The sequence below is a fragment of the Cnephaeus nilssonii genome (genome assembly GCF_951640355.1).
Source record: "Cnephaeus nilssonii genome assembly, chromosome: X".
Classification (NCBI taxonomy): Eukaryota; Metazoa; Chordata; class Mammalia; order Chiroptera; family Vespertilionidae; genus Cnephaeus; species Cnephaeus nilssonii.
Window position 1 is genome coordinate 120,288,168 of NC_137071.1, and position 72,089 is coordinate 120,360,256.

Consider the following 72,089-nt stretch of genomic DNA (forward strand, 5'->3'; position numbering starts at 1 on the left):
AGCAATAATGGCAAAGTGGGACAACTTTGCATGCAAGGTATGCAAAATATGTTTTTGTTAAGGAAAATGTGAGTAATTTTGTCCTAAAATAAAGTGACTGCTTGTTCAAAAATGAGAATGAGGAAACTGTAGGATAAAACCTGAATAGATACAGGAAGTTATAGAGTATTCATGAAAAAGGAATTTCATTACTCATGGCCAAAATTCAATGAGATTTTTATAATATTTTTTAAAAACAGCTTTAGCATCAAATATTATTCAGGTACAAAACTAGAATTTGGTTATCTCTCTGTTAAAATGTCAAAATTTTCTTGGATTATTGGTTTGCTCTTCATAGATCTTAAAAGCTTTTCCCTTACTTTCTTAGTAATCTGCCTTAAAAAGCACAGATTGTGTGTTTTATCAGAATAATTTCCTGTGTTTTAAGTGTACTTTATCACGTTCTTAAAGATTTAGGAGAATCAAGTCTTCTTACTTCTAAAAGAGCTCAGAACCTTTTTTTTTTTTTTACAACCATATTATCTCATGTTTACTTTGAAAATCTTTTATTGTCACTTTGGTTTAATAGGTAGCTAAGGAGTGTTTCTCACTGACAAATGATTCTATTTAACCAAGTGTTCAAATTTCCTGACAACTTTTGGCATTTTGCTTTCCTAAAATCAAATTCTAACTGATGTCTTCTTAATCTAAGAGTTTGGGAATATTCCAGAGGGTGCCTGGAAAATCACGTAGGATTTGTTCTTTGAGAGGGGTCAAAATGACTAGGTTTATTTAATATCATAAAACTGCAGGGAAGTGTCAAAACTTTAAAAATGCTTAGCCTTCCCTAGTTAAATTTGTATAGGTAAAATATTATTAATATACATATTGTTTAAAGGGCAACCTATGCTTCCACTGTAACATAACCAAGGTCTTTTTTATGGGCTTAAATATTTGCAATAATATTTTCACTGCCACCAATGCATATTAGGACTGGAGTACCATAGGTGGCAAGAGTACAAATGTGCACCCCCCCATCTGAGCCCACTGCCTGTGCCCCTGGGAGCTTCCACCTGGCACCCATGACAGTCTGTCTAAAAACCAGCCCGCTGGTGGGGCAGACCCAAGAACCTGGCATTCACCTCTGCCAGAGGAAGGCCCCTGGGCCCGGTCTGGCTTACAGCTCTGTATCCCCACCACTGGCTACCTTGTGGGAATAAAACATACAAATTGAGAAAAAAACAGTACCTATTCCTTGGACTAGGACCTGTTATCTAGCCGATCTTGTTAGTCCTTTCATTACCTTCTTTTCTTACCTTACCACACTATTACCTCTTTCCAGGCACCATATTATTCTAAAATTACATAATTGTGTTATAGCTATAAGTCTAGGCACAGAATCCCAGCCCCTGAAGGAGTCTGTGACCTTTGCTTCTCTCCATATTCTCAATAAGCCTTGAAATAAAAAGCTAAGAGACTGGAGGAAACCTAAAAGACTTGACTGCTATTGTAAATCATGTATGGCAACCTTTGTACCTGGAGCTGCTGCTGTGTGAACCACTCAGAAGGTTTGCCAGAACTCCCCAATTTATAGGGTCTGCTCCAGGAAATAACCATGACTATTGACAACCTTCCTGAAACCACCAACTTCATAAGCAGAGGACTCCAGGAACTCCAGTGAATAGTCCTCTAAAATTGTCTGGCATTGGACATGATTCTGGTTTCTCGATGGGGCATTTGTACAGTAGTCTGAAGTGATGCTGTACATTTGTTCCTAAAAACCTCTCTGACATCCATGCTGTCACCAAAAAATATTCAGACAATCCAAGAAATTTATCAGATTGTTCCTGCCATCCTCACTGTACCATCAAGATGTCTCAGGTACAATGTCTAGGAATCATCCTGACTGACATCTTCTGGGATGTAAGTCTTGGTATTACTCCCTATTCAACTTTTAGTAACTATTTTTAATGATTTTCCTAAGTCTATCTCATTAAATGCTAACAACCCCCAACAGCTGTCCTTCCAACAGCACTCTCAACTGATAACACAACTAGTCATTCAGAGCCAACAAGAACATGAAGGTCAGTCCACCCCTGAAAACTATCTGGACCAACCTCATGGACTCTGATCTCATTCCTAATATTGTTTAAGGACACATTTTGTTCGTTGTAACAGGAGGGACTAACCAAGTGTTCACAATTACCCCCCCCTTTTTTTACTTTCTGTATTGGCCAAACTTGAGGAAAGTTTCTCTCCTTCCTCCAAGTCCTTGAACTCTACTTGTACCCAAGCCTGAACAATCCCAAAGATGAACATCTGCCAGTCAACTTGTTTTGAGAATCAGCTGACCCTAGACAGAAACTTTTCCTGTCAGGCCTGTTGTTCATATCTTCTTGCTTTTCCAGAATCTTTCTTTGAAAGATTATGCTCATCTCTTCTTGCTCCTCTTTACTCTATAAAAGAAAAGCCTTTTTCTCTTTGGTTTTGAGCTGTTTGCAGATTTCTGAGATCAAAGCATTCTCCCTTTCACATTAAAGTCTCTGCTTAAGTCCAGATTTGTTTTTATTTGACATACCCAAGGTTTTCAATGGAATGTCATATTTGATAATGATGTTCATAGAACCATATGTGACCAGATATTTTTAATGAGTTAAGATTGACTTTATGAAGCCAATGCTTACTTTCAAAGCCCTCTTAAAAAAACAACAAAACACACACACACAGAGCCTGATAACTGACTCACAAAGTTCCCAGCCTTCCAAGTGGGTAAGAAATGTCACTTCTCAGAAGGCCCTGGAACCTTAGGATATTTAGGGGACCTAAAGAAGAGAGGACTCATTCAAATCTACAGGTATTGGAGGCGAAATCTGATGGTGACTCTTGGCTTAGCTTCCTAACCTTGAGAGGCTTTTAAATGTCCAGTCTGAGAATCCTTATAAAACACTAGAGGCCCAGCGCACGATTCAATCGTGCGGGTAGGGTCCCTAGGCCTAGCCTCCTGTGATCAGGGCCATCTTCTGCCTGTTCGCCAGTCCCCAGGCCCAATGCTGCCTCCGCCGCCGCCACTGAGCTGCCAGGCTGTTGGGATCACCAGCTCATCCCCAGCCGCTGCCGCTGCTGCTGGGGCTTGAGGCGCTGACGAAGGGGAGCACGGCAGGGGATCCGGGTGCGGACAACCGGCTCCCCGCCTCCGATGGCAGCGGAGCTGGGTGTCCAGGGTGTCCGAGGCAGCCCCCCTCAGCGGCGCCAATCCAGCCGTTGAGAGGCAGGGCGGGGGGGGGGGGGGCGGGAGTCCCGCGCCTCTCAATGGCCGGATATGCCACCCCGAGTCCCGCCCCCCAGCCTCCCACCGCCCAATCGTGGGCGTAGTGGAGTGATGGTTATTTGCATATTGCCTTTTTATTATGAAGGATTCCAGCTAAGCAAACTTTAAAACACCTATCTGACACAACCCTGTGAATGTAGTTAATTCCACTGGATCATACACTTAAAAATGTCAAAATGCCATTGTCAAAATGGCAAATGTTGTGTTATATACATTTTACCATAATTAAAAAAAATAACAATACAATATACCAAGACCTTTTTAATTGTACGCTTTAAATGGGTTAATTTTAGAGGCCTATATTACCACTTTAAAGGAAAATTACCATTCTTGCTGCACCTTCAGCAAATATTCAGGCCAAATATAATGAGATCATACTTATTTTGTTATTAAAATAACCCTTAATTGAAAGAAGGGCAGTTTTACAGATAGATTTAATGGTTCAATAGAAAGCTATAGCACTCTATTGTACTTTGTCAGATTCTGTCCCTGTTTACTGTTATCCAGCTATTTTGCACCTCCTTGTAAATTGTAAGTAACTGATGGTTTTCTTACCTACCTATGAATTGTCCTATATCCTGTCACTTTGCACAAACCTTACCAAATTTTCAGTTCTTCTGGTTTCCTTCAAGATCTGGTTACAACCCTCCAAAATAATGCTTCCAAGTCCCACCACCAACACCCGCTTATCTCACCTGGCATCACTGGGACCCAAAACCTGACTGCCCAGATCCTTATCTGGACTCTAGGTTGCCTTGAAGCTGGCCTTATGCTCTTCCTCCTTCCCTAGCCCAGAATCTGAAGCTTTCCAAGGTAAATCTGAAGATGTGACATAAATCTTTAGGACTTCTCACCAGAATAGACCCTACATGGGCTGGATTTCTCTCTGGGCCAAGCCACTGTCTAGGTCACCAGGGAAATCTGGCAAAATGCTCAGATCATGCATGTCTCTTATGAGAGGTAACCAAGACTGTGGACAATGCCACAAATAACATAAAATAATTCAACAAACAATGCTACATAATTGAAAGATTTTCACCCACTGTCCTCTTAGATTTGAATACAAACATTTACATTACGATTTCTCTCTTCATTTTAGCATTCCTCTTTTAAGGTGCCTGTTCTTTAGGACCCTAAAACTACTGACATTTACCACTATCTCTCAGAGGATGGTTCAAATGATTTTGCAAGAGCAACATCACAACTCGCCAGGAGACTATTTTTTAAACCCTGCGTTGTCCCATTCAGGAGATCTATAATCATCTGAATTGTTCAGTGATGATACATATTCATTTTGAACAAAAGTGTGGACTGAAATTTTTTATTTTACCTGAGCCTTGTGATTCTGGTAAACAACAAAGGTTAAGCTATCTTCCCTCTTTGTGTTCTGAGTAAGGACTGATTTCAAATAACCTCCCTTCCCCAAAGGATTCAGGTAAGACTCAGTGATGCCGCTCTTGTTTATCTATAACAAGGCGAGACACAGACTCTCCAAATTCCTTTTCTTTGTCTCATAAATTATTCATTAAATTGTTTTGTCCCCAATGATGAACTGAAACAAAAATGCTTAGGCAAAGTTTGGGTCAGTTTCTCTTCTTCCCCCAAGCTCCTGAACTTTGGTCTATTCTAAGCCCCAGTTAACTTATAATAGCCCTTCCTTAAAACAGGCTGGCCTCAGGGTAAAATATTTTTTGTTCTACTATTCTGTCAAGCTATACTTTCATCCCACGTCTCCCTCTCCCAGTTCATTCCAACCTTGTTTATTTCTACCTATAAGAAAAAGTCTTTATTTATTTTTATTTGATTTTTTGAGATCCTGACTATGTACCAGTCTCATGAATGGAGACATTTAGCTGCAAACTGGAAATAAAAAAAAATCCAAAATCCAAACTGCCCAGCTGGCACATCGACCTATGAACCAGGAGGTCACGGTTTAATTCCCAGTCAGGGCACATGCCTGGGTTGCGGGCTTAATCCCCAGCTTGGGGCATGCAGGAGGTAGCTGATCAATGATTCTCTCTCATTGTTGATGTTTCTATCTCTCTTTCCCTCTCCCTTACTCTCTGAAATAAGAAAAAGCCAAACCAAGCAGTCATCACTCTCAATATTTGGAGAGCTGGAGAATGAGAATGAGAATGGGCTCTGGAAACCTGCGCAGGAAAGCCTCCAGTTTCCATGATCTTGAGTGTCATCAGAAAGAGAAATAAATGGCATGAAGATGTTTGCTAAAGTGGTGAAGTAAGGACCTACAAAAGTGCCCATTCATGAAAGCGATGAGAAAACTGGGAAAAATTGTCAGAATTAACTTTTTCAGAACTCTGGAAATTAAGCAAAGTCTTGCTTGTACCAACCCAAGTTATATTTATTTTTAAAAAATGGTTGAATGTCAATAGCAAGAGTGAGCTTTGTGGTGTTTTAATTCGCCTTAATCTCATCCCCCACACTCTACCTAAGCAGATGCCTTGAAAAATAACAACTCACATTGCTGGTACCAGAGGGAAAAGAATGGAGGTAGATCTTTTAAAAATCTCAGCCCAAAAGAACTGTCATTATTTGACCTGTCAGGGGTAGCTTCCTGGAAGACCCCACTCAAGATTTGTGTTTTTTTGACCTTAGAGGTCACCAGTGCTAAAAATCTTTCAACTGGAGTATCTGTTGGAATCATCTGTTTGCAAGTGTTTTAACATAGCTGACTCAGGCAATAGATAATAAATAGGGCAAACAGCAGATCCACCCAAAAGCTTAAAAGAAAAATCTGAGGAATGAGATGTTAAGAGGTTGTTTCTCCCCCACCTCCTCTGGGCACCAACCAATTTGGACTCCAAATAAGTGTCCTATAATTCAGTCAATTCTGACACTTCCTGGAGCTACCATCAGACTCCACAGGTTTAAGAGTTTCATCCCACAAGATTGTCTGAAGATCAAACACCAATAGCAAATATTGGGACCTTGGGTTACCCACATTTCTGTCCCACTTGACTATAAAATTGGGAGTTTCTACAACCTCCCTTTCAGGTTTAATGATTTTCTAGAATGGCTCACGAAACTCAGAGAAACCGTTAACTTATATTTATCAGTTTAGTGTAAAGTATACAAATGAATAGCCAGATGACCACATACATAGGGCAAGTTCCAGAAGGGTCCTGAGTGCTGACGCCTCTAGTCCATGGAGTGCCTCCCTCCAAGGATATAGATGTGTTTGTCAGCTCAGGATATCTCTGAACTCCATGATTTCGGTTTATTTATTTATTAAGGTTTCATCACGTAGGCATGATTAATGATTAACTCAATATGCAGCCCTTCTTCCCCCACCCTGGGGGTTGGGAGGTGGGACTGAAACTTCTAGGCTTCTAATCAAGGCTTAGTCTCTCTGGTGACTAGCATCCTCTTGAAACTATCCAGGAGTCCACCAAGAATCACCTTATTTGAAGAAAAAAACCACTCTTATCATTCAGGAAATTTCAAGAGATTTAGGAACTCTATGCTATGAATGAAGGACAAAGACTACATATTATAACAAAACATGTTCCTATTACTCCTATCTTTTAGGGAAATTACCAGGATTTTAGAAGTGCTGTGCATCAGAAAATCAGGTACTGGGGAAAGAGACTAAATATACATTTCTTATTACACCACAGATTTCCATAGAAGCTGTGGAAAGATCTGACATATTCCTGGGAGTCTAGGAAACCATGTGCATTTGCTAGGATATATGCATGCTCAAGAAACAGCTCAGAAGGCCCAAAATTCTCACCTCTGCCTGATTTTAAGGCTCTAAGCAAGTAGGAAGTGAAGTTGGTATTGTAAACTGCCTGGTTGAGTGTTGAAGACTATTCACACAGAGCTCTTCATAAAAAAACCCCACAAAACTAGGAGATTTATTGGTTCCAGGCATTGAAGAAAATATCTGTCCAATCATTAGCCAATCACCAAGCTAGGGGCCCCGGGAAGCCCACTTGGCCTTAACTCCGAGGGGGCTACCCGGGAGACCCCTGGACTGCGCAGCCCTAGGCCACTATCTTCTGACTCTCTGGCTTCAGGGCTCTGCGAAAGTCCAAGAGTTGGCTCCGCAGCCCGCAGGCAGCATTGTGGAGAGAGTCAGCAGGCGACTAGTGGCTTCACTAGGGCCAGCTCCCAGAATTACCATGGGCCAGTGCCCTGGGTAGGGGCTGGATCTCTGTCCAGGCAGGAGGACAGTGGAAGCAGACGGGGGTCTGAAGTGGGTGCTGGTGGGGAGGGGAGGTGGGGTACTGGGCTGCAAAGGTCTGGACAGGAGAAAGCTCCTGGCTGCTGAGGGGCAGGTTCTGGTGGGTGGAGGAGGGCCCAGGCCACCTCAGCCTATGAAGATGGTACCAAGGTCATCAAAGCCCATTAAGATGCTGCTGAAGCCACCCCATTAAAGACACTCCGGAGACCACTCCTGCCATTGAAGATACTTCCCCCATCAGTGAAGAGTTTGCTGAGGCCTGCCTAGCCAGAGAACTTTCCACTGAGACCTCCATTGAAGATGATGCTGAGAATGCATCAAGTAAACGGACCACCAAGGACTCCCAGTCACTCAGGAAGATGAAAATCCTCCCACCTTTACAGGCCTAGGTCAGGCAGGACCCTCAGAAGCCCCTGGGAGCCCCCTGCCTATCCACATGGGCAGAGCTTCTGGGGCAGGTCCAGGAGGTCCTGGCGGTGAGCCAGAGGGCCTGGCCCAGGCAGGAGAGGCCAAGGAGCACCTTAAAGTGGTGCTGAAGCCCATCCCAGAGGAGTTGGGAAACAGGGACAGAATTGGGTAGATGAGACCCCCTATGTCCTCTGAGGGCCAGCGCTCATCCAGTGATCCTGGGAAGAACTGAACTAGGACAGAAGGCGGCTTCTAGAGGCTCCACGGGGACTGTGCTCTGATGTGCCACCCTGTTGTACCCTGTGACTCAGTTTCCTCAGCACGGTGGAGTGTCTCTTACTATGCTTTCTAGCGTCCTTGACTATCCTGTGCGGGCCATAAGCCAGGCCCCAGCATTTTGGCCACAAGGGAAGGGGAACCTGCAGCGAGTGAACCATTGTTAGTGTCCATTTTACTAGTAAAGGCTGAACGTGGGGCCCTCAGGAAGGGGGACTGGGGTGAGGGCTGTGGCAAATGGGGGCAGCTAAGGCAGGTGTCGAGACCTATGGGCCCTAGGGGCCATCTGAACTTCCTCTATGTTGTCATTCCCTTTCTTCAATGTTTTCAGTAAATATTTCTCTTCAATAAATGTTATTGACTGTTTCAGGTGTGTTTCCTCTGTTGTGGGCAATTGAAGGAAGGGTCTGCCAGGGATGATGTTGGGGGGCAACAGCAACCTGGGACTCCCAGTTGGCATTGGGGGTGTTTGGTTCTTTAATTGCAAAAGGGAGCAGTGACTTTGAACCCAAGTAAAGGAACTGAGTTGAGTGTCTGGAGAGCACTTTAATAGGACTTTGGTGGGTGGGCTCAGTGGCTTGGTTGTTCCTGCAAGGCATACACCAAAACCTCTGAAAATAAGTGGGCTAAAAGGAGGGAAAGTGACACTAGGCAGGATGGAGTTCTGGGTTGATGCAAAGTATAGGTATCTTTTTAATAGCTCACCAATTTATTCTAATGTCTATTCAGTGTCTGTAGCTACTGTGCATGCACTTTCGCAATCTCTGTGGGAAGCCAGGACAGTCTAGATTGGGAAGAAAAAAAAAGGTGGATGCAGAAAGAATCCACTAGTCTTCCAGGGGTCTGGGCAGCCAGCGCATAAGATGTGCACATTAGTACTTAGTCCAGTGTGAGACCTTCCTGTGTGCTCCTGCGTGTGTGTGCCCTGGCTTCTGCACCCTTGAGTCTGGCTTGTGTGCGCCCGCGCACGCCGCCATTTCCTGCAGCCCAGAGTTAGGGTCGCAGTGCCTACAGAGAAATATGACAGTCCACAAAGTGAAATGGGTGCTTGGGTCAAATGAGGCTTCTGCAGCGCTTCTCTTGCTGCAGTGCCCTCACTGGTCACCAGATGGCGCACAAGGATCACAGATGGGCCAGTATGCGCCTCTGGAGCCGCCCTGGGCTCCTGCTGTCCCTTTCTGCTGGCCTGATGGGCCCAAGTGTCCCACTGTCCTTGGTGTTGAAGCCCCTTCTACTGCCGCAGTCCATGCGGAGGCGGGAGGAAGGGATCTGGGTGCCCGCTTGAGGAGCCAAAAGGGGCTCCTGTGATCCCATCCTTTTCGACAGGGTGCCCTGGTGTAGGTTGTCCCTAGATTTTGGTCTTCAGAGCTGTCTGGGGTCAGGGGCTATGAACATGTGGGTAGGGCAGCTGAACCATCCTCCAACAAGGGACCTCCCTGGTAGACCTACCTGCTCTGGACCCTGGGGCTCTCTATGGGGGGGGACTTAGTTTCCAAGAGTTTGGAGAGGAAGGCTGATGGGGTGGGCGGGGAGATCCTGCAGGGCAGTGGAACCTTACTCTTTCTAGCCCCAGAGATCATGAAGCCTTTCCTGGTTCAATGGTAAAAACTGAGTACAAGAGAAATGACAGGATTGCCCTGGTCACAGAGTTGTAAAGTTAAGCTTTAAAAAAAAAAAGATTGATTGATCGATTGATTTTAGAGAGGGTGGGGGGAGAGAAAGGGGAACATGGATTTGTTGTTCCACTTATTTATTCATTCATTGGTTGCTTCTTGTATGTGCCCTGACTGGGAACCGTACCTGCAACCTTGGTGTATTGGGAGGATGCTCTAACCCAGTGGTCACCAACCTTTCGGACCTCACGGACCACCAGTGGTCCACTGGTTGGCGACCACTGCTCTAACCAACTAAGATACTCAGCAAGGGCAAAGCTAAGCTTTTTAAAATTTGGGACCTGTGCTCCTTTTGTTACACTATACTGTTTCTAGTGCATGGGTAGTTCCTGCCACCAAGCCCTTGGGGAGCCTGGTGGACATGGTGATCTTACAGTCTGTCCAAACATAAGGGAGGGGTGGGCTAAGACTGGGTGATTCTAGAAGTGTCTCCTGAACTGTCCTATTTGTAATCTCTCCTCTTGCCTCCCAGATGCTTGTGATAGTGCTCCAACACTTATATCTAGAAATTTAATATTACTATTAAGACAGACCCTCTGTATCATTTAAGTAAAGCTCAGCTATTGCACTTGGGATGACATCATGGTTGTGACTCTCCTGCTGTCTTTGCCTCCACTGTATCTTCCTGGTCTGTTGATACTACCAAGCAAATGGGCAGTATAGCCTAGCCAAGTTGACACATAAAATCAAACATGATACTCCATGATTATATTTTCATAGTAAAAAATTCAAACAATAGGAGATATATAGAAGAAATATTGAAAGTCACACTTCTATCTTTGTGTCCTTCCCTCCACAGAGGTAAACACTGTCAGCCTCTCAATGAGCATCTTTCCAGAATTTTGCCTATTCCTTTAACATTCATATATGTAAACATATACATCTATAATTTGGTTTTATTTTACTTAACCGGGATCGTTGTGTAAGTATTGCTCAGTGTATTGTTTCCTTTGTGAATTCTAAATTATATAATTACTAGAGGCCCAGTGCATGAAATTCGTGCACGGGGGCGGGGGGAGGGTATCCCTCAGCCCGGCCTGCGCGAGCTGGCCTAAACCGGCAGTCGAACATCCCTCTCACAATCCAGGATGCTGCATGCACCCATGACCATACTTTTCATACAGGTGAAAGGCATCTTGCTATTGTATGGGCACCTACATTTTTTTGCCCTGATTATAAAAAGTAGTACATAATATGATCCTTCTGAGACAGTAGTACCATTTTCCCCATCTTATGGGTGGAAAACTGAAGCAGAAAAAAGTTAAGTAATTGGCTTTGTCACACAGTTATAAGTGTCAGAATCAGGGCTGACCACAAAATGTGCAAGCCAGAGTCCATGCATGTCATCACTGCATCATCCTGTTTTTTTCAGTGGTAGAGTAGCCTTGCCAGATTTTAATTTTTAAATCTAAGAGACTGTTCCCAATATGTAGGGTAGGGTCCCTAGGCCCGGCTGGCAATCAGGGCCTGTCTGTGGAGTGACTGGTGGGCGGGATGATCAAGGGGTCTCCACTGGCACCCACCTTGGCTAGCAGCCTGGTGCTGTCCTCTAGCCGACACCACCACCACCAGTCGCCTCCCTTTGCAGGGTGACCGGCAGGTGGGGCGATTGGGGTGGGGGTGCCCTGCTGGCACCCACCTTGGCTGGCGGCCTGGTGCCTCCACTGGCCAGCCCCATCCCACGATTGCCGCTGCTGGTTGCCTCCCTCTGGGGGGGGGGGGCGGACAGACACTCGACACAGGAGCTGCCTCCCCCCCCCCCCCCACCACCAGTGCAGCTCCTGCATTGAGCGTCTGCCCCCTGGTGGTCAGTGTGCATCATAATGACCAGTTGTTTCTCCTGTTATTCCGCTGTTTGGTTGACTTGCATATTAGGGTTTTATTATATAGGATATATTTCTTATCTTTTTTTTACTTAGACAAATAAAACATTTATTTAATGTTGACAGTAAATGATTCAATTGAGTAAAAACCAGAAGTCCCTCTTGGACCCCTTTCTGAAACTTTCTCTCTTCCTTAGAGGTAAATAGTGTTATAATTAGATGTGTATCTACGTAAACTTCAAACAGAATATTATATAAAGAGGTGAAGATGACAGGGTGTGACTCAGTGTCCCCTTCACAAGCTGTCTTCCTTTCCATCATCACTCCTGCATAAATTATGTTAAGAATGACATGTTAGCCCTGGCCAGTGTGACAATGACCTATGAATCAGGAGGTCTCTGTTTGATTCCTGGTCAGGGAACATGCCCGGGGTTGTGAGCTCGATCCCCAATGTGGGGCATGAAGGAGGCAGTTGATCAATGATTCTCTCTCATAATTGATGTTTCTATCTCTCTCCCCCTCTTCATTCCTCTTGGAAATCAATAAAAAAAATATATTTTTTAAAAAGAATGAATGTTAGCCCTGGCCAGTGTAGCTCAGTTGGTTGAGCGTCATCCAGTACACCAAAAGGTGACAGGTTCAATCCCCAGTCAGGATGCATACAGAAGGCAACCAATCTCTCTCTCTCTCTCTCTCTCTCTCTCTCTCTATATATATATATATATATATATATATATATATATATATATATACACACACACACACACACACACACACACACACACACGAGGTATACTAGAGGCCCGGTGCATGAAAATTCATGCACTGGAGGGGGGTCTCTCAGCCCGGCCTGCCCCCTCTCACAGTCTGAGAGCCCTCAGGGGCAGGAGGCGACCCGCGATCAGGGGAAGGTGACGCCCCATCACACCTCTGTTGCTGCCACTGCCGGCAGTGCAAGCCTTGGCCTGCCCTGGTTACCTGAGCCTCAGGCAGCCCTGGGCAGCTGGGCAGCCACCACCGAGGCTTGCCTACACCTCAGGCTGGCTCTGGGTGGCTGGGGGGCTGAGGGGACTGGGGGACTCTGGAGGCAGGCATGTGGAGTGGACAGACCTGCCTGGAGGCAGGCCCAGCCATGCCACACACCTGCCACCCTGGCGGGGCTGAGGGGACTGGGCACCACCATCTTGTGGCTGTGGGCACCACAAGCTTTGAGGGCAAGGCAGTCAATTAGCATATTCTCTCCTTATTGGCTGTGGGTGCCGCCATTTTTGTGAGGGTATGACAGTCAATTAGCATATTCCCTCTTTATTAGATAGGATATATACACTGAGTGGCCAGATTATTATGATCTCTGAACACATAATAATCTGGCCACTCAGTGTACATCCTATATAATAAAAGGTTAATATGCAAATTGTCCCCTTGACCAGGAGTTCAACCAGCAGGTAGGCCGGCCAACTGCCCATGTCCCCTCCTCCTGGCCAGGCTAGCCGGACCCCACCCATGCATGAATTCATGCACTGGGCCTCTAATACACACACACACTGAGTGGCCAGATTATTATACGTTCAGAGATCATAATAATGTGGCCACTCAGTGTAATGTGTGTGTGTGTATATATATATATCCCTTCCTCTCTCTAAAATCAATTTTAAAGAATTAAAAAAGGAATGGCATGTTATGACATTGAGATTATGTCATGTGGCATGATGTAAATATAAGAAAGTAGCTTGTTTATCTTGCACATATACCACTATGAAGCATGTGTAAAACCTAAGCCTATTACTATGAGGGCCTGTCAGCAACTGACAGCTGTAAGAATCACCCTTTACCTCCCAAGCCAGAGCCAGGAACTATTAGCTTCCAGGTAGGGGAAGTATATAAAGGTCAAGAATAATTTTTAAAACAGAAAGCCAAAACTTTGTTTTACTGTGTTGATTTACTAGATAATTATCTGCAGGAACTTTCCAAAAGAACATATCAGTAGAAAGGAGGGGTAGGCCCAGTAGGTTGGGCTAAAGCAGGGGCACAAATTGGGACCTATAGTAAGTAGGATAAAGGTCCCCAAATATAATAGATTCTAATCCCTGACCTAAGTATCACCTTATTTGGGAAAAAAGAATTTGCAGATATGATTAAGCTAAGGATTTTGAGATGGGGAGATTATCCTAGGTTATCCAGATGGGCCTTAAATCTAATCACACTATCCTTATAAGAGAGGCAAAGGAAATCACACACACACACACACACACACACACACACACACACACACACACGCGCCCATGCATGCAGAGGAGGAGAAGAAGGAATATGAAGGAGCAGAGAGACATTGGAAAATTCTGACTTTGAAGATTGGAGTGATGTGGACACCACCAAAGAATGCTGGCAGCCAACAGAAGCTGGAAAAGGCAAGGAAGTTTCCTCCTCTGGAGTCTCCAGAGGGAGCTCAGTCCTGCCAAAGTTGTTCCTGACTAGTGATACTAATTTTGGACGTCTGGCCTCCAGAGCTGTGATAGAATAAATTTCTGTTGTTTTAAACCACCGGTTTGTAGCAATTTGTGACAACAGCCATAGAAAACTCATACAGGACCAAATCTCACTCATGAAGTATCAGCCACAAATTCCACACAAGCCTAGTGAGCCAAAGCTAAAGATCTGATGGTCGCAGAGGAGCTATGAAGGAGCCTTGGAGAGGCAACTACCAACATGCTTGCATACAAAGACTGCAGGAGGTGGGGCAGTGGAATTAGCATAAAAGTTTGGACCTTGGGGATCTTCCTGTGACTGCAAAGTGGAAAGAGAAATAGAAGGGAAGCTGAGGGCTTGGATCCGTGTTACTCCCCTATGAGTGGTTTTTGAGCTAGGCGAAGGAGGGAAAACGTGAATAGAGTTACAGGGCTCTCAGCTTTTTAAGGAGCACTCTGGGGGAAAGGCTTGGTCACAGGCCAGTGATACCAGGAACCATCTTAATGAATTCTCAGCTAATGGCCCTCGAGCTGAAATTTGGCGCTGGAATACATCTGCCATCACAGTGGTACCCATGAAATCCAGGGAGCCCGGCTGGTGTTGCTCAGTGGTTGAGTGTCGACTTATGAACCAGGAGGTCACTGTTTGATTCCCGGTCAGTGCACATGCCCAGGTTGCGGGATTGATTCCCAGTAGGGGGTGTGCAGGAGGCAACAGATCAATAATTCTCTCTCATCATTGATGTTTCTATCTCTCTCTCTCCCTCTCCTTCCTCTCTAAAATCTATAAAAAGTATATTTTTTAAAGAAAATCAGGGGACATGGGATGGCTGTGTATGGCAGGATGTTGGATAAATGGAGACAGAGACTGGTTGGAGGTCAAGATGCCCTTGGCCACCTTAGAGACCACTCATGGTTGTGTGTAAGGCTCAGGAGAATTGGGTAAGGCATAGAGAAAAATATTGACTGATATTTCTACTTCGTTTAATGCCTTTTTATCAGTCTTATGAAGTTGAAAGCAACTAATTAATTTTTAAAAGGCAAATGACCAGGATTCTTCTGAATGAATATTCCCTTGTTACTTATGGATTTAACAAAGTAACTTTCCACAAACTTTTAAATATTGGAGACAAAACTAATCAAACACTTCTAAACATTTAATGAAAATTACCTTCCTGCTATATCAGACTGTCCTTAGTGTTTCAAATGCCTTTAAAAGCAGGTGGGAGCCTGGATGAGGATTTAACTGTTAGGATCCCAGTGGCCCAGGCTGGATTCCAGGGCTGTGACCGCACCGGGACCTCCCACTAGCACCAACAGTGGTCCAGAAAGAGCAGTCTCTGGACTCAGGAAGAGAGGAGGGCTCTGAGAGGTGTTGGAGACATCACCCTGCCTTTTGCAACCTCTCACAAGCCTGGATGGCTTGATATATGGTCTCCCCACAGGATGCTGGGAAACTTCTTCCCGATTCATGCAAGGAGTATGTGCATGAGGTACAAATACCATCCAAATGCAGGTGAATCATAACCTGGTTGAATGTCTCAACTAGAGTTCAAGTTGATTTGCCTCGGCAGCTCTGAGCAATTGCTCTGGGGGGCTGTGCATTCAACCAGGTTAGAATCCTCTGGAACAACCTTTCCCACCCGAGAACACACAGGGAGAAAGACAAGATTCTATAAAGCTGTGTGGCTGGGAGGTGCGTGGGAGAGACAGAGACCCGCAGGACAGGAAGTTCTCCACATCCAAATGGAAGAAGTTGTTTTCCTTTTTCCTTTGTTTCACTTTTGGGAAATCCAGATAATGCTCTTTCTTTCATGGCTTCCACTTTTATGTCTTCCTGGGAGAGTTACACAACATTAACTTCCAGCTCTCTAATTTAGTCATCAACAGTTTCATCAGCCTTCTGATGTTTTTTTTTTTGTTTTGCTTATTTTGTGCAACATAATTTAAAATTTTCAAGAATTCCCATTGCTTTTATTTAATCAAATTAGCCTCTAGTATTCTTCAGGTTGACTAGATATGTCCCTATCTGTTCTTAGTGGTAACAAAGACACTGCTATCAAAAAAGTTTCTGATGTGAACATTGAACCCTTGCTGTCAACCCAGGGGAATCTCCCTGATTCGATATTGGATCCCATGCCGAGACAGGGCACTGAAGTTGCCACTGCAGAGGACTGGCAGCTAATGGTGCTGGTGCATTTAAGATTTTATCTCTTTGACTAGTCTGTCCAGACAGAGAAGCTATCTGGGCTGGCTCCCTGTTACCTTCAGGGAGCTGAGTGCGTGTGGCCATAGAAGCTCAAGGCTTAATTTGAAAAATTAACACACACATACTCAAAGTAAAGTCTCTTAGAGGCCAACTAGATTTGGTATTTCCAGACCCAGCTCAGGAAATACTCTTTTTGGCAAAGGCAACCACACCCTGTATAATCCCTGAGCCATCATTCTGTCACCCAGAAAATACTCCCTTGCTTCCAATCCTCTCCTACTCATTCCCTTGGGGCTGAGGTTTTAGATGTAATTAATGTATGTTCCTTATTAGGGAGAAAGACACTTAAGACTCCCTTTATAAAATGGTTATTACAAAAGCTATTTTCATTTTCTTTAATAGATATTGGTTTAAGTTTAAGCTATCACTGAAGTATGGAGTTTAGGTTTTGTGACTCATTTGGTTATGAGAGCAAGGGGAACTTTTTGTATACTGAAAATTATGCTGTGGCAATCAAGAGCATGCATGCATGTGGGAATAGCTAAACATACTGTGTGTGTTTCCACCTCCATTCCCTTGGTTACTAAGAAATACTGGTGATGTTTGAAGTGAAAAACTGAAAAGTTTATAGTAGAAATGGTAAGCCCCAAATGGAGTATTTGGATAGGGAACTATCCTGGTCTATGAATTCAGCACCCTTTGAGACCTGACCCTCCCACACACACCTCGATACAGATCAAATGAGAAACTGAAGGCCTTCCCTAAGGACCAACAGAAAACCTGGCATTTCTGGAACTAGAAATGTAAAGTCTAGAACCAGTTACTGACATGTCACCACTCACACATACATAAGCTCATTGCCCAGGACTAGGACTTACGACAGCACCAGATAGGCATGAACCAAACTTTATCTTTGTGAGTTGATCAAGGTTTGCAGTATAGTGATTAACTACATGAACCATTGGTCAAGATAAGGACACTCCAGCTGGTTCAAATTCAGATTTAAACACTATTGATTTTAAGTGGGCAATATCAACATTTTATCACCACACACCCATCCTTCTTTGCCACCCCAAAGGCAGACTAGGCAGCACTCTCTAGCCTAAAGCATAACTTTTCCCTCTGTATCTTCTCCAGAAGTGTGAAGTTCAACCACATTCATGGAAGCCTCCAGTCATCATGTACTCTAGAGTGGCAATCATGGTGATTTAACTGGCCAAGTCAAGTAAATGTGACAGCAAAGCCCAGACTGAAATGAGGGGAAAAAACCCACCTTTCCCCAGGACAACCACCAAGGGTCCCCAAAGTCCAAAGCAAAAATTATTGAAACATAATGACACACATAAAGTATACAAAATCTCTTATTTGTGTTCTTCATTGTCTGAATGAACCAATGTGCTCTTCATCCATGACACTATTACCCATCTTCCTCCTACCTAGAAACAAGCAGTTCTTTGCCTAGTCTTATTTTCCACTATTTCTCTCTATAACATCATTATATTTTTCCAAAAGGATCTCTGTTCAAAGCTTCAATCCAGGCCCCAGTTCCCAGCACTATAATATCATAGGTTATGTGTTTTTCCCAGTTAAGTGGGGAAATGATCCAAAACAAATAATACAAAAAAATAGGAGGACTCCATATTGTCAAGATATCAGTTCTTCCCAACTTGATCTATAGATTCAAAGCAGTCCCAATAAAAATCCCAGCAAGTTATTTTGTGGTTATCAACAAACTTATTCTAAAATTTATATGGATCCCTGGCTGGTGTGGTTCAGTTGGCTGAGCACGGCCCCGTGCACCAAAAGGTTGCTATTTTGATTCCAAGTCAGGGCACATCTGTATGGGATCCTTCTCTCTCTCTCTCTCTCTCTCTCTCTCTCTCTCTCTCTCTCTCTCTCTCCCTCTCTCTCTCTCTCTCTCTCTCCCTCTACTTATTCCTTCCTCTCTATATCTAAAATAAATAAAAACATAAGTTAAAAAAATTTGCCAGCCCGGTGTGGCTCAGTGGTTGAGTGTGGACCTATGAACCAGGAGGTCAGGATTTGATTCCTGGCCAGGGCACATGCTAGGGTTGCAGGCTTGATCCCCAGTGTGGGGCATGCTGGAGGCAGCTGATCAATGATTCTCTATCATCATTGATGTTTCTTTCCCTTCCTCTCTGAAATCAATAAAACTATATTTAAAAAAATAATAAAATTTATATGGAGAGGCAAAAGATTCAGGAAGGCCAACTCAATATTAAAGGAGAAGAACAAAGTTGGAGGACTGACGCTACCCTATTTCAAGACTACTATAAAGCCACAGTAATCAAGACTGTGGTATTGGTGAAAGAATAGACAAATATATCAATGGAACAGAATAGAGAGCCTATAAATAGACCAGCATAAATACAGTCAACTGATCTTATACAAAGGAGCAAAGATGGTGCTTTAGACCTGTGATTTTTAACTGGTATGCTGCAGCACACTAGTGTGCTGCAAGAATTTTTAGAACATGCAATACCTGACTATATAGTCAAGGCACTGACTTCTTTTTCCTTAGATTGTCAAATAAAAGATGAAAACAGCCAACACAATAGCCATCAATGTGGATGAATAAAAATTATAACTATTTTTGACTGATCCGCAATATATATATATATATATATATATATATATATATATATATATATATATATATTGCAGTGCTGCAGAATTTTAGTAATTAGTTTGTGTGTGCCATGAGATGAAAAGGGTTGAAAATTGCTATTTTAGACAAATGGTGCTGGAATAACTGAACATCGACATGCAAAAAATGAATTTAGACAAATACCCTAACCATTCACAAAAAAATAACTCACAATGACTATAGGCCTAAAATAAAACACAAAACTATGAAACTCCTAGAAGAAAACAGAGAAGAAAATATAGATGACCTTGTGTATAGTGATGACTTTTTAAACACAACACCAAAGGCACAATCCATGAAAGAAATAATTGATAAGCTACATGTCATTAAAATAGAAAACTTCTATGAAAGACATTATCAAGAGAATGAAAATGTAAGCCACAGATTGGGAGAAAATATTTGCAAAAGACACACCTGATAGAAGACTGGTATCCAAAATATACAAAAAGTGAGCAAAAGACCTGAAAAGGCATATCACCAAAGAAGATATACAGATGGCAACTAAACATATGCCACAATGCATCATATGTCATCAAGGCAATGCAAATTAAAACAATGATATACCACTACCCACCTCTTAGAATGGCCAAAATTTGAAACCCTGACAACACCAAATGCTGGTGAGGATATTGAACAACAGGAGCTCTCATTCATTGCTGGTGGGAATGCAAAATAGTACAGCCACTTTGGAAAACAGTTTAGCAGGTCTAACAAAGCTAAACATAGCCTCACTATACAATTTAGCAATAGTGCTCCTTGGTATTTGCCTGAAGGAACTTTAAACTTATGTTCATACAAAACCCTGTACAAGGATGTTTATAACAAATGGAGTGGATCCAGACATGGAAGCATGGAACAGAGTGCAGAATCTTAGAGGGAAGGTGGGGAGGGTGGGTGGGTGGGAAATAATCAACCAAAGACCTTGTATGCATATATACATAACCCACAAACACAGACAATAAGGTGGTGAAGGTTTAGGGTGGGGGGCAGGGATGGGCTGGAGGGGATCAATTGGGGGAAAAGGAACATATGTAATACTTTCAACAATAAAGATTAATAAAAATTTTTAAAGGATCTTTATTACAGCTTTAGTAATAACTAGAGGCCCAGTGCATGAAATTTGTGCATGGGGGAGGTGTGTGTGTATGTGTGTCCCTCAGCCCAGCCTGCACCCTCTCCAATCTGGGACCCCTGGAGGAATGTCTGACTGCCCGTTTAGGCCTGATCTCACCGGGATCGGGCCTAAATGGGCAGTCGGACATCCCTCTCACAATCCAGGACTGCTGGCTCCCAACTGCTCACTTGCCTGCCTGCCTGATTGCTCCTAACTGCTTCTGCCTGCCAGCCTGATAACCCCCTAACCACTCCCCTGCCAGCCTGATTGACACCTAATGGCTTCCCTGCTGGCCCAGTTGCCCCCAACTGTCCTCCCCTGCAGGCCTGGTCACCCCTAACTGCCCTCCCCTGCTGACCTGGTCTCCCCTGTCCTCCCCTGTAGTCCTTGTCACCCCCAACTGCCCTCCCCTGCTGGCCCGGTCACCCCTAACTGTCCTCCCTTGCCAGCCCGGTCACCCCTAACTGCCCTACCCTGCTGGCCTGATCGCCCACAACTGCCCTCCCCTGTGGGCCATCTTGTGGCGGCCATCTTATGTCCACATGGGGGCTGCCATCTTTAACCACACGGGGGGGGGGGGCATCTTGTGTGTTGGAGTGATGGTCTTTTTGCATATTACCTCTTTATTATATAGGATTGCAAAAACTTGGAAGCAACCAAGATGTCCTTCAGTAGGTGAATGAATGAATAACCTGTGGTACATCCAGAAAATTAAATACTATTTAGTGTTAAAAAGAAATGAGCTATCAAGCCATGAAAAGACATGGAGGAAACTTAATGCATATTAATAACTGAAAGAAGTCGATCTGACAAGGCTACATACTGTGTGATTCCAAGTACATGACATTCTGGGAAAAGCAAAACTATGGAGACAGTAAAAAGACCAGTGGTTTTCAGAATTTAGTGGGGAAGAAGAGATGAATCGGCAGAGCACAGGGGCTTTTTAAGAGCAATAAAACTATTCTGTGTGATACTGTAATGATGGATACATGTCATTATACATTTGTCAAAACTCAGAGAATGTACAATACCAAGCGTGAACCCTAATGTAAATGTAAACTATGGACTTTGGGTGATGATGATGTGTGAGGGTTGGTTCACTGATTGATTGTAACATATGTACCACTCTGGTGCCGGATGCCAATAGTGCAGGAGGCTGTGCATGTGTGAAGGACAGGGAGTATGTTGGAAAACTGTACTTTCCACTCAATTTTGCTGTGAACTTAAAATTGCTCTAAAAATACAAGTTTATTAATTAAAAATAACACATTTGTACTGGCTTCGAAGGTCTTCTATTTGAGCAGAGGAGACACTATTCTTCACTGTCCTTTGGGCACAGAGTGGAGGATCCCCTACACCAGGATAGAGGTTAACTCCAATTATAAAAGGGTCCAACAGCTGAACATATTAAAACTATCACCTTGACTCTAGTGTCCCCAAATTCTTCTTTCCAGACATCCAGGGCATCTTCACATCTGCTTCACTGAGCCTGGCTGGGACCTTTACATTGCTCTTTCCAGAAAAATTCCAGATACTTCTTTGCCTTGGCTATACTGAACATCTCTCCTTGAGGTCTCATAACTTTGCCATTCACTCAGGGTGCGACTTTGGGCTAGTCACATCCCTTCTCTTGGCTGCACTTTCTGTTTCTGTAAGTTGAGTAGAAGGTTGAGCCCTCAGAGTGGCAAAACTCAGATCAGGATGAGGTCCTTTACATCAGCATCCTATTTCATTGCTTTTCTAGGATCACAAAAAGCTGATTTAGAAATTGGCAACCAAGCATTTTATGAGAGATGGATGCTGAGTACGCTCTGAGATATTTTTAGGGGAAAAAGACACACATGGTAGACTTTCAAAGATCCAGACAAGGTCCCATTCCATATGCCATAGAAAGGAAATCATTACTTTTGGAGGAAGACAATTTTAGAAAAGTTTGCCATCTTCATACATGATTGAGCAGAAGGAAACCTGCAAATCCGAAGTTGAGCCAATTTCCTCTATTGTAAATGTGATAGGGAATGTGAGTGGACAGAAACAATGGAAGGAAGTTCTAATGTGGATATAGCCCTCAGGGGAGAAATGTCTACTGAATGGGCTGTGGGAAAGAATTTAGGATCCAATTTCAGCTCTACCTGAAATAAGGTACATTTAACGTGTGCCTTAGCACATTTGAGCCTCATGAGTAGAATAAGGATAAAGTTAGTACCTATCTGCCTGGGTTCTGGTGAGAGGTGATGAAATAACTCCTATGAAGATTTTCAGGAAGGTTGATCAGGGAAAACCCATTAAGGGACATTGCTACTAGGCCCCTCCCTGACAAGTAGTAGGCAGACAAGGGGAATAAACTATCTCATGTGGGGTCCAAGGGCATGTGGACAGTTCTGTGTCACACCCAGTACTACCCAGGGCTACCCAGACCCAGCTGGGTAGATGAGCCACACAGGGGCAACAACCACAAGCCCCTCCTTGTGTGAGTGGAGAGAGGCCTCCCAAGAGGAGGCCAGGAGCACACAGACCACTGGGCCATCTGCCTGCAGGACATTCACTCCCTCTCTCCTTCCTATGCCTCCTGGGATCCAAAGGATACTGCAAAACTCACAGCCCATCACTAACAGGGAAAGGCAGGTCCAAGGGGATAGGCTCCAAATGGAGAAAGCAGGTTCTCCAGACACCGGATTTGTGGTGCACAGATTGTGAAAAGACCCAGCCAACCTAGACACTGGGTCACCCACTTTGAGGCAGGCCCTTGTCCAGGGCAGCTAATCACATTGGTCCACCCTGCACCCTCAGTGGCAGACACCTTCAGCACTCAGCCACCAAATGAGGTGTGGACAGCGTCCTGCGTGGTGTGCATGAGCACGCATGTGTGCCTGTGGCTTCTAGTCCACAGAATCCCAGCAGGTGCCCCTCTAGACCACGTGCTCTTTGCCCCGCCTTGGGACAGGACCAGCCCTGGGAAGAGAGGGAGGGGAAGGGGAAAAGCAGGTGAAGAAGCCTCAGAGGCTCCCCACCCCTGGCCTGAAGGCAGCCCTAGCGGGCGCACCATGGGCCCCTCCAACCACTCCAGGGCTGGCATCCCAGGGGGTGGGCATCTCACAACTCTGGCGCCCCCAAGGGTCATTTCTGGGAGGGGTGGGAGCCAGGATGGGATCCCAGAGGGGCACATCAACTCTCTGACCCGAACCCACCCCTCTTGTGCCCACACCCCCTCCGGGGCTTGGGGAGGAGCCAGTGACTTCACCAGAGGTTCCAGGGCTCCAGCAGCTCTGGAAACAGCCCGGTCACGTGACCCGCGCGAACCAATGGCCCTGCCGTCTCCCAGGCAACACGGAGGGTCCCAGTTCCTCCTCCACCGTGCCCCTGCTCCTTGTCCGCACTGCAGAGAGCCCTGGCAAGCTGACAGGCGCTGACGCGCAGGCCCACAGGCAGCCCTGAGACAGGGACAGGGAAAGGAAGAGGGAGAGACAGCCAGAGAGCCTGGGGAAGAGGGGCGTCCCTCCTGCTGGGACCTGGATCAGAAAGGACCACCCCCGGGACAAGGTAGGAGACTCAGGGAGGGTGAGCTGGGCCCCTGCAGACGCAGCCACCCTCCGCCCACTCCAGCAGGACTGCAGCTGCCCGCCAGGGCTGGGAGCAGTGCGGGGAGGAAGAGAATGGCAGTCCAGGCTGGGCTGCAGAGGCGCTGCCAGGGGAAGGAAGGCAGCCTGGGGTGGGAGGAGGGGGTCTGCATTAACCTCTCTCTCGCCCCTCTCCTATTCACAGGCAGTGCACACCTGGGAAGTTCTCTCTGAGTCCTAGGCTCCCCCCGCCCCCAATTCATTTCCCACCCAGTGCCGCCCTGGTCTGCACCCAAACGGGTTCCCGCCCCTAGTAGCAGCCCCCACGCTGGCGCTGGCAGACACCGAGGCCATGGAGGTGACGATGCTGCAGGACTGGTGCAGGTGGATGGGCATCAGCGTCCGCAGGGGTCTGCTCATCCTGGGCATCCCGGAGGACTGTGACGAAGACCAGCTGCACGAGTGTCTGGAGGCCTCCCTGTGGCAAATGGGCCACTTTGAGGTGCTGGGCAAAGTGTTTCGAGAGGAGGACAATGCCAGTGCGGCCCTGGTGGAGCTGGACCGGGAAGTCAACTATGCTGTGGTTCCCAGGGAGATCCCAGGCATCGGGCGTCCCTGGAACGTGGTCTTTGTGCCCCGATGCTCGGGCGAGGACTTTCTGGGTCGCGTGTTCCACTTCCTGGAGCAACAGGGGCAGACTGTGGAGAGCGTGGCCGGAGCCCTGGGGCTGGGGCTGCGCAAGGTGTGCTGGCTGAGGTCTGTCAGTCAGGCCATCCAGCCCTGGGTGGAGACAGTGCGGTACCAGCCCCTGGGGTTGTTCTCAGGGAGGGACCAGCCAGCCCCGGGGGAGGAGTCCTTTGAGGCCTGGCTGTACCACACCATTGACATGCTGCTTGTGTGGCAAGGGGTCTCAGAAAGGGAGAGGAGGAGGAGGCTGATAGAAGGCCTCCGAGGGACGGCCCTGCAGGTGGTGCGCGAGCTCCTGGCGGAGAACCCTGCCAGGACGGCCCAGGACTGCCTGGACGCCCTGATCCAGGTGTTTGGAGACCAGGAGTCCCAGGCCACCCTGCGGCTCAAGTGTCTGACCGCTCAGCGACAGTCAGGCGAGACTCTCTCCGCTTTTGTGTTGCGGCTGGAAGTCCTGCTACAGAAAGCCATGCAGGAGGAGGCCCTGGACAAGGCCTCAGCCGACCACTTGCGTGTGAGGCAGGTGCTCACCAGGGCCAACATTATTGAGCCGCTGCGAGTGGCCCTGATGAAGCTGGGCACGGCGGGGAAGCGCCCAAATTTCCTGGAGATGCTGGGGCTGGTTCATGAGACTGAGGCATGGGAGGCCAAAATAGCCAGCTGCCTGAAAGCCCAGCCAGCACAAGGGGCTGCTGCCACGGCCAGTGAACAGGCGGATGCCAGAGCCAAAGCTCAGGCCGAGGGTGACAAGGTGGAGGAGAAGCAGCAGGAGAATAGTCACAGCCATGCCCCTGCCCCTGCAGGCCTGGGTCAGACAGGGCTCTCAGAGGCCCCTGGGGGCCCCCTGCCTGCCCACATGGGCAGGGCTTCCAGGGCAGGTCCAGGAGGTCCTGGTGCTGCGCCATGGGGCCTGACCCAGGCGGGAGACGAGGAGGCCGAGGAGTACTCCCAGGAGGGGCTCAAGCCCATCCCGGAGGAGTCGGAAAGTGAGGACGGGGCTGAGGAGCTGAGCCCCCCCATGTCCTCCCCTGGCAAGTAGGCTCACGAGGCCCGGCGCCCTCCTCTCCTCTCGGGCAGCAGAGCCCTGGAGGCGGGGGGAGGCCAGGCCAGGGCAGCCTCCTCAGCCCACATGGGGAGCAGGGCCCAGGGAAGGGCCCACCCAGCCCACACCAAATTCCTTATTCCCCCACCATCCTACGGGGCCCTGACCACCACCATCAGCCCTTCCAAGTCACCAAGATGACCATGTTTGACACCCAATGGGGTGGGGGGCGGTGCCCACACATGGTAGTGCCACACCTGGCCTCAGCCCCAGCCCAGCCCCTGCCAACTTGGGCAGCTGGCCTGGGAGCACCGCTGAGCAGCCCATCTCAGCCTAGGAGAGGGGCACCTGAAGACATCTGCCACCCGCGTGGAACTGAGAGACTTTAGAGCCCATCACAGGGGTGCCATTCTTGGGGACCCCCATCCTCCATCCCCTGGGGAGCCCCAACTCATTTCTCTATAGCCCCATAGTGACCCACGTGTCAAGTGATTACCCCCCCCACACACACACACACACACTCACAGGCCACGGTGTCTGTGCAGTACCACCTGGTGTGTGTGAACCCAGGTGGGTGTCCTGGCCTCCCCCCGGGACAGCCACCTCTCAGCCCCGGCACGTGCTGTGAGCCCCACTGCCAGCCAAGGCTCTGCCAGCTCTCGTCCAGTGTTGTGAGCTCAGCCTCTGCTTTCTCAGTGTAGATTTAGGCCAACTGCTGCTTGTGCTTGTGGAGATGTGTGTGTTCTTCTCTGAGCAGTTCCCCAGCACCACTCCCACCCCGGACGGAGACCCCGAGCCCGGGCCCAGAAGAACGGATGAGAAGGGCGGACCAGGGCGCGTCTGGCGCTCACCCAGTGACCTCTGGCAGGAAAAAATAGACCAGGGACAGAAGGCGGCTGCTGGAGGCTCCACGGGGACTGTGCTCTGTTATGCCACCCTGTTGTTCCCTGTGACTCAGTTTCCACAGCATGCTGGAGTGTCCCCTGCTGTGTTTTCCAGTATCTTGTGTCTGTTCAGTGCAGGCCACAGGGCAGGGCCAGGTCCCAACATGTCATCCGGAGGGGGGGGAAGCCCTGCAGTGAGTGGACATCACCTGTGTCCATGGTCCTACAAAGTCCGATCAAAGGGCCCTCAGGGAGGGGGACTATGGAGGGAGGGCCACAGTGTGGGGGACATTTAAGGCACCTCGTTAGGGACCCCAGGAGCAGGGGGTGTGACCTATGGGCTCTAGTGGCCGTTAGAAGTTCCTCTCTGTGTTGTCATTCCCTTTCTTCAATGGATTCAGTAAATGTTTCTCTTCAATAAACTTCATTGAATGATTCAGCTGAGTTTCGCCTCTGCTGTGGGCAATTGAGGGAAGCGTCTGCTGGGGGTGGTATTGGGGGGCCAGGAAAGGATTTATGCCCAGCACCCATAAGAGACTTCTTCAGGACATACTAATGGCCATGTCTACAGCCTCCTAGGCCCTAAATAGCTCAGCTGCTCCCATTTGTGGGTTTTACTGTGCTGGCTGCTACTATGGTTGCAAAGATTGTTGCTGCTCTAGGGTGCCTTCCTTCTCTGCATGTGACCTGAACATTTCTGAACTCAGCCTTCACTAGACACTACTGTAGTTTGGTTTTGATTTCTCAGGGTATGCAACACTGTGGCAAGTTTGGTGGAGTAGAAGTAGCCCCTCCGTGGGATGCCTGGGATGGCTGTCCCAGCCTTTCCTCCCCACTGGCATTGCATAAGCACTGTGAAACCCCACCTGGCCCGCTCTCCATTCTTCACCCATCACACACTCCTGTCCCCCAGACATCCCTCATTGTGAACACCAAGGCTGGCCACTTGTCAGCTGGCAGGGGTAGGCTGATCAGGGATGTGTAGGCAGTCACCTCACTACACCCCAGAGTCCTGCACAGAGCTACTTGCAAGGGCATCTGACCTCACTTCAGGGCCCTTCTATGGCCCTCTGGTCTCTGGACTGCACACGTGACCTCCCTAACCTAATGACACCCTGGGCACCCACACCCCTGTCAAGGATCATAGGATCTCTAGTCCTACCTGCTGTTTCTCCCCTCTCTCCAACCTCTAAGCCACTTATTCCTGGGCCTCCTAGGGACCTAAATAGCCACTGCCCATTCCTACAAATTCCTGCTATCAGTGCTTCCAGCCCAGGGGAACTGACAGACCTATTTGGACCCTGTCCGAAACATAGCCCAAAAATGATCCTGAGTACCAGATTTCTATTGCCCCTCCAGCCTCACCCCCAGCAGACCCTTCCCTCAATTGCCCACAGCAGAGGCGAAACTCAGCTGAATCATTCAATGATGTTTATTGAAGAGAAACATTTACTGAATCCATTGAAGAAAGGGAATGACAACACAGAGAGGAACTTCTAACGGCCACTAGAGCCCATAGGTCACACCCCCTGCTCCTGGGGTCCCTAACGAGGTGCCTTAAATGTCCCCCACACTGTGGCCCTCCCTCCATAGTCCCCCTCCCTGAGGGCCCTTTGATCGGACTTTGTAGGACCATGGACACAGGTGATGTCCACTCACTGCAGGGCTTCCCCCCCCCCTCCGGATGACATGTTGGGACCTGGCCCTGCCCTGTGGCCTGCACTGAACAGACACAAGATACTGGAAAACACAGCAGGGGACACTCCAGCATGCTGTGGAAACTGAGTCACAGGGAACAACAGGGTGGCATATCAGAGCACAGTCCCCGTGGAGCCTCCAGCAGCCGCCTTCTGTCCCTGGTCTATTTTTTCCTGCCAGAGGTCACTGGGTGAGCGCCAGACGCGCCCTGGTCCGCCCTTCTCATCCGTTCTTCTGGGCCCGGGCTCGGGGTCTCCGTCCGGGGTGGGAGTGGTGCTGGGGAACTGCTCAGAGAAGAACACACACATCTCCACAAGCACAAGCAGCAGTTGGCCTAAATCTACACCGAGAAAGCAGAGGCTGAGCTCACAACACTGGACGAGAGCTGGCAGAGCCTTGGCTGGCAGTGGGGCTCACAGCACGTGCCGGGGCTGAGAGGTGGCTGTCCCGGGGGGAGGCCAGGACACCCACCTGGGTTCACACACACCAGGTGGTACTGCACAGACACCGTGGCCTGTGTGTGTGTGTGTGTGTGTGTGTGTGTGTGGGGGGGGTAATCACTTGACACGTGGGTCACTATGGGGCTATAGAGAAATGAGTTGGGGCTCCCCAGGGGATGGAGGATGGGGGTCCCCAAGAATGGCACCCCTGTGATGGGCTCTAAAGTCTCTCAGTTCCACGCGGGTGGCAGATGTCTTCAGGTGCCCCTCTCCTAGGCTGAGATGGGCTGCTCAGCGGTGCTCCCAGGCCAGCTGCCCAAGTTGGCAGGGGCTGGGCTGGGGCTGAGGCCAGGTGTGGCACTACCATGTGTGGGCACCGCCCCCCACCCCATTGGGTGTCAAACATGGTCATCTTGGTGACTTGGAAGGGCTGATGGTGGTGGTCAGGGCCCCGTAGGATGGTGGGGGAATAAGGAATTTGGTGTGGGCTGGGTGGGCCCTTCCCTGGGCCCTGCTCCCCATGTGGGCTGAGGAGGCTGCCCTGGCCTGGCCTCCCCCCGCCTCCAGGGCTCTGCTGCCCGAGAGGAGAGGAGGGCGCCGGGCCTCGTGAGCCTACTTGCCAGGGGAGGACATGGGGGGGCTCAGCTCCTCAGCCCCGTCCTCACTTTCCGACTCCTCCGGGATGGGCTTGAGCCCCTCCTGGGAGTACTCCTCGGCCTCCTCGTCTCCCGCCTGGGTCAGGCCCCATGGCGCAGCACCAGGACCTCCTGGACCTGCCCTGGAAGCCCTGCCCATGTGGGCAGGCAGGGGGCCCCCAGGGGCCTCTGAGAGCCCTGTCTGACCCAGGCCTGCAGGGGCAGGGGCATGGCTGTCACTATTCTCCTGCTGCTTCTCCTCCACCTTGTCACCCTCGGCCTGAGCTTTGGCTCTGGCATCCGCCTGTTCACTGGCCGTGGCAGCAGCCCCTTGTGCTGGCTGGGCTTTCAGGCAGCTGGCTATTTTGGCCTCCCATGCCTCAGTCTCATGAACCAGCCCCAGCATCTCCAGGAAATTTGGGCGCTTCCCCGCCGTGCCCAGCTTCATCAGGGCCACTCGCAGCGGCTCAATAATGTTGGCCCTGGTGAGCACCTGCCTCACACGCAAGTGGTCGGCTGAGGCCTTGTCCAGGGCCTCCTCCTGCATGGCTTTCTGTAGCAGGACTTCCAGCCGCAACACAAAAGCGGAGAGAGTCTCGCCTGACTGTCGCTGAGCGGTCAGACACTTGAGCCGCAGGGTGGCCTGGGACTCCTGGTCTCCAAACACCTGGATCAGGGCGTCCAGGCAGTCCTGGGCCGTCCTGGCAGGGTTCTCCGCCAGGAGCTCGCGCACCACCTGCAGGGCCGTCCCTCGGAGGCCTTCTATCAGCCTCCTCCTCCTCTCCCTTTCTGAGACCCCTTGCCACACAAGCAGCATGTCAATGGTGTGGTACAGCCAGGCCTCAAAGGACTCCTCCCCCGGGGCTGGCTGGTCCCTCCCTGAGAACAACCCCAGGGGCTGGTACCGCACTGTCTCCACCCAGGGCTGGATGGCCTGACTGACAGACCTCAGCCAGCACACCTTGCGCAGCCCCAGCCCCAGGGCCCCGGCCACGCTCTCCACAGTCTGCCCCTGTTGCTCCAGGAAGTGGAACACACGACCCAGAAAGTCCTCGCCCGAGCATCGGGGCACAAAGACCACGTTCCAGGGACGCCCGATGCCTGGGATCTCCCTGGGAACCACAGCATAGTTGACTTCCCGGTCCAGCTCCACCAGGGCCGCACTGGCATTGTCCTCCTCTCGAAACACTTTGCCCAGCACCTCAAAGTGGCCCATTTGCCACAGGGAGGCCTCCAGACACTCGTGCAGCTGGTCTTCGTCACAGTCCTCCGGGATGCCCAGGATGAGCAGACCCCTGCGGACGCTGATGCCCATCCACCTGCACCAGTCCTGCAGCATCGTCACCTCCATGGCCTCGGTGTCTGCCAGCGCCAGCGTGGGGGCTGCTACTAGGGGCGGGAACCCGTTTGGGTGCAGACCAGGGCGGCACTGGGTGGGAAATGAATTGGGGGCGGGGGGAGCCTAGGACTCAGAGAGAACTTCCCAGGTGTGCACTGCCTGTGAATAGGAGAGGGGCGAGAGAGAGGTTAATGCAGACCCCCTCCTCCCACCCCGGGCTGCCTTCCTTCCCCTGGCAGCGCCTCTGCAGCCCAGCCTGGACTGCCATTCTCTTCCTCCCCGCACTGCTCCCAGCCCTGGCGGGCAGCTGCAGTCCTGCTGGAGTGGGCGGAGGGTGGCTGCGTCTGCAGGGGCCCAGCTCACCCTCCCTGAGTCTCCTACCTTGTCCCGGGGGTGGTCCTTTCTGATCCAGGTCCCAGCAGGAGGGACGCCCCTCTTCCCCAGGCTCTCTGGCTGTCTCTCCCTCTTCCTTTCCCTGTCCCTGTCTCAGGGCTGCCTGTGGGCCTGCGCGTCAGCGCCTGTCAGCTTGCCAGGGCTCTCTGCAGTGCGGACCAGGAGCAGGGGCACGGTGGAGGAGGAACTGGGACCCTCCGTGTTGCCTGGGAGACGGCAGGGCCATTGGTTCGCGCGGGTCACGTGACGGGGCTGTTTCCAGAGCTGCTGGAGCCCTGGAACCTCTGGTGAAGTCACTGGCTCCTCCCCAAGCCCCGGAGGGGGTGTGGGCACAAGAGGGGTGGGTTTGGGTCAGAGAGTTGATGTGCCCCTCTGGGATCCCATCCTGGCTCCCACCCCTCCCAGAAATGACCCTTGGGGGCGCCAGAGTTGTGAGATGCCCACCCCCTGGGATGCCAGCCCTGGAGTGGTTGGAGGGGCCCATGGTGCGCCCGCTAGGGCTGCCTTCAGGCCAGGGGTGGGGAGCCTCTGAGGCTTCTTCACCTGCTTTTCCCCTTCCCCTCCCTCTCTTCCCAGGGCTGGTCCTGTCCCAAGGCGGGGCAAGGAGCACGTGGTCTAGAGGGGCACCTGCTGGTATTCTGTGGACTAGAAGCCACAGGCACACATGCGTGCTCATGCACACCACGCAGGACGCTGTCCACACCTCATTTGGTGGCTGAGTGCTGAAGGTGTCTGCCACTGAGGGTGCAGGGTGGACCAATGTGATTTGCTTCACTTGTGACAGGGCCAGCCCTGTGCAAGATGCCATGGCCTCTCCCATTTAGCTTGCTGCAAGTCTCAAATTAAAAAAAAAAAAAAAAAAAAAAAAAAGGGCTTTTGCTACTTAAAGTTCTCCCCCTTAGGACTGTATCTTACTGTGCATCTTTGGCAATTCCTTCCCCCTTATAGCCTTGCTTCGGTGGAACAACAGAATTGGGATCTCTGCCTGAGGGTGTGTATAAGAGAGCTGGTGTGTACCCAATGTGTCTTCTATCCCCTGTGCCCTGGCCAGCCTCGTGGGCTCTGGGACAGTGCTCTCTAGGCCCCTGAGTGCAGTATGATTGTTGTGCCTCTCCAGAGATCTCTGTCTGTCTGACCCGGAGTCCTTCCCCTTTTCTTTGCCACCTGGGGTAGATACTGCACCAGAATAGTGCTGCCTCAACTCAAAACAGAGCTCCAATCCCAAGGGTCTCATCATCTTGCACCTGTCTCATTATGTGATCTGGGACCCCGTGAATAGCCTCTCCATCTGTGAGATGGTAGACACGTTTCCTCGGGGTCACACCTCCAGGTATTTGCCTACCCTCACCTCTTTTCTTTTGTTGCTTGGCATCTGGTCAGAATCCTTCTCTGTGACTTGCTTTCCCCACTCAAACTTTACTGCTCAAAATTTCCCTGAGTGTCCAGCTTGCTCATGCTCCTTGTTAAATCACAGCCCTTGTTTATTTGTCTATGACCCTATGGATGGGCATTTAGGTTGTTCCCAGTCTTCAGCTGTAACAGACTAAGGCTCTGGCATGTATATACCAAGAAGTGGTTTTGTTGGGACTATGGCTGTGCCTATTGCCACCGTGATTAAGCATTGCTACTCCATTATCTCCCGTGTGTGGCTTCACTCACTCCCCCCAGCAGCTCAGTAGTAGTCCAGTGTACCTCACATCCTGAGCAGCCTTTGGTCTTGTCCAGATTTGACCATTTGCCCATCCCATGGGGAGAGTCACTACCCTGTTACCATGTATCTTCCATGTCCCTTGTCATTAGTGAGGTTGGGCATCTTCACACAAGTTTTTTGGCCATTCCTAGTTCTTCTTTTGTGAATCTTCTTTCCTTGTTTTCTCTCCAGGGATGAGAAACATTGTTGACCTCTTTCTAGGAGAAAGGTCCTAGTGTCAAGTTCAAAGGCACTCTCATATTTTTACACCCACCTGTCTCTGAGAAGTAGACCACATTGGAGTTTGTCTCATAGTTTCACCTTGACTTGCCTATATGGTCTTACTCCCTCCCCCAACTTTCTTACATCCTGGTTTGTAAATGAAGAAACATGAGTGTTCCATCACAAACCATGTTTCCCAGTTGACCTTGTGCATAGACTCCTTCCCCTTATCCCCATTGAATGCCAAGACTGCCTGTTATACAGGTGAACTACTGCTCTTAATACCCACCTGGCAAATTTCTGACCACTGAACCTCAGCATTAGTCTAACTGCCATGGCTTGCACCTCATGCTGTCCTCTTTCTTGGTTTCCACCATGATTTGCTTGGGATCCTTCCTTAGGGTATTCCCATGGGAGCATATGTGGGTCCTATGTCACCAACTGTTGATTCAGTTCCACTGCTTTCATTCTCACCTCTTTCTACCTTCCTTTTGTCCCTTCCTGTTGACTCTCCAGCTCTGCCTCAGAGCACCCACTCTGCCAGGGCTGGGCTGTCATGCCTATACTGTCTCTCCTTTGCCATCTCATTTTGCTCCACCTCTCAACACAGTTGACACTCCTTCCTTCTCAAAACACTTTCCTTTCTCTGCTTCTGTGACATCCCACCTTCTGACTGGTCTCCTCCTTCTTTGCCTACTTATCCTTGGAATTCCCAACAGCAGCATGGGAGTGGTTCTGTGTGCCCCACATCCTGAGCATCCTTTGGTCTGGCCTGGCTTTGATTATTTGCCCCCTCTAGCCCCCCAGTTGTGTGTGGTGATGGTGGACTCCCAGCCTCAGACCTGGAAACCCCAAGGTCCTCTCATTGGAGGGTTTGTCTGCCTGCCAATGATTCCAAATGTTCCTCTTCCCTGAGCTCCACATGTGCTCATCAAACTGCCCACTTGGATGCTCCATGGGAATTTTAGAAGAAATATGTCCAAGCCAGAGCACTTCATCCCCCTCAGCACACTTGCTTCTTCCCCAGGATTCCCCAAGGGCTCCACCTACCACCTGGTTGCCCAAGCAAAGATGCCAGGATTCTTTATTCCCTCTCCTTTGTTCCTGACCCCAGTCTAATCCATCATCAGATTTTATTGACATTAGTCAGTGATTGCTGCCCCTCTCCATGTATCTGTGGTCCATTAACCTGCCTCCTTCTCTCTCTGCCTCTACTCTGCCCCTCTATCTACTCCACTCCCACCCATATGGCAGCCAAGGCAAACTCTGCAACACCACCCCTCTCCTCCCTGGTGACAAGTCCTCCTTGTGTTTCCCCATCTCCTTAGAGTAAATTCCAAAGTCCTCCTCCCCTGGTCAACAGTCCCCCCACTCTGAAGATGGTCTTCTCTTTCCTCATCACCCACCCCCAGTTCCTGTCACTAGAGTCCTGCTGCGTTGGCCTTCTCAGTTGGTCCCAGAGCACACTCAGCTCATCCCCACCTGTGGTCTTTGCCTTTCCTCTTCCGCTATAAGGGACAATCCACTGTAAGAACTTCCCATGGTGGCATCCTTCTCCTTCTCCTCCTCTCCTTCATTCAAGTCTCAGCTGAAATGCCCCCTCCTTCCAGAGGCTTCCTCTGTCTGGCCAGAACCATCAAACGTGGACCCCTGAATAATCTCCATTCATATTCATTTTACATTAGCAGCATTGATTCATGTGTCATCACATGAGAGATGATGGTTTGGGTTTTTTATTTGGGGCACCAAGGGCTCTCTCCCCAGATGACAAGCTCCCTAAGAGAAGGATCCTAGAACTGAGTCTGGCCCAGAGGAGGCCCTTGGTGCCTTCTTTTGAGCAAGCACTTTAATCTATCAGCCTGCTCGCATCTGCCAGGGGCCTGGGACCTGAGGCCATGACATGAATCAGACCTGTTGTGTGGTGAACTGGGTAGCAGGGAGGCAAGTCTGAAGCATAGAGGGTCTTTTACAGTAGTCCAGGCCAGAGGGTGATGGTCTGGGCCTCATTGGGTGGAAGAGTTGAAGAGAAAAGGGAAGATACAGGCTCCGAAGGTGGAGAAAGCACAAGGAGGGCTCAAGCAGGATCCCAGATTTCTCACTGGCGTGTGGACCCAGAGGAAGGAAAGGCCCTTCATTAACATGGGAATTGCAGCAGCAGCTGTCTTTCCCTAGCCTTTTTGAGAAGAAGAGAGAAATGGGGTGATGGGTGCGGATGAGTTCCTGTGGCCACACTTGCATTTCAGAATCCTGTGTGACACCCAGATAGATACATATTCTGCCCTCTTTCTCCTTCCTCCCTTCTACCCTGATCACTCTATCTCTACCCATTCCCCCACCTGGCCCTGTGGGCAGTTAGGCTCCCTGGTCGAGGTGAAGGAATTGTGATTGTGCCATCTGTTCAACTCAGCACCAGGGGATCTTCTATCTTTAAGCTTAGTGCCCCTGACTGCCACACTGGGACATGCACAGAGCCAGCACCCTGCAGATGTTGACCACAGGGAGAAATAAACCTAGAAGCACTTCATGGTGAGGTGGTGTGGAGATGTTTCAATCAGGATTCACAGAGGCCCAGGGCCACGAGGTGACAGGATGCTTCCATAGCACACCTTCTTTAGTACTAGCTGTTGAGAATAAAGTCCAGGGGATGGCTAGCTTAGCTAAGGGCATAGATATTGTGTTCCCTGCCATGATGGGTACAGTACCCCTATCCAGGCTTTGCCTCCTTTGACATGAAGGGTATGGCCATGGTCAGAGTGACAGGGAAGGGAGGGATAGCAGAAATTCAGGGTCCTCTAATCGCTAACACTCTAGGAATAGCAATATCCTGGCTGCAGAGTTGGCTCACTGCAAGGCAGGTCTGGCCCAATCTTGTTCTTAGGCTCCATCCTACTCTCCCAGCCCTGTCAGGGAGGAGGGCAGGTCTGCCTCTCCTGATCCACCACCTCTGTGCCTGGAACAAAGGTATATCTTGCTCTATAATGGCTTGACCCCAGTGACTGATTTCACTTGCTACCTCAGGACACCGACCCAGCCAAGTGCCGTGGGTCCTTCGTGAGTTCTGAAGGCTCTGCCTACTTGCATATAGCTTCCCTTCCTGGGACCTCACTCTCCTGACTGGCCTCTTCTCCAAGGGGCAAGCATGGTTTTAGCCCCTTGGGCAGTGATTTTCAACCTTTCTCATCTCATGGCCACAAAAACTAATTACTAAGATTCTGCACACACCAAAAGGGGTATTTTTTTTACCAATCTGAAAAAAAATAGGTACAACTTTAATTCATTCACACCAGTCAGCTATTGTTGTGTTGGCTGTTGTCATTTTTTTAATTTGACAAATCTAAGGGAAAAGAGGTCAGTGTCCCTGACTAAACAGTCAGGTACTGTATTGCATGTTTTAAAAATTATTGTTGCATACCAGTATGCCGCAGCACACAAGTTGAAAATCGCTACTCTAGGGGATCAGATGTAAGAGGGACTTTCTGTCTCTCTCCCTTGGGAAGGAAGACATGCTTTGCCATTTCTCTCCCCACTCCACACAAGGGAGAAAATTGCATCCTGTGAACTTGGAGAGCTCCCAGGGCCTCCATCAGACAAAATGAGTACCTTCTTAATTCACCTAACAGGGAGTTAAGCTGTACCTGCTATGCTCCACTCATTATTGTATGTGCTGAGTCTATGCCTGTGGGCCAGAACAGAAATAGACCCTACCCTAACTCACTGCATTATCTAAGGGGTGACCACAGACCATTAGGAAATTATCCCTCAAAAAAATTCTGGGGAATAAACTATCATATCTATCAAGGGGATCCATTGCACCCCCAACTTAGTGTCCTAGCATCCATTCAGGTGGCAGCAAAAGCTTTGTATGGGCATTTTATTCCAGGGATGGGTGGTGCAGAGATGCAAAGAATCAACCAATATTCATGTTAAATACAACCCTAGAATTCAGGGGTTTGAGCAGTGAGCACAAAGAAAAAAAAGTCCAAAGAGAATAAAGGGTATAACTCTTGGCTTTTTACTTTTTCACTTCTATGGAGCCTAGCAAAGTCAATACCCTTAAAAATCATGACTCTTGCTTGTCAGAGCCAGGTGATTGAAACAGAAAACTGTCCTCTTTTACTGTCAAGAGTCACAAAGTGTATGAGAAGTGAGTGTGGACAATGCCCTGCAAACTGTAGTGTGGGGAGCAATAAAGGCAAGCCCAAGAGCTGTTCTCTTTCTTAGAAAGAACTGAGATTTTGACCTGTGGATGGTGTTGGGGTGCATGAGGAGGGTCTACAATCTTGATTTTTTTTTAAAAATCACTCCTGAGTCTTTGTGGACCTGCTTATACATATAATATGGAAAATATGATTAGTGCTATGAAGGAAACTCAGTGCTATATGGGAACTCTCTAGCGGGGTATGAGTTCATCTGGAAAGTCAATGAAGTCTTCCTAAGGAAATAGAGCTGCTACTTAGGATTAAAGGACATGTAGGAGAGACCTAAGGAAAGGAGGAAGGCAAGAGCATTCTAGGCTGAGGGTATAGCAGTGTTCAAAGGTCCAGCAGGGGGGACAATATTACCTAAGAGGGCATGAAATATGGCAGATTGAGTAAAGCTGGAAGGCTGTTTCGAGATCATTGTGATTGGTAGACAGATACCACAACTTTCAGGCTGTGTCAACCAGGTTAAGGATTTTAACCCTAATTCAAAGCACAATGGGACATCAGTGTGAGATTTCTGAGCAAGAGATTTAATGTGATAAGGTTTGCATCCTAAAAGATCACTTTTTGTTGCATGTAGACAAAGTTTTGGAGGGGACAAGGTGGTCTTTAAGAAGACCAGTTAGTGGGCTACTGCATAATCCTAGCCAGGAGAGGACAGCTTAGATGGGAAGTAGTCAGTGTTTGCTCACAACCCTCCTCACACATGGAAGTTGACATCTAAAATATTTGACTCTGAGTTTAAATAGTTGTAAACACAGATTTTCTGGCTATGTTGTAAATGTTGACCTTTTAGAGTACAATTTTAATTTCATTAACTATTTTGATGGTATCCAATGAAATCTAAATACCCAGGCAATTTGACATCCATTATCATCTATTTAAAAATACATGAAACAGCTCTTCTCTAAGTTGGAAATTTGGCATCCGCATTTCATTTCTTTGAATTCATGTTTGCATCCCTCTTCCCTCACATATTTTTATTTGAGTGTGATCTATTGTTTTCCTCAACATCTTTTATGGACACCTGTGGCATTTCTCTGCAATAAATATGTATTAGCAAATTGAAATGCCTTTTTATTCATTATGAAAAATTTTCATAATTACAATTATTAATCCTAGTATCCAGTTGTTTAGAATAACAGAGAGTACAATTTTTATAATTAATTAACATTGAAAGTAAAAGTTGGTTGGAAATTAATCTTTAGAAAAAATGGATGGGATTTTTTTCCAATGAATTAAAGTTTTCATGGACAAGTATGGCATGTGCAAATATGAGGCAGGATCCTGTTCTAACTGTAATCCTACCTGTGTTTTTCATCTAAGGAAGTAGATAGGAGCAATAGAAGATTTAATATAGTATGTCATTTTGTGGCAGGATAGTAAGAAGCTAGAAAAATTCCTGAGCAAGTAGAATGGGGAAACTGAGACAAGAAAATTAAACAAGACCAAACAGTTCAGGCAGCTTAAAACCAGCTTGTGAATTGTAAGACCTTATCTTCCCTACCCAAGGACACTTGAGAGAAAATGGTTCATACCCTCCTCCCTAACCAGAGAATACATAGCTTAAATCGCCCTGGCCTGGGAAAATAGAGAACAAAGACCCAATTAATGCAATCTGAGCTGGCTAAACCCAAAGACAGATGAAGTCAGGAAACAAATAACAAAAACCCCATTAAAGCCAGGCAGACCTGAGATAAAAGTAAAACAATGAAACAGACCAAAGAATAATCCCAAACTCCCCTTTATATTCATTTTGATGCAGCAGCATATCAAAAATTAACCTGGAAAGCCAATGCTAATTTTACTGAAACCCTCCCCTAAGATTCTGGCCTGCAGAAGAAAAAAAAAAAGGATCAAAAGCCTTCAGGACAAAGACTCAATTCAGGCTCACTCTAGAACATGCCCATGCCCTTTCTGGGGCATGAACTTTTTATTTTTTCCTAAACTCTAAGGGTCCCCAGAGACTTGCAAGAAGGGGAGCAGTGGGTAGCGGCAGCTTGACCTAGCCTCACCCCCTGATCCTGTCTTCAAGGCCCCCTTTTTCTCTGACTTCCTAATGAGCTAAAGCAGCCCTCTCTAGGCTCACTTTTTTTCCTATAACAATTCTTGACAGCCAAAGTAGAACACCAACTAGGCTCTCCTTGTTTCTTCTGCCCTATTTCCTTTCTTTGCCTCACTGTCCCCAGCTTTAATAAATATACTTTCAAACCCATCTGGACTCATGTGTGAAATCTTTCCTGCGCAAAGTCAAGAACCGACACACTACAGGCCTGCCTGAGGCAGACTTACTCCAGGCCAGTCCCTGACAGGTAACAATCTCATTCTGTGAATTCCTTCCATGAGGTCTGTCAAGTATCACTCAACGGTCTCCCATCAAAACTTGTTTTTAGCCCTGTCCACCATGTGAGGACCCAGAAAGAGGGTTCTCACCGGAATGCAACCATGCTGGCACCTTCATCTTAGACTTCCCAGCCTCCAGAACTGTGAAAAATGAATTTCTGTTGTTTATAAGCTAAAAAACAAACAAAAACCCTTGACTTTAAGGACCTATCTATCAGATGACAACTCAATTAAGTCCTTTGATGAGCACTGGAAACAACCTGACCTGCAAAAGGATTGGTTCCCCCACTCATCAGTCTTCATTTCACAATTTCTGAAAAATATACCAAAAAGCCTCTGTGAAGGCCTGGCTATGGATTCTCTCTTTCTCTTTCACCTAGAACTATGTACTCTGTTTTACCTGAGTTACTGGGGAAAATCTGGGCACACTGAATGTTAATTTAAATACACTTTTTATAATAATTACTTTTTGATAAAAATGCTCTTACCTTATACACGTCTTCAACATTGTTATCAAAACCTTAAAGTTGCAGATCAAGCTCATTCAATATATGAGAAATACATGTTGTGTAATCTTACCAGGGAAAACCCTGATCATTTGTCACATAACTGAGGGAAATCAGCCTTTATTTCTGTCAGAACATCTGAGTATATTTTTCAAATTAAATAATTGTGTCAATATGCAGTTGGAATAATATTTTAATATATTTGTATTTACTTCAGAGAGGAAGGGAGAGGGAGAGAGAGATAGAAACATAAATGATAACAGAGAATCATTGATCGGTTGTTTCCTGCACACCCCACAGTGGGGATCAAACCCACAACCCAGGCATGTGCCCTGACCGGGAATCGAACTGGTGACCTCCTGGTTCATTGGTAGATGCTCACCAATGAGACATGCCAGTTGGGTTAGAAGAATATTTTTATACCACTAAGAAATATGTGATAATCCTAACTGGTTTGGCTCAGTGGACAGAGCGTTGGCCTGCGGACTGAAGGGTCCCAGGTTCGATTCCAGTCAAGGGCCTGTACCTTGGTTGTGGGCACATCCCCAGTAGGGGGTGTGCAGGAGGCAGATGATCGATGTTTCTCTCTCATCGATGTTTCTGACTCTCTATCCCTCTCCCTTCCTCTCTGTAAAATATCAGTAAAATATATTTAAAAAGAAATACGTGATAGGTTATTTCTTTGAATATACATATTACTAGAAATGATAACATCAAGATTTAAATGCCATAAAGGTAATATACTTTGTCCATTTTCTAAAACTGGGTAATAAGGCTGTTTCTCATCACCTACTTTTTATCAATCCATAAATTTATAACTAAAATTTTGTTATCAAATAAGGCATTATAATGGAAAGTATGGTATGCATCATTGTGTGTATTCTACTCTAGTGCTGGTCTTTGGGGAATAAAAAGTCACAATTAGGTAAACCTCAGAAATAAATCCAATAATTTTATTAAACATTAGGGACAACATCTCCCCATTTCATACACTGCTAAAAACTAATTGGTCTAGTAGCTAGTGCAATGCTTAGTGCTGTATGAACCATCATTTTTGAGGCTGTGTTATGGAGCACCTAGTGCTATGGACTGAATCGTGCCTCCCTACCCCAATTTGTATGATGAAGTCCAACCCTTTGTATCTCAAAATGTAAACTCATTTTGAAATAGTGTCCTTGTAGATATAATTTAAGATAGAGTAGAGTGGGGCTCTAATCCAATATGACTGTTGCCTATATAAAAAGGGGACATTTGGACACAAAGACATACACAGACAGAGAATGCCATGCAAATATTGGATTTCTGCTGCCACAATCTAAAGCTACCAGAAGGTAGGAGAAAGAAATGAAACAGATTATCCATCATAATATGCAGAAGAAACCAATTTTGTTGACATGTTAATTTCAAACTTCTAGCCTCTAGATCTGTGACAATAAATTTCTCTTTTTGAGAAATTACTGCCCAGTTTACGGTAACTTTTGCTGCAGTCAGGAGCCTAATACACCTGGGAAAGTTTGGACTCTCCTAGAATTCATATCCTATCCCAGGGAATAGCTTGGCTTTCTCCTTAAATACTGGTTCCGAAGCCACTGTAGGGCTTGCCCATATATTTTAGCAGGTTTGAGACCCTGGTTGCCAAAGATTTGTTTTGCAGGGTTTGGCTGGAGTTGACCATGTATATTGGCTGTGCTATGTCGCTCTGTCACCTGCTTCCACACTGGACTTCCATGGTCAGCTGCTCCTCTGTGTCCTTCTTGGTGGTTTAATGGAAGGTGGTTTCTACAGTGCTTGAGTCAGCCTGATTTCTTCACATCATGAGTGTGTGTATTAGGGAACAGTGATCAGGATCCTTGGAGAGGATGTCACAAGCAAAGTTTCTTGTAGGCAAAGAAGTTCTGAGCAATCCAGTAGTTCGCTTGTGACTAGCAGTGACAGATGACTATAAGCACATGTCTGGCCTTCAATGGGATGACTTGCTGGGGCAGAGTTGGGCTAAATCAAGCCTGTCTGAGTATGTGGTCCTCACACACTCCCTGGCAGAATGGAGTCTTTTCAAGGTCATCTCGGAGGAGAGAAGGCTGCTAGTGACACATGGCCTCCAGGGCAAACTCAGACCCTCCCTTTTGGGACATGGAATGTCCCCATGGCCTGTAGCTTTGGGTTAGAAGGAAGGGGGGCGGGCTAGCTGACAAAAACAGCTGCCTCTAGGGACTGGAAGATGGCCAGGCAAAATGCTGGTTTCCATTGGAGAAGTTTGGCCCAGATCTGCAAAAAGATGCTGTCTAACAGGAATCTGCTTGACTCCCAGTTCTGGTGTTCCTCTAACCTCAGTAGATGAGAACATTCCATGATCTCTGGATTGACTCATCACCTGGACTTCTGTGGTCATTTCCGGTGTGACACAAATGTTCCCTCTAGTTCATCCCCAACATTGACCTTTCTATTTCACAAATATGAAAGGAGAGGTCATCCTTCTCCTTCCCAAACCTCTAGGGTAGTGATACTTCCCTAGAGATTCTGGTGGCCTGATGCACATCTGGGAAGTAGTCTAAAGTTATCAGCATGGGCACCACAGGCCCTTCCTGGCCCCACCCAACCTCCCTGAGGACCTGTTCCCTCTCCTTGACCTTCCAACTATCACCCTGGGCCCCATCCATGCAAACCTTCTCTCCAAATATCTTCTGACAATTTGATCCCAACCACTGTACTGTGAGGTCTGACAGAATACAAACAAATAATGTGGGGCCAAAGATCAGGCCAACAATTGATATGGAGGTACTTTTCAGTCTATGAAAAAGAGTTGGAGAATCCAAGCAGCATGTGGCAGTCTTGCTGAGTTATGGAGTTGGACGCTACTCCATTTTGCAAGCAGTATACTGGATAGAAGGTACCTGGGCATAGAAAGAGCTCCGGAGTACTGCACAAAGTTCTTGCTAAGCCAAGACTAACGCCGCATGCTCAGATTGAGATACTGCAAGGGTGGACACAGAACACCTTCCAGAAGCTGTGAGCTGGAGAAATACCAGAGCTTACACAGTATTATTACCAGCCAGAGTGGAGAAACCACATTGAAGTCCCTGGATATTCCTCACAGAATCCAGAAAGAACACACATTAGGAGGAAGGTTCACATAGCTCTGTAAGATCCACATTAACAAAACTTAAAAACAAGTATTGAGAGGCTCATGCTGGTCTGTAAGTAAACTAATTGCCTGATGGGACAAAACTCAACACAGAAACAAAAGAAACAACAAAACCAAGACACTTAACAAGATAACAGTCAAAATATCCAGCCTCTATGCAAAAATTTGGAGACATGGGAAGGAGAAAAACATGATCCATAACCAAGGGGAAAATGTGCCCATTGTCCAGAAATGGCAAGGATGATGGGATTAGTACATAAGGATTTAAAGACAGCAATCCTATATAATAAAAGGCTAATATGCAAATTGTGCCCTTGGGAGTTTGACCTACTGGGAGTTTGACTGCTTGCTATGATGTGCACTGACCACCAGGGGGCAGAATGGGACGAAGGAAGACCCTGGCCTGCAGGTGGCAGCCGCAAGAAGAGAGGCCTCAATTGGCCCTGATTGCAGGCCAGGCCTAGGGAACCTATCCATGCATGAATTTCGTGCACCAGGCCTCTAGTTGTAAATAAATGTGTTCCAGAATTAAAAGAAAAAAATGATTATAATGAAGGAACAAATGAGAAAGAATCTCAATAGAAAAATAACAACTACAATGAAAAACCAACTAGAAATTCTAGAACTGAAAAATACAGGAGAATAGGAACACTGTAATTGATCCAAATATCTCTCACACAAATGCATATTTATTGACACACAGTCACACATATTCACACACTCACACACTCATTGACACAAATATGCATTTATACATACTAATACACATACACTTACAACACAATCACTCACACACTGCCTTGCACACACAAATACATACATACACACTCGACGTATTCATCCATGTACACATTCATGCACACTCACATGCATTCACTGACACATATCCACTGATACACACTAATACATGTAAACATACATTCACACTCACACAGTCACTCACACATACATGAACATGCAAACTAATACATACAAATGTTCATATTCAACACACTCATTAACACATTTATACTCATCACTAACACATTCACACAACCTTACATACTCACATATTCACACACATTCACTAACACACATTCACAAACTCATTCATACAGACTTTCACACACTTACATTTACACACTTTTACACAGGCTGGCCTGGTTTTGATACTCTAGGTCTGAATACTCTGATCCCCAAGACAGTGAGGAATCCTGGTACTGACAGCTGTCCCTTGCCCTGCCTTATCCTGGAGAGTTCCCTGAGTGCCCTAGGAATCCAAGCAGCCACTGTCCACTCCCATCAGCATCCTATTGATGGGTACCACCCAGCCTGCCTAGCTCTGTTCCTTTGCCCTGATCGATAAGCCATTGTTCCCTGGAAGTTGACCACTGCCTTTTGCAATTAGGACACTTAACAGTCTTCATGGACCTTGCCAAGAACATAAACCAATGTTAACCAGGCCACTATTAACCCTCCACCCCCAGCAGACCCTTCTTTCAATTGTCCAAAGCAGAGGCGAGACTGAGCTGAAACATTCAATGAACTTTATTGAAGAGAAACATTTACTGAATCCATTGAAGAAAGGGAATAACAACACAGAGAGGAGCTTCTAACTGCCACTAGAGCCCATAGATCTTGCCCACTTCCTAAGGTCCCTAATTAGGTACCTCAGCTTCCCCCACATCACAGCCCGCCCACCATAGTGTACCTTCCTGAGGGCCCCATGATTGACCTTTGCAGACTATGGGTGCTAGTGATATCCACTCACTGCAGGACTCCCTCCCGCTCTGGACAATATGCTAGGGCCTGGCCCTGCCCTGTGGCCTGCACAGGACAGACACAGAACACTGGAAAACACAGCAGGGGACACTCCATCAAGCCTAAGAAACTGAGTCACAAGGAACAACAGGGTGATATATCAGAGCACAGACTCTGTGGAGTCTCCGGCAGCTGCCTTCTGTCCTCATCCAGTCTTCCATCCCAAGGTCACCTGTGAGCGCCGACCATGCCTTCGACCATCTTTCCCGGAGTCTCTTGGGGCTTGACTTGGGGTCTACAGGGTAGGGTGGTGGTGGGGAACTGCTCAGAGAAGAACACACACATCTCCACAAGCACAAGCAGCAGTTGGCCTAAATCTACACCGAGAAAGCAGAGGCTGAGCTCACAACACTGGACGAGAGCTGGCAGAGCCTTGGCTGGCAGAGGGGCTCACGGCACGTGCCAGGGCTGAGAGTTGGCTGTCCCGGGGGGGAGGCCAGGACACCCACCTGGGTTCACACACACCTGGTGGTACTGCATAAGAACCATGACTACCATGTCTGTATGTGTGGGGAGGGGTGATTACTTGACATGTGGGTCACCATGGGGCTTAAAGAGAAATGGGTGGGGGTTTCCCTGTACAGGGAACAGCCTGTCCCAAGGGATGAAAAATGGAGGTCCCCACAACTGGCACCCTTGAGATGGCCCCTAACCTTTCCCAGGTCTGTTCGGGTGGCAGATGTCTTCAGGTGCCTCCCCCACCGCCCCCCGTCTAGGCCTGGGAAGGCTGCTCAGGGGTGCTCCCAGGCAGGCTGCCCAAGGTAGCAGGGTTTGGGGCTGGGGCTGGGGCTGGCCTTGGCATTGGTGGCTGCTGAGTGGTGGTTCGCCAGGCCAGTTCCCGTTCTCCTGCCTGCTCGCTCCATACCTCCAGTGGCCCTGCATAAACAAACAGAACAAAAAACTCCTCCCAATAACTCCCCCTCCTCTTCCTCCTCACCTCCTGTTACCCTCCTCCTCCTCCTATCCTGCTCACCTCCTGTTATCCTCCTCCTCCTCCTCTCCTGCTCACCTCCTGTTATCCTCCTCCTCCTCCTCCTCTCCTGCTCACCTCCTGTTCTCCTCCTCCTCCTCTCCTGCTCACCTCCTGTTATCCTCCTCTTCCTCCTCCTCTCCTAATGACCTTTTCGTCCTCATCATATTCCTAGTTTTCCTCCTCCCCCTCCTTCTCTTCTCCTCATGCTCCCCCCTTCTCCTCCTGCTTTAGAACAAATTCCCCTCCCCTCCCCTCCCACCCAAACCAGCTGTGGTACTAGCCCAAGTCCCCATCCCCCTGCAGGCTGAGCCCAGGCTGTCGCCTGGGGCTCTCCTCTGTCTTTGCCCTCCTGCCCCCCAGAGCCTTTCCAGGCTGCAGGGGGAGGAAATGCCTGCAGGCTGGGGCCGGGCTGTCCTGGCCTCACTTGCGCAGGGGCTCAAGGGTGGTGCCTTCGTGGGGCTTCCCTAGAGCAGTGTAGATAATCCTGAAGACGGGCTGTACTCTGCGGCCTCCCTTCCGGGGGGTCACCCCATTTCCACCACACAGCTCTTCCCCATCACAGGTGCTGGCTTCTTCTGGCAGGGGTGGCCCCAGGGAAGGTTCTTCTGGGCCCCAGGGGGCCCATGGGCCCGTCGGCATTCTTAGCTCTGAGTCCACAGGGTGGGCGTTTGGGGGAGGCCAGATGACGGGGCCCGTGCCTGAGTCCTCAGCTGCAACGCCTTCAGCTTCTGCCATGGTGGGGCCCCTGCTCATGGCTCGAGCACCCCGTGTGCTGGGTGTGGTGGCCGCTTGCTTGTGTCGCTGGTAACTCTTCAGGACTCTATGCTTGTCTCTCCCTGAGGGGAGGTTGGCCTCATGGGTGGGGTCCCTTTCAGCTGCTGGAGGATGAGGGGGCTTAGCCTGTGCCTGACTGCCCTGCCCCTCTGCCCCACTCAGGTCCTCCACTATTTGTGTGGAATGCCCCTTCCTTTTCTTCCAAGATCTCTTTCGTCTCCTCTGCCTGCAGGAAGAAGAGCTGCCCTGTCTTCCTGAGCCTATCTGGCTTTGGACTTGGGATGGCTCTTGTCTCAAGCCCGGTTGCCGTTTCCCGACTCTATGGCAGCCTGTCGCATCTGCTTCACCAAGCGGCGGTTGGGAGCGTTGCTACATTCTGCCCTGATGTGGCCGTTTTCTCCACAACTATAGCAGAATGTGTGGTGTTTCCATTTTCCTAAACTTCCAGAGCCAGCCCTTGGCACACCTCCCCTTCGGCCCCTGCCCCTCCTGCGCCGGGAACTCTGGGAAGGCCTGGCCTGCAGAATGTTGCCAGGGCCAGGAAAAGACACTGCTCGGAAACCACAGGCCCTGGCAGGGGACCTGAAGCCTGCTTCCAACCCATCCAGACACTCCCTCAGAGGGCCCACAGTAGCTTCCCACTCCTCCTCCTCACGCAGCAGCTTCACCAGGGCCAAGAAACCAGGAGGCTTCCTCCGCTGTCTCATCAGCTTAAGCCTGTCTCGAAGTTTGTCAGGAAGGTTCGCCCCACTTAAGACTTGTTTCAGGCGCGTCTGATTCACATTCCTCCGGGATACTGCATTTTTTTCGATGGCTTTTTGGAGCAGGGGTTCCAACCGGACCACAAAACTAGACACTTTCTCTCCTGCCTCCTGATAGGCCTTACGAAACTTCACATGGGCGATTTTGCGGCTCTCCACTGGCCCAAACACCTGTTGCAGGGCTGCCAGGCACTCTTTCACAGTTATGGCAGCATTGTGGGCGCGGAGCCCGCTGACCACCTGGAGAGCAGGCCCCCGCAAGCATTCCATCAACCTCCTCCTCTTCTCCCCCTCAGGCACCTGCCACATTTGGAGCACCTCAGTAGTGTGTTCCAGCCAGGCCTCAAAGGCCAGTGCCCCAGGGATAGACACGGTGTTCCCAGAGAACACCCTGAGCTCCCGGTATAACATCTGTTCTAGCAGAGGCTGTACTACTGCCCCCAGGCTCTGGGCCCAAATCCAGAAATCAGGGGATATGGCCACTCTGGGAGCCAGGCAATTGATGTCTGATCCAAGGACTCTGTTCATGTCCGATACTGTCCGCCTTTCCTCCTCTAAGAAGTGGTTCAGTCTATTGAGAAATTCACCGTCCGAGTTCCGAGGGTTTACCACCACCCCCCAAGGTCCCCCCTTTCCTGGGATTTCCTTGGGGATCAAAGCATAGTCGATATCTTGGGCAAGCTCCAGGAGACACGCTTGGGCATTCTCCTCCCTCCTGAACATCCTGCCGATGACCCTGTACCTGCCCAGGTGCCTGAGAGCCTCCTGAAGAGTCTCCTCAAACTCATCCTCATCACAGTCCTCAGGAACCCCCAGGATGAGCATAGACCTCTGGGTGTCCAGATGTTCCCCCCTGCACCAGTCCTGCAACAGGCTCAACGGCATGGCACCAATCTCTACAGCGTCTAACTTAGGGGGCAATGATCAGTGCGCGATGCACAGAAATTTGGGCCAACTCCCAGGGCGACAGCAGACAGCCCAGGTCTCCACCGCCTGTGAATATGAACGAGGCGAGAGCCAGGTTAATGCTGAAACCCCCCCTCCCACCCCCTTGCTGCTGCTCCCCCTCCTCCTCCCGCAGCGCCTCTGCAGCCCAGGCTGGACCCCCACCCTCCGAAGGCCCAAGGGGGCCGCAGCCTCCTCCCCACACAGCTCCCAGCCCTGGCAGGCTGCCGCAATCCCACCGGAGCGGGTGGGGGGCGGCGGGGTCTCCAGGGTCCACGCGCGCCCTCCCCGAGTCTGGTACCTTCTCCTGGGGTGGGGTCCTTTCTGATATCAGTCCCAAAAAGAGGGGCGCGGGGCGACGTGCAGAGGGGGTGGGGGTCCGACACCCCTCTTTCCCTGGCTCTCTTCCTGTCTCTCCCTCTTCCTTTCCCTGTTCCTGTCTCAGCGCCGCACGTGGGTCAGCGCTCTGGCGCCTGCTCGCCACCACTCTCTGCAGTGCGGACTAGGGGCGGGGGCGCATAGCTGCGGAGCGTGGACCCTCCACGTTGCCCCGGAGACCGCCAGGCCATTGGCGCGCGCGGGTCACGCGGCAGGGCGGTTGCCACCGCTGCGGGCTCCCCGGGACCTCGGTTGACGTCACCTGATACTTCCCCCGCCTCCGAGGGGGAGCGGGCACAGGTGGTAGCCCCTGGGTTCCAGCCCTGTCTCCCGCCCTTCCTGGAACATGCCATTGGGGCGCTAGCGTGGGGTGGGGTCCACACACTGGGGTGACCGCCAGAGAATGCTGGACGGGCCCAAGGTGCGCCCCCACAGGTGGGTTCAGGCCAGAGGTGGGGAGCCTCAGGGGCTTCTTCACCTGCTCTTCCCCTCCCCCTCCCTCTCCCTCTCCCCACCCGGGACTGGTCCTGCCTCAAGGCTAGGCATGGGGCACCTCGTCTAGAGGTGCACCTGGTGTGATTCCGTGGAGTAGAGGTTACATGCACACATGGGCGCTCACACACACCACGCAGGTCGCTGCCCACACCTCACTTGGGGGCTGGGGGCTGCAGATGTCTGCCACTGAGGGTGCAGGATGGGCCAAAGCGATTCATTGCCCTTGTGACAAGGGCCTGCATCAAAAAGGGTGACCTAGTATCCAGCTTGGCTGGAGCATTTCCCTTTTTGTGCGCTGCAAGTCCTATGTCTGGAGAAACTGCTTTCTCCACTTGGAGCCTAACCTCTGGGCTTGCCTTTCCCTGTGGGCAGTAGGCTGTGGGTTTTGCTCTTTCAATTGGGTCCCAGGAAGGAGGGAGGGAGTGACTGCTGTTCAGGCAGGGGTCCCAGTGGTCTGCCAACCACATTCACACCTCCTGTGGGTAGGCCACTCCCCAGCCACACAAGCTGTCAGATCTCAAGCACCTGGATATGAAACACCTAGAAATTAAACGTGGCCTTGCCCACCTAATCCTTGTACATTCCCAGAGGCATACAAACTCCATTGTTGTAGGCTACTGGCTTGGACTATCTATAATAATAAAAGCATAATATGCTAATTTGACCAGATGTCCTTCTGGACATCCTTCTGGATGACCTTCCGGATGAAGCCGGGTACCGGGTGCCAGAGGGAAGCCAGTGCTGGCAGCTGGGCAAGAAAGGCCTACTCTTGCAAGAATTTCGTGCATCGGGCCTCTAGTGTTGGTAATATTGGAAGTGGAGAGAAGTAAAGGAATTTGAAAGATATTTTAAAGTAGAATGAATAGAATTTTGGTTTGGATTGGATCCCGTTTGGTGTAACTACTATTAGCCATTCACTTTTGCCTGGCTAAGTGGTATTGTTCCTTACAGCAGGGCTCTGTCTGGTCCATGCACTTGGTCTATAGACCCATAACTGAATCAGGCTCTGCAGAGGTTGAGGCCTGGGTATCTCAGGCATTGCTCTAGTTGAAGGTTCCCTGCCGGGCCCTACTCTTTTCCTTGGCTGTGGACTAGTGATTAGCTACCATTCTCAGTAGCTCCCTGCATGCATCCTTGCAACTTGATCCAATGCAGTGTCATTGCTAAACTCACCGACAGCAGGGACTGTGCTTGAGTTCCCTGCTCTCCGGCGCCTAGCACAGTGCCTGACCCACGGAAAGCACTCCACCTTGAGTTATAGTGGGAATTAACCTTCATAATTCTCATTGTGCCCCCTGAAGTCCGCAGGAACACCAAGTATCTGTCCAGGACCCAAACTGTTCCCATCCCCGCCTTGACACACATGGCTGCAGGTGTGTTACTAGGCAGCTTGGCCAGTGGGAGCCTGCCGCTGCGTGGTTGGGCACAGTTCATTACCAAAGTCTTTGGTCCTCAAAGTTCTTGCAGCTGACTCCGCCCCTTCTGCCTCCTTGCCGCCACCTGTGGAGGGGCGACGCCCATCTAGACCACGCCTGCGCCTGGGCCATGGACTACAACTCCCAGGATCCTTTGGGAGGATTCTAGCGCCTTTGTGTCTCCTTGGTGGGCAATGGTGGCTAACACCCGCTTCTGTGAAGTGCCAGACCAGGAATCCGCGGGACCTTGCAACCCGGGCTGGGGAGGAGCTTGGAAGGCTGGAGTGGAGGTGTGGGCGGGTGGGCGTGGCGCAGGGCGCAGGCGCCACGTGGGCAGGTGGCAGGCTTGGCATCCTTCCAGAGCCATCTAAGGAAGGCCTGAGGTTTGCCCTCTTCTTCTTTTTTTTTAAATTTCTTTATTGATTAAGGTGTCACATATTTGTCCTCATCCCCCCATTCCCAGCCCACACCCCTCCCCACACATGCCCCCACCCCCCTGTTGTCCTTAACTGCTGGTTAGGCTCATATGCATGCACACAAGTCCTTTGGTTGATCTCTCCCCTTTACCCTCACCCTCCCTTACCCTCCCTCTGAGGCCCGACAGTCCCATCGATGCCTCCTTGTTTCTGGGTCTGTTCTTGTTCATCCGTCTATGTTGTTCATTATTTCCCCTAGATGAGTGAGATCATGTGCTATTAGAAATACACTTATAAGAACCGAAAATGAGACAAGCAATAATGGTTATGGTGACAGGCAAATGAATCAGTCTGTAGTGAGTTTCTTTCTGGGCCAACAGTTCTTTTGAGACCCAATTTCAATGTCCAACAGTTCCTTATGTGTACATGTCAGCACTGACATTACAGTTCTGGATGGTGGACAAATGGTGGTAATGCAGGTCCGACTGCCCAGGACCAAACCAGAGAGAGTCGGGTTTGCCCTCTTCTTGCTGTCCAGTGACAGGCTGCTGGTCAGGCCGAGTTGCCATGGTGATGGCCTGGCTTTGGCGCCTGTGACTGCTGGAGGAGAGCTTGCTGGAGGAGATCAGTGAGGTGGTGAGGCTGGGCTGGGCACTGAAGGTAAGCTGCGGGGGATGGGGGAGGGGAGAAGGGAGGAGGGAAGGGGGCAGGGGGGGACTGCACTCTCCACGGGCATGCATGGCAAGTATCCTGATGTCCCTGAGGCAGTGATGGAAGTAGGAGCAGGTCAGCCTTTTCCTAGTCAGAGTGAGGAGGAAACCTTTGCACTGGGGCAGAGGACTGCCAGGCTGGATGGTTGGGGGAAATAAGACATCCATTGCTCTGGAGATGTCAAGAGGACACATGGTGGAGTACCAGGCAGGATTTCCTCCAGAGGCAGCACTGTCCAATAGAAACATAATTCGAACTACATGTATGCTTTTCAAATTTTCTAATAACCATATTTAGAATTAAAAAGAAACTGGTGAAATTAACTTCAATGATGTGTTTTATTTAATCCAACATATGTAAAAGTATTATCATTTCAACGTGTGATCAATATAAGAAGTTATCGATGAGATACTAGTATTTTATTCTGGTTTTTTAAAACTAACTCTTAAACATTTGGTGTGTACTTGACCTGTATACATCTCAACTCAGACTCACATTTCAAGTGCTCATTGCCACAGTGGCTCCATGGCTGCCTTACTGGACAGCCCAGCCACAGTGTTCTCTCTTCATGGGGCTGGGTATAGAGGAGTAGCTCTGATGTCACCTGCTGCCTGGTGGAAACCTTGTCTTGCCAAGGTTTTTGTCACCCAGGCATTCGATCATTCCTTTCATTCAGGCTTCCACTTAGCAAAGCACTGCTATGTTTCTTATCTAATTTTGACTCCAGTGCCTGTGAGGCAGGTAGAACATCTGACAGTGCCATTTCACCGGTAAGGAGTACCCCATCAGTGTGGATATTTTTAGCTTAGGAGTGTGATTGCTTCAGGCAGGGCCAGAGTCTCTAATGGCTTCTTCTTCTTCCCCCAGCACTACCTTCCCAGGACTCTGCCCTTCCCCTCAAAGAATGACTCAGAAGAAGAGGGCAATGTTGATGGGCTCCTGGAAGTATGTTCAGTCTGTTCAGAGGTAAGCTGGGATTCCTGTTCCTCTCTGTAACATATGTAAAAGTATCATAAAAATATTATCAAAAGGCTCCCTCAACTTTTTTAAAAAATATTTTTTTATTGATTTCAGAGAGGAAGGGTGAGGGAGAAGGTAATGGAAACATCAATGGTGATAGAGAATCATTGATTGGCTGTCTCCTGCACACCCCGCAATGGGGATCGAGCCCGCAACCTGGGCATGTGCCCTGACCAGGAATGGAACCATGACCTACTGGTTCATAGGTCGATGCTCAACCACTGAGCCATGCCAGCCGGGCATCCTTCAAATCTTATAGAGGGAATGCATCATACTCCCTGCCCTGAACTGGCTCCCATAGCTTCAAATTTCTCACAAATTGCCCAGCTTGGAAGAAGACAGAACCCATAGAACACCCTTCTGTAACTTTCTCCTCTCCACCCACCATTTAATCATTCATCACACATTTGAGACCTGCTCTGTGCCTCAAAGCATTTATACATTGTAAGAGAATAGTCCAATTTCATTATTTTGCATGTGAATATCTGGTTTTCCCAATGCATTTATTGAAGAGACTGTCTTTTCCTCATTGTATGTTCTCACCTCTTTTGTCATAGATTAATTGATCACAGGCTTATTTACTAAACATGATTTATACACCTGAGGCAGAGAAGCAGCTTAAAGGGATCAGCTCTTTCTTTCACAGATATGAGAGTAAGTCAGAACATAAACCTCTTTAGTCTTTATTGTCACCATTATATAAAATTGTGTTGTCAATTGCATTTGGAATTGATGTCAAAATTTGCCTTCGGAGTGTAAATATGTTAACTGGTATCAACCTTGAAGCATCAGCCTTAGTCTTTTCTCTTGGGGATTGCTTTGTTCAGTTTTTCTTTTTGCTTTTGGGGGTACAGAGGCTGAGAAGAGCTCGATTGCTTGTGGGATGCTGGGCTTGCCAAACCCTGGTCTGCTTGTTCATCTGCCCTGTCAGCCCCTGTAGACATGCCTGGGACTCACCAGTGCAGCCTCTGACAAAATGAGCTCCTCTAGAAACTCCGCTTTGAGGACTCTCTTTCCTATGGAAACACCAACATCCGGGTCTCTCCTGCTCTGTTGGCAGGGGCATCAACTCTGATCCAAGATCCCTGGCCTTTGGCTGCTCCTCAGGTAACTGTCCATATATTTTCATTCTCTTATTTGTAAAAAACAAACAAACAAACAAACAAAAACAAAACAAAACACCACACACACACACACACACAAAACCCACACAAAAAAAACACACAAAAAACGCTTAGAGTTTAATGATTGGTTTTTGGTATTTCCAGATCTTCCTAAACTGTACTTTAAAATCTTGCTTTTGTTATTTTATCTTTTTAAAAGTTACTTTAAAATTATAACAAACAATCACCTTTTGAGACTTTTAACCTGGATTTTAGATCACATTAGTGGATCTGGGGAGGGGGAGGCAGCTAGGAATTCATCACACCAATTCCTTTTTAACTTATAGTCCAAAGAAATTATTTTAATACTATTATAACAATATTTTTAAAATTAACAGGTCATCATGAAAGGACCCATGAACTCATTGTCTAATGTGATCATGTCTCATTTGTCTATATTCTTTTTTTCAGGATGCTCATAAGTATACATAAGTCGTTCTGCTACTTACAAGCTGGGTGCCAGGCAAGTTCAAGAACCACTCTGAATGTATTTCCATTGTGAATGGGCATACTAAGAGATATGTACCTTACAGGGGTAGTTGTGAAGGTTCGTTTCATGTAAACTTCTGACCACAGTGCCTAGCACGGTAGGCAATTGACAAATATTATTTTCCTTCCTGCCTCCCCTTATCCTCAGAAACTTCTGCTATTCCCCCCCAAAAATAAAAATAAATAAATAACAGGCTCCTTGGAAATTCATTACTTCTCCACCTGCAAGAATATGGCCCTGGTAACTATGCAACAGAATTGGTGTGTTCTCAAGTACCAGCCACGTAGGTGGCAGTTCTAGGCACCAAACAGGTTAAGACTTTCTGTTGTCTAGTAGTTGTCTGACTTCCTCCCATTTGCCTGTACTCCCAGAGCCAGCCTGTTCTGGTTCCTGACTCTCTTGGTCATCTGTATGGAGCATGTGGTCTTTGTAGTTGTTGTGCCATACTGTTTACTCAAGGCTTTTCTCTGCCTTAAGGATGTCTGCAGTTAATCCAGTCCATTCTGCTCTTTCACTTGAATAATTGTCCTGAAAGCAGATTCTTGACCTTTTGAAGCCTTGCTATCAATTGGTACATTATTGCTTGTCTTCTTTAATTATTTAAAAAGATGTTATAGCAACACGAACACTAACACTAACGTATTTCTTCTTGTAGGAGAAAAAGAAATTGTTCATAACTCTATTACTCAACAAGACTAATTTCAAATTTGTATATTTCCTTCTAGTCTTTTTCCATTTGCATATCTATTTTTGTCATCATATCTCTGTTATTACTTATTCATGTCATTATGAGGTTCTAAACGTTTTTACCCAATCACATTTGCTTTATTGCAAAGGTAAAATGTGCTCATTCTAGGAATTAAAAAAATAGAGAGAGACATACAGAAGAAACCACACATGTCTTGAGATACTACCTCCCAGAGACAACCACTGGAATGTTCTTTCATACATACTCATCTTTACATGAGCATTCTTCTGCGCATCCTCTGCACATTATGCATGGACATATGGATGCTTTAAGGTACATGCTGTGATCCTTTATCTGCAATTTTGCCTTCAGTACAGTAGTGTGTTGTGGACAGCTTTCCATGCCAGTGAGTATATAGGTGTAGAAAAATATTCACCCTCTTTCATGGCTGCATAGCATTCTACTTTATCAACACATCATAATCTATTCAGCCCAACCCACTATTGATAGCTACTTAGGTTGTTTTCAGGTTTTCCTTATTCTAAGCAACGTGAAAATCAAACAACCTTATACTAAGTCTTTGTAAACTTATCAGCCTGACTCCTATGGATACATTCCTCACAGTGAGATCATGGATCATGTGGTGAAGCACAACACCTCTAATATATATATATATATTTTAACACTCAGAACACTTTTTGGTCATTTTTTATTTTATTTAAGTTTTTTTTTCTTTTCTGGGTTGTTTTTAACTAAATGCAAAATAAAGTTGAATTGGCCTTTTAAAAAATCAATTGAGCCCTAGCCTCTTTGGCTCAGTGGATAGAGTGTCAGCCCATGAACTGAAAGGTCCTGGGTTTTATTTTGTTCAGGGGAATGTACCTCAGTTGCAGGCTTGATTGCTGGCCCTGGTTGGGGGCGAGTGTGGGAGGCAACCAATGGATGTATCTCTTTCACATCAATGGTTCTCTCTCTCTCTGTCTCTCCCCCTCCCTTCCACTCTCTCTAAAAATCAAAGGAAAAATATCCTTGGGTGAGGATTGACAACAACAACAGAAATCAATTAACATTTTCTGAACAATTCCTATGCCTGTGAGGAAGATTGATGACATTTGGGTGGGGTTGCCTTTAACTTATTCATTTTCACCCAAGGATCTAATTTATCGTTCCTACTTCTTCTGGGTCTCCCTGACAGATTGAAGGTTGCCTCCACTTCAGAAAGGAGCTCCTTAACATTCACTATTTGTATTTGAGATCATCCCAGATCAGTATGCAGGCAATGGGAACAAAGAATAACAAGAGCAGACACTTGTGTACACTCTGCAGTGTGCCAGGCATGCAAACCTATATGTGCTTTGCAAATATAGCTCAGTTCATCTTCCAACAAGTTTTAGGTAGCAGATACCATCATCTTCATTCTATTGGTGAAGAAACTGAGGTCCTGAAAGAGTATTTTGTGCAAGTTCACACAACAAGTATGTGGTTCAGCCAGGAGTCAGACCTGTGAGATTTGGCTCCAGAGGCTCACAGGTGCATCTAAGCCAATGTATCTCCCCTGCAAGTTCACGCAGGTGAGAGACACAGGTGCGGCATGCTCTAGCTAGTCAGCTTCTGTGAGCAACATGTGCTGCCCCTCCTCTCTGACCAACTCAGTTGAATTAAGCTGTGGCAGTTACTGCATTCATTTGGTGGGACATACGCCTTTTCTTGTGTATGAAAGAACATTCCAGGGCTGACCCGTGATTCCTCTTTCTACATCTCTCTCCCCTCCCCATTGTTCAAGGCTAACATCAGCCCACACATTCTGGGAACAAAGGTCTCCTCTGGCTTGCTATTCAAGGCAGAGGGAAGTTTCACATTAGAGCTGGTTTTGGGTGTGTAATCCTAAGCTTCAAGGTTGCAGGGAACTGGGATTTCTTCCCTTCTAGTCTGTAGATAATGTCTCTTGACGGCCGGTTTGTTTTCGTCATAAAAGTATAATGTGTCGGTTGTAGGAAAAATATTAAAAGGCAGGAAAGTACAAACCAGCAAATCAAATCACTTGTTAGAAAAAAAGCATTGTTAACGTTTTGGTATATTTCTTTCCCCCTTTTTTTTCTCTGCACATATAAGTATATAGGGATATAGTTACACATTATACCTATAAACGGGCTCTGGTCATGCACTTGGATATCAAGGAGTTTGATTTATGTTATGAATTGCTTACCAAAACGCTTCCCGGTGTGCATTCATATAGCAGTGCATGAGAGAATACATGTCATACTCTGCCAGCATGCACTGTTGTTTTTGAAAATTTGAAAACAGTTTTAATATTGAATTTTTTTCAAGTGTTTATTAGCCATGTCTTGTTTTTATTCCCCCACACAGGGTCCTCTTTTTTTAAAAAAAATATATTTTATTGATTTTTTTACAGAGAGGAAGGGAGAGGGATAGAGAGTTAGAAACATCGATGAGAGAGAAACATTGATCAGCTGCCTCCTGCACTCCTCCTACTGGGGATGTGCCCGCAACCAAGGTACATGCCCTTGACTGGAATCGAACCTGGGACCTTTCAGTCCACAGGCCGATGCTCTATCCACCAAGCCAAACCGGCTAGGGCAGGGTCCTCTTTTAATGACAGGGTTCCTGGTGTACCTATAAACCATTAAGCTGGACATCTAGGCTCTCCTACTCCTTCTAGGTTTCTTTTTGAAACATGCCCTTCAACCTGTACTCTGGAGCCCATCCTTAATGCGTGCTCAGACTCCTTTTAAAAATATTTTAATTGATTTTGAGAGAGAGAGAGAAAGAACGAGAGAGAGGGAGAGAGGGAGAGAGGGAGAGAGGGAGAGAGAGAGAGAGAGAGAGAGAGAGAGAGAGAGAGAGAGAGAGACATCAATGATGAAAGAGCCTACAACCTGGGCATGTGCCCTGATCTCTGGGTTCCTGGGTCAATGCACAACCACTGAGTCACACCGGCTCGGCACTCCTTGGACCCTTGCCCTCTTAATTATTGTCTTCTCTCCCTTCCTCAATTTTGTCTCTTCCTCTTGAAGCCATGCCTGCTCTGCCTCCAACCATAATCAGAACGTTATGCTCATTCCTGTTTCTTCTTCCAACATAATGTGAAGTGTATCTCCTGAATTTGAGAGATTCCTCCAGTGTGAATGCAGCATGTGACCTGCCACCCCTGAAGGAGGACCCTCACCCTTGTCCTCTGATGCCTCTCGGCCACGTGGGACAGAGCAAATTTTCTTGAAAACTCTCATTTTGTCAGATTGCACTGTACTCCCTATAACTTTGCCTACTTCTGGGCCTCTTCCAAGTGTTCCTTTCCCTGCATTGGCTGCCACACAGCTGCTACTCATTTAGTTTATTTTAGAACACACACAGGCCTCCTAGTGATTTCCTTGTAACAATTGGAGGCGGTCATCAGTGGGACAGCTCACACAGCAAATACCGGGAGCTGTGGCCCTCAGACTTGTACAGCAGGTGGAGGAGTTCCTACTCCTTGCTGAAGTTAAGCTTGCTCTACAAAATACGCTACAAAGCTGAACTCTGTTCATTGAAGCAAGTTGGAACTTTGGCAGTAACATGATGCAGGTTATCTTCCCAACAAACTTGATATTTAAAAATGTTTTTTATATATTTTAGCCCATGGTTCACATTTCTACCAGTGCTACAAGATAGAACTCTAGACCAGAGATTTTCAACCAGGGTGTCACAAGAATTTTTAAAACATGTAGTACCTGACTATTTAGTCAGGGCCACTGACCTCTTTTCCCTTAGATAGTCAAATGAAAAAATGACGACAGCCAACACAACAATAGCCGTCCGATGCGAATGAATAAAAAAGATACCTATTTTTTTGTCAGGTTAGCAAAAATATATAATGTATTTTTTGGTGTGCGGCAGAATGTTAGAAATTAGTTTATGTGTGCCATGAGATGAGAAAGGTTGAAAATCACTGACATAGACTGTAGAGTAATCCTGTCACTTTGGTATCAAAGATATGAGCGGATCAAAAAGAGACCAATGTGGGCCCAGCTGGTGTGGCTCAGTTGTTGAGTGTCGACCCACAAACCAGGAGGTCAAGTTTCAATTCCCAGTTAGGACACATGCCCCGGTTATGGGCTCGATCCCCAGTATGGGGCATGCAGGAGGCAACCAATCAATGATTCTCTCTCATCATTGATGTTTCTATCTCTCTCCCTCTCCCTTCTTGTTTCTGAAATCAATAAAAGTATATTTTTTTGAAAAAAGAGACTAATGTGGGACACACACATATCTACCATATAAATAAAGGAAACAGCAGTCATCACAATGTAAGGGTGATTAAAAGATGGTACCAGAACATTTAGCTATTGAGAGGGGGAAACATCACTGTAAAACCTGAACACATACCATACTCTGAAATACATATCAAAAGGGTTCAAGGTGAAAGTAAATAACTATTAGACTAAAATATCAGGGAATATTTACATCCTCTGTGGATAGGAAAGAACATTCTGGCCCAGCTGGGGTGGCTCAGTGGTTGAGCATCGACCTGTGAACCAGGAGGTCATGGTTGGAGTCCTGGTCAGGACACATACCCGGGTTGTAGGCTCGAAACCCAGTGGGGCACATGCAGGAGGCAAATGATCAGTGATTCTCTCTTATTATTGATGTTTCTATCTCTCTCTCCCTCTCCCTTTTCTCTAAAATAAAAAAAAACATAAACAAACACATTCTGAGCTTGAAAGCAATAAAATAAATTACAGAGAATAATCTTAATATTGTTTAAAATATTTACATCAAGCATCATAAACACAACTAAAATGTAAGTGATGCATAGAGCAAAAATCTACAACAAATATAATGGACAGAAGGCTAATATATAGATTGGTCTTAAAATTTGAGACTAAAAATACTGAGTCTCCAGCAGCTAAGTGGATAATTAATAGATACAGGCAATTCACTAAAGGAAAAATACAAACGGCCATTAAGTATTAAGTAATATTGTAATTAGTTGTGAAAGAAATGCAAATAAAGAGAGGATAAGTTTGCCATTTGTAAGAGAGTAATTAAAAATGATCATTTGAGTGAAAACAAGTGGGTATTTTCATTTGCTGGCATTAAGAAAGCAAATTGGCGTTTCTTGCCAAAAGGCCTGCTAGGAAAGATGTGTCTACAGTCTCAAAGATGTTCATATTCTTCAATCCTCCAGTGATATTTCTAAGAGATAATGTGAAATGCAAACAAATATTCATGAAAAAGATACTAAACCAGAACATTACAAAGGCATTAAATTGAGCTAGATTATAGCATGTGACAGAATATGCCAATCATGCAAAAATAGTTAAGGAACAGGTGTGCATAGTTAATATTATGTTAAAGAAAACAACAACAAATGACCTTAATTAAGAAAAAATAGCTAAAAGTAACATGAATATTATTATGTGCCAGGCAGTGGGCTAAGCAACTGGGCCTGCATTTTTCCCCAAGAGTCCTCAGAGGAGCCCTAGCTGGTTTTGCTAAGTGGATAGAGCATCGTCCTGCGGACTGAAGGGTGTCCGGTTCAATTCCCAAGTCAGGGCACATGCTCTGGTTTCAGGTCCACCCCAGTGTGGGGCATGCAGGAGGCAGCTGATCAATGATTCTCTCTCATCATTGATGTTTCTACCTCTCCCTTCCTCTCTGAAATCAAATATATGCACTGAGTGGCCAGATTATTATGATCTCTAAACTCATAATAATCAGGCCACTCAATATATATATATATATATATATATATATATATATATATATATACACACACACACACACACACACACACACACACACACACACACACTGAGTGGCCAGATTATTATGCGTTCAGAGATCATAATAATCTGGCCACTCGCCGAAACCGGTTTGGCTCAGTGGCTAGAGCGTCGGCCTGCGGACTGAAAGGTCCCAGGTTCGATTCCGGTCAAGGGCATGTACCTTGGTTGCAGGCACATCCCCATTAGGGGGTGTGCAGGAGGCAGCTTATCGATGTTTCTGTCTCATCGATGTTTCTAACTCTCTATCCCTCTCCCTTCCTCTCTGTAAAAAAATCAATAAAATATATTTTTAAAAAAATCTGGCCACTCAGTGTATATCCTGTATAATAAAGGGCTAATATGCAAAGGGTTATCATGTCCTCACGCTGTCATGCCCTCACACCATCATGCCATAATAGTTCAGACACTCAACACTGGGGAAGGAGGAATGGGTACCAGCCAGGCACAAATGAGCTCGCAAGAGAGGAACTGGGACCAGCCAGGCTGCAGCCCTGGAGAGGAACAAGCCGCCTGCCCTTTGGTCACAGGCATAGCACCTGTGGCTGCAGCTTGGGTGAAGCTGCCCACCCACAGTCCCCATGGCTGTGGCTGGCCCGGGCGAAGCTGGCACAGGTCCTAGGTGCCTGCAGCCAGCCAGGGGGAGGGAAGCCCAGGTCCTGGGTGTCTGCGAACTGCCAGAGGAAGGAATCCTGGGTCACAGGTGTGGGGCAAGGCAGAGGCGGTTAGGGGCGATCATGCAGGCAGACAGAGTGGTTAGGGGCGATCAGGCAGGCAGGCAGGTGAGAGGTTAGGAGCCAGTGGCCCTAAATTGCAAGAGGCAGTCTGACATCCCCTGAGGGGTCCTGGATTGGAAAGGGTGCAAGCCGGGCTGAGGGACCCCTCCCCATGCACGAATTTCGTGCACCGGGCCTCTAGTGTGTGTGTGTGTGTGTGTGTGTGTGTGTGTATATATATATATATATATATATATATATATATATATATATATATATATATATATTTAAAGGTGAAGAATTTTTTAAAGAGTCCTCAGAGGAGTCCTGGGGGGAGGTGGATGCTGTTATGACTCCTCTGCTGCAGATGAGGACCCTGGGCACAGGAAGGCTCAGGGACTTGCCCAAAGCCAGGTGGGCAGACCTCACAGCCTGGGCCCTGGAAACACGGCTGAAGAACACTGGAGGTGTGTGGTTAGCAGGAACAGTCCCGGAAACACAGCTGAGGGACACGGGCAGATTCTTAACCATGACAGCACTGGGAAACATGGCCGCTGGAAGGGCCCACAGTGCGTGCGCCATGGAGATTGGCACTCTCCCAGTGGTTAATATGTGTTGCTTCTTTCATTGGGACAAGAAACTCACCCAGTGCATGTCTTTTTGAAACCTTCAAGAAAGAGACTGGACGGACATGTGCCACAGGATCATAGTGACTGCCCGTGCTCAGAGACTCAATGGCCATGAGTCCTCAGCTTCTCTTTCCTCTTCTGCAGTCTTGAATCATCTGTGGAGCAAGAGCTCCTAGAGGTGGTGGCAAAAGGCCCCAGTGTGGACCTGGTCTTTGGCTCCCACCTGCTCCCAGGCATGGCCCTAAGGCCACAAAGAAGTGAACTGGGCCCAGGGGCTTCCACCAGGCAGCCCCTACCACTCAGGAAGGGCCCCCCACCTTCCCCCTGTGAACTTGGCTTTCTCTTACTTCCCTTCTTCCCCTCCGGCCCCTTTGTGCTCACTGCTTCCCCTAGGACTCTTGCTCTGCATGCAGGACCCAGTCCTCTCCGTTTTCTCGAGTTTGGTACTCAGCCAGGTGATGGCGTGCTAGCGGTGAAGCCAGGTGAGGGGGCCACTCCAGAGGGAAGGCAGAGGACTTGGCAGTGTGGCAAAGAAATGATCATTTCATTTCTACATACCCCGCCCCCCCAGCCATACACACGGAGGCAAGGGGATCTACCCCTGGTGAGTACTGATATCAAGCACTTTACACTCTGTTACTGATATCACTGTCCCCCTTCATTCTGAGCCATTTCTGGCAGGCCTCATCTGGACAAGGCCTTGCCCCAGATGCTTGGGATTCTGCGGCAAATGCCATAGAGAGGCCTGCTCCAGTGGGCCTTACAGTGTACATGTGGAGCAGACAATAACTCAAGGAAGGAAAAATTCGATACAAGTATAAATCATGGCTTCAGAGAGGAAGGGCGAGGGAGAGAGATATAGAAACATCAACGATGAAAGAGAATCATTGATCGGCTACCTCCTGCACACCCCATACTGGGGATCGAGCCTGCAACCTGGGCATGTGCCCTGACCCGGAATCAACTGTGACCTCCTGGTTCATAGGTTGACACTCAACCACTGAGCTACCCTGGCTGGCCTCCAGGTCCATTGTTAATATGCTGATGCATCAAAATGAGCGTATAGGGTAGTTTTGGATTATTCTTTGGTCTGTTTCATTGTTTTAATTTTATCTTAGGTCTGCCTGGCATTAATGGGGTTTTTGTTATTTGTTTCCGACTTCATCTGTCCTTGGGTTTAGCCAGCACAGATGGCATTAATTGGGTCTTTGTTCTCTATTTTCCCAGGCCAAGGTGATTTAAGCTATGTATTCTCTGGTTAGGGAGGAGAGGTATAAACCATTTGCTCTCAAGTGTTCTTGGGTAGGGAAGATAAGGTCTTGCAATTCACAAGCTGGCTGCAAGCTGCCCATACTGTTCGGCCTTGTTTAATTTTCTTGTCTCAGTTTCCCCATTCTACTTGCCCAGGAATTTTCCTAGCTTCTTACTAACCCATTACACTAGTACAGTGGTCAGCAAACCGCGGCTCTCAAGCCACATGCGACTGGCACCCCCACTTCTTCTAATGCCACTTCTTCAAAATAGACTCTCCCAGGCTGACTTCTGCACATGGGCCACCAAGTTTCAATAGCACTATACATGTGCGCACTGTACGTGCGCTCCCGCACGTGATATTCTGTGTAAGAGCCACACTCAAGGGGCCAAAGAGCCGCATGTGGCTCACGAGCTGCGGTTTGCCGACCACTGCACTAGTAGATGCTCTTCCCCTATTGAGACAGAGTCTTCAGGGGGGCAAGCCTTGTGGCATCCCTAGGGAATTTCTTTTCACATTAGAAGAGGGATGTAGTGAAAGTTTCCTCACTTAAAAGATGAAATAGTACTAAAGATCATGTTCAATGAATTGAAAACCACCCTTAATCACACCATGTTACAGCAAAATGATTTGGTGTTTGTTTTTTTACTTTGTATTGAGTTATTGGAGACTAGAGGCCTGGTACACGAATTCCTGCATGGGTGGGGTCCCTCAAGGAGGCCTGTGGAGATCGGGCCCAAGCTTGAGACCCCAGCCTGGCTGCAGCCCTGCAGCCCCACAGCCCTGCCTGGCACTCTGCCTTGGCCTGGCATAGCTCCCTCACCTGCTCCACCATCCCACCGGGGGGGTCATCAGTCAGGGCTACCCTCCCCCCCGCCCCTCAGCGCCTGGAAGCTGGGCAGCCACGCCCAGCCACCAGTCGCTGTTTGTGGGGTGTTGGCGGGGCGATCAGGCCCCCCACCCCCCGCTTGCACCAGCCTTGGCCTGACACCGCCCACTCACATGCCTCACCATCCCGCCTCTGTCCCGCTCTCCTCAGAGCCCATTGGGGCCAGCAGCGCCTCCACTGCCACCCGCTGCCCGTGCTGCATTGCCATTGCTTGCCATGTTCTGCGCCACACCCTGGTGGTCAACACACGTCATAGCAAGAGGTTGAACTTCCAGTCTCCTAGTACCATGGTCGGCAAACTGCAGCTTGTGAGCCACATGCAGCTCTTTGGCCCCTTGAGTGTGGCTCTTCCACAAAATGCCATGGCCTGGGCGAGTCTATTTTGAAGAAGTGGCATTAGAATAAGTTTAAGTTTAAAAAATTTGGCTCTCAAAAGAAATTTCAATTGTTGTACTGTTGATATTTGGCTCTGTTGACTAATGAGTTTGCCGACCACTGTCCTAGTAGAACTTCCCATTGAACAACTGCCCAAGGGAACAATTTGCATATTAGGCTTTTATTATATAGGATATTTATGAGTTATCTTTTTTAAATTGAGATTAAAAATCACATACCAGCCTGGCCGGTGTGGCATGGTGTTTGAGCATCAACCTATGTAGGAACCAGGAGATCATGGTGAGATTCCCAGTCAGGGCACATGCCTGGTTTGTGGGATCAATCCCCAGTGGGGGACATGCAGGAGGTGGCTGATCAATGATTCCCTCTCATCATTGATGTTTCTATGTCTCACTCTCCCTTCCTCTCTGAAATCAATGAAAAATTTAAAATATCACATACCATAAGATCCATGCTTTTAAAGTGTTCAGCTTAGTGGTTTTTAGTACACCCACTCCACCCCCCCAAGTGAATATTAAGCTCTTTTAAGTTCATTCTTGACCGGCCTAAGGCAAGTTCACCTCCAGGGCAGATGAGAGTCTGAGGAAGTGCAGCAAGCTCCCCAGAGGCAGTTCAGTAAAGTGTGACGCTTTTTGTCATTATCAACAGTGACAGTGGGTACCACTGGGGAGAGGAATACAGTGTGTGGGTGTGCAAGAGGGCCATGGTGTACTTTTAGGTTTCACTCCCTATAAATCTGGCTAGAATTCTTTGCATATAATATTTCATGTTATTACTTGTGGAACTAAAACCATAAGGACCACAAAAGAAAGTTTGATAATTGAAGGCAGCCTGGGATATTTGAGAACTAGGAAAATGAACTTGATTCATATGCTGCATATGCGATGCCATCACTGTGAGGCATTTGGCAAGTCCATTTTCTCTTCAGTCTCAGTTCCCCCTGCGGGATCTGAACAATGAGGGGTTGTCACTGCATCCTGGCCTCTCCAAAGGCCTGGGACTTTGTAAGCCTAAGGCTCTCTTCACGTGGGCCATGGCCTCCTTAGTTCTTAGTGTGTCTTCATCCTCTCCACCACTCTCAAGCTTTCCAATGTGTAGTTGAGGGGAGGAGGAAGAGCTCAGTTGTGCAAGTGACTTTACTAAAGAGTTTTGCTGAAAACAGGCACAGAGAGCAAGGGCTGTCACTAGAGGGAAATGTGGAGACAAAAGAGCCTTCTAATGATGTGAGATAATGGCATGCGTGTTTACTGATGGAGTAGATTTAATTAAAGGAGAAGTGATGGTGCAGAGAAAGGAAGGGGGCAAGGGCATGAGCATGTGTTTTTGGGAAGTGGAAAGGGATGGAAGCTGGTATTAGGGGCTGAGGTCCTTCATCCATGGTCACCGGGCCAAGGCAAGGATAGGGACACAGACATGGGCAGTGCGTAGGGTTGATGGTAGTGGATGACATGATTCTTAGCTCATTGCACCTGTCTTCTCAGTGAAGTATGGGACAAGGTCATCAGCTGGAAGGTTGGAAGTTTGAGAAGAGGAGGTGTGAAAGTAGTTTAGGGAGAGGGGCTAGGAGTATAGTACCCGGGAAGTTGCCATCAAGTTTAAGCCTGCCGGCAGCCCAACAACATTCAACTGTACAAGTGCAGCTGGGAAGTAGGCTTTTCCTGGGGTTCAGGGAGGCATGGGACTTTAGGCAAGCAAGGGCCCCAGAGGGAGAGAGGGACAAAGAAACTAAAGGCGTCAGCATGGGAGCAGTTATAGGGCTGGGTCACAGCATCTATCTGGTTAACAGGGAAATGAGGGCATGGAATGTGTATGTGGGAGCAGGTGAATGTGGATGTGTGTGTGTGTGTGTGTGTGTGTGTGTACATGCATGTGTGCTGAGGTGACTGATAGTGAAAAGAGAGTCAAATCAGTTGATTAGTGGGCCCTTGGGGCTAAAGGATTGTTGGACAGACAACACCAGTGCTAGCAAGCTAAAAGACAGGAGGCAGTGATCATAGAAGGGAGTGCTTGAAACTGAAGATTTGAAGGCACTGCAGTTACTGGTAATAATGAGATGATGATAAGGCCTTGGGAGTGAGGGGCTGAGGTGGGCTTCAGGGGAAGATAGTTGTACTGAGATGGTCAGGGCAGAGGCCAACTGGGGAACAGGAATTCACGTGAATGATGCAATTGCCAAAGTAACAACAGACAGAGGTGGGGAAAAATACAGGAAGCCAGGGCATATAACCTTCTGTGAATGGGATGGGGGGTGCCAGGGGCAGGTGCTGGAAGATGATTGCTACAGAGAGGGAAAGTGGGTGGAAGAGTCTGATGTACTTTCAAGGACTTGGGAATTTTTCAGGATACACCAGAAGTGGTTGGGAAACAGCTGGCCACGAAGAACAACTCAGCCAGTGAGCTTTCCTCTGCCAGAAGGTGGTCACAGAGGGGCTTCTGATAACACTGAGAAGGTGAGAGCCCACAGGGCAGATCTTCAAGACCTGTAGCCCAAGGGGGTGTGGGCTCTGGGGATGAGAATATTTTGTCTGCTGCCCTAGCCAGTTTGTCTCAGTGGATAGAGCATCGGCCTGCAGACCAAAGGGTCCTGGGTTCAATTCCAGTCAAGGGCACGTATCTCGTTGCAGGCTCCTTCCCAGCCTGGGCCCTGGTCAGGGGCCGGTGCAGAAGGTCACTAATCAATGTGTTTCTCTCACATTGATGTTTCTCTCTGTGTTTCCCTCTCCCACTCTCTCTGAAAATCAATGGAAAAATATCCTCGGGTGAGGATTAAAAAATATAGTAATACTTTGTCTGCTAATGGTTTTTCCCCCCACCAGTCTAACTTGCTGAACCCATTGAGATGTGTCCTAAGGAATCTTATGCAAGGTGTGGCAAAAGTAGGTTTACAGTTGTGATTACACAAAACTGAGTTATTCTTGTATTATAATTTATTAAATGTATTATTTTCCACCTGAACAACTGTAAACCTACTTTTGCTCCACCTGTATTTTTCCAAACACTTATTGACCACTTTCTAGGTGATAGCTCTATCAAGAGCAACTATAGACTTTATTCTCCAAACCAGGATATTTTGGAGAGTGCTGGAAGGCTAAACCAGTTGGGACCCCAGGACAAGCAGAGTGAACCAGGACTAAACCAGGCAAACTGCGATGTGTGCTGACCACCAAATGACTGATGTGAGACTTTTTTCAAGGCAGAAATCCTGTGAGATTAATATCATCACCCCCTACGCATTTCATGAGGGGTGGGATATATCGAAATAAAATACAATTTTAAGTTTAGTCAACATTGTGAATGAAAAATGATGAATTCCAGAAATATACCATTCCACTAGTTACATATATTTCTTTATTTCTATTAGCTAAAACAGCTTCTGAACATTCTTCAAAACCTTTCTTTTGAAATAATTTTAGAGTCACAGAGTTCATTGCAGAGCTGGTACAGGGAGTTCCCATATATTCTTTTTTTATTTCATTGGATTTTATTTTTTCTATCACCATTTATTTCCTCTGTGCCTTCTTCCATCTCCACCCATCTCCCTCCATCCCATATATTCTTCACTCAGCTTCCCCTAAGCTTGTTCAATTTTAATTTTAAATTATACAATTCTCAACAGAACAGCAGACAGAGCAAATTTTCATAGAACACCCATACATCATAGACTACCCAGACCTTCCAGTTTGTTCTTTTCTTTCTACTGGTTTGACACTCTGCGTTCCCTATTGGCTGGTAAGCAGTCAAAATACTACACTTACATTGCATTACTAGATAAATACAATACTCATGCTATTTTACTAGTTACATGGTCTCTCTAATTTACTTTTTCTTCTTTATTATACTACAGAGCAACCAGCCTTTGCTAAGTGCTGTCTGTCATCTAGAAAGACCTACTCTAAGGGAGTTCCACAGGTTGGTATCAGTCCACAGACTGCTTGTTACCATCCACGGTGAGATGAATACAGAAACAGAGAGTAAGCATTAGACACTTTTATGGCCATCTGACACTGCTGCAGCAGCTTTACAGGCATATCTCGGAGGTATTGCGGGTTCAGTTCCAGACCACCGCAATAAAGAGAGGATCGTAATAAAACGAGTCACAAATGTTTGGTTTCCCAGTGCATACATGTAGAAGTTATGTTTACACTATACTATAGTCTATTAAGTGTGCAATAGTAGGCCCTAGTCAGTTTGGCTCAGTGGATAGAGCATTGGCCTGTAGACTGAAGAGTCCCAGGTTTGATTCCAGTCAAGAGCACATGCCTAGGTTGTGAGCTCGATCCCCAGCTGGGGGCGTGCAGGAGGCAGCCAATCAAATGAATCTCTCTCATCATTGATCTCTCTCTCTCTCTCTCTCTCTCTCTCTCTCTCTCTCTTCATCTCTGAAATAAATAAAAATATATTAAATGTGCAATAATAGTATGTCAAAAAAACTATATGTACGTTAGTCAAAACATGCTTTATTGCTAAAAAATGCTAAACATTATCTGAGCCTTCCTGGGCCCTAATTTTTTAAAAAATATATTGTATTGATTTCTTACAGAGAGGAAGGGAGAGGGATAGAGAGTCAGAAACATCAATGAGAGAGAAACATCGATCAGCTGCCTCCTGCACACTCCCTACTGGGTATGTGCCTGCAACCAAGGTACATGCCCTTGACCGGAATCAAACCTGGGACCCTTGAGTCCGTAGGCCGACGCTCTATCCATTTAGCCAAACCAGTCAGGACGGGCCCTAATCTTTTTGCTGGTGGAGGGTTTTGCCTAGATGTTGGTGAAAACGGAGTATCTGTAAAGTATAACAGAGCGAAGCACAATGAAACAAGGCATACCTGTATTGTGTTTTAGAAAAGTTCCTCAGACGGGAAATCAAAGCCTCAGAGGCTTGATGTCCAGAGGAGAGAGTGGAAGCAGGGAAGCCAATTAGGTAGGCCATTTTCCAGTAGTGAAAAATGAGCAGTGCCTGACCTGTGGTCATGAGACTTCAGAACAGGAGATGGGGTGAGACTGGTGCTCAGTTGGTGATGACAGATAAAGAGAAGAAAGAATTAAAGATACCATAACAATCTACCCCATGCCTGGCTCTGTCCTCTCTCAGGCTGCCTGTTTGAAATTCCTCTTATGCTCTTCCCCAAATCCCCAACACATGCACACACGTAAGCATACACATACACACTCAAGCACGTCACATTCTCTCACGTACACTCCACATACATTCTCACACCATTCTCTTTCATACATGTTCACATACACATTCTCTCATATTTTCATATACATGCTTACAAAATCACACATTCTCACGTGTATATATATGCCTTCCCATATACATACCCATATGCACTCACACACATATGCACTTACACACTCATACATCACACCATACACCATTTACATGTTCTCTTACACACTCACACTCTTATACACACACACACACACATATGCCCTCCAAATACTCATTCTCTCTAATGCACATATGCCCTCACATATAATATGCACCCACATACACTCTCATACACATATCTGTCACACACATATTTCTATTTGCAGATTTATGCCTGCATTCACACACATGTTCTCACACATACATACATATGCAAGTACACATATGCTCACACACACATATTCTCTCAAAAAGTTCTCATAATCGCAAACACCTCTTTCACATACACTCATACTCATTCTTTCACATGTACATTTTCTCACACACATATATATATATTTTCACACGTACACTTACACATACCCCATCCATCCATCTAAGCCCAATTCAAATGTCACGTCCTCTGTAAAACGGTCTCTGATCCATTAATCTTTCCCTTAGTAAATTCACCCTCTCAGGTTTTTAAGACTTATCTCAGCCCCTACTATAATCACTTGGCTATATATTCTTATTCTCTTTCTCTCTCCTCTCTCTCTCTCTCTCTCTCTCTCTCTCTCTCTCTCACACACACACACACACACACACACACACACACACACACACGATGGAGCAGGACTATTTATTTCTCATTTTGGTTTGTCCTGGGTCAGGTATGCACAAGGCAGACAGTACAGTTTTGGGACTCAATTGAATGGAGTATGACACTGTAGTGGATGCTTGTTACATATTTGTTGGATTAAATTAAATTTGAAATAATGTCAGCAGTGGAGATTTACAATTGCAAGGCATGCAGAGAGAGGAGGTGGAATTAGGGTTTTACTTTTTTGGAAGGAATTTCAAGGGCAGTGAAGGAAATGTTTAATGTTTGATTTTGGACACACTGAAAATGAGATGAGCATGGAATTTCCAGTAGTCCTAGAAATTTGAATGTAAAGCTTGAGAGAAAGGTAGAGGCTAGAGGTAGAGACTTGGAAGACATTAGAGGTCATAGTTGAATCCAGGATGAGATTATTCCAAGAGAGTATAGAGTGAACACAAGACAGAGAAGAGAATCCTGGGAAGTGTAACACTTCAGGTCCAGGGGAGGAAGAGGAACTGAGAGGAAAGAGAAACAGCTGGTAGAGCAAGGAAAGAGCTAACCCTCATCATGGATTGAAGAGGAGTGTGAACATTCATCCAGGAGCAACAGTCTGCAAGGAAAGAGGGGGACTGACCTGGAGTCAGTCAGTGATTGCAGTAAGTAAGGGTAGAGGCTAGCAGAGTATGACAGGTTAGTCAAAATTTGAGGATTTTAGGGAGGAGGGGAGGAGAATGATCTGCATGTGACAATGAGTATCAGGTCCAGAAGGACATTTGCCTCACATCCTGTAAGGTACATATTTTAACTCTTAAACTTCACAAACCCAGATTCCAGTATCATACCCATTATTCAGGTAAGGTTAGGAGGCCGGAAACTCTAAATGGAGAAGCTAGGACAGAAGCCCAGGCATTTGGGTGCCAGAGTTTGGACTATGCATACTGCCTCTCAAGAGAAGAAAAGAAAGCCACCCTGAACTAAAAAATAACTTGTGTTGTCTATTAACCATAGAAATGATGTCATCTATAGATATTTAAAGCTATAATGAACTAGGAATCACTAGTCCCATGAGACCAGATCACAACAATACAGACTATGGGGATTGGTCAGGGTAGGACAGGCTATGCTGAAGAACTGACAGCCTCCAATCCCAGTGTCTTATCAAAAAATCTTACTCTTTTGCCCATGCTGCATGTTTATCACAAGCCAACAAAGGGTCTTGGCTCCACAGAGTCATTCAGGGACCCAGGTTAATGGAGGCTCTACAACCTTGTAGCTTTCTCCTCTGGCACATATTACCTCCTCATATTTAAAGAACAAAGCACACCAGCTCTTTTTTTTAAAATTGATTTCAGAGAGGAAGGGAGAGGGAGAGAGAGATAGAAACATCAATGATGAGAGAGAATCATTGATTGGCTGCCTCGTGTACGCCCCACACTGGAGATCCAACTTTCAATCTGGGCATGTGCCCTTGGCTGGAATTGAACCAGAATTGAACCCAGGACCCTTTAG

The 72,089-nt window shown here is 47.5% G+C and overlaps 3 protein-coding genes across 3 annotated transcripts; 1 reads left to right on the forward strand and 2 right to left on the reverse strand.

The window, feature by feature from the left end:
* Positions 1–23,603: 23,603 nt before the first annotated feature.
* LOC307096406 (paraneoplastic antigen-like protein 6B) lies at positions 23,604–26,487 on the forward strand. Its single transcript, XM_079766013.1, has 2 exons — positions 23,604–23,690; positions 23,913–26,487. Exon 2 carries the CDS (start codon positions 24,060–24,062, stop codon positions 25,431–25,433), a length of 1,374 nt encoding a protein of 457 aa, XP_079622139.1. The 5' UTR covers positions 23,604–23,690; positions 23,913–24,059; the 3' UTR covers positions 25,434–26,487.
* A 2,583-nt stretch (positions 26,488–29,070) lies between these two features.
* LOC307095429 (paraneoplastic antigen-like protein 6B) lies at positions 29,071–30,900 on the reverse strand (the record flags this gene model as incomplete). Its single annotated transcript, XM_079764616.1, has 2 exons — positions 30,814–30,900; positions 29,071–30,591 (listed from the first exon to the last, which is right to left on the reverse strand). Exon 2 carries the CDS (start codon positions 30,442–30,444, stop codon positions 29,071–29,073), a length of 1,374 nt encoding a protein of 457 aa, XP_079620742.1. The 5' UTR covers positions 30,445–30,591; positions 30,814–30,900.
* Positions 30,901–46,770: 15,870 nt separating this feature from the next.
* Positions 46,771–48,123, reverse strand: PNMA3 (PNMA family member 3; the record flags this gene model as incomplete). Its single annotated transcript, XM_079764617.1, has 1 exon — positions 46,771–48,123. One exon carries the CDS (start codon positions 48,121–48,123, stop codon positions 46,771–46,773), a length of 1,353 nt encoding a protein of 450 aa, XP_079620743.1.
* Between the last annotated feature and the right edge of the window lie 23,966 nt (positions 48,124–72,089).

Excerpts from the sequence above, each read along its gene's own strand:
- LOC307096406 (XM_079766013.1), top strand. The coding sequence starts at position 24,060 with ATGGAGGTGACGATGCTGCAGGACTGGTGCAGGTGGATGGGCATCAGC.